The following is a 72,089-nucleotide window of genomic DNA, read 5'->3' as shown; positions in this document are numbered from 1 at the left end:
TTTTAAAAATCAGAAGTTAATGAGCTAATGTGGAGATCACAACTAATAAATAGAAAAAGAAAAACAATAGTTAAAAATGGAGATAACAACTAATAAATATCAAAACAAGAGTTAACAATGGAGGGAGATAAAAACTAGCCGGTAAATAATTAATGGGAAGGATTTTCAATTTTCCAGCCAAACCCTTGCAAATTTTCTATTAAAAATTTAATTTTCAGGAACAAAGTTCCCACAAATAGTCTATCGGCTAAATAAATAAATATTTTAATTTAATAATAAATCATATTAATGCCTAATCCTTGTATACTATTTAATAGGTTTTATTTTACAAGTAAAATGAATTTATTAAAAATATTTTTTAAGCAATATTCAAATTTCCTAAATATTCTAAATTTTATATCTATGTTTTAATCTTATACTTTTTTATTTATTTGTATTTTCATTTTAAAAACACTTATATTTATATTATTTAATGTTTATTCTACAATTTTCTTTTAAATCTTCTCTTATTGGTGCACTCTTTACATGTACAAAAGCATGCAACTCTAGTTTAAATTTGGTGTTGAATGTTGTTGTTTCTTGATTTATACCCTTAGATAGATGAATGCATCTTGCTAACTTAATTGAATATATAGATTGGTTTTTTATTTTGTCTATTTCTTCTTCACAAATTAATTATGTCTAATCTTTATTATTACTACCATTTTTATTAGTCGTTCTTATAGTTTTCAAGAGCTTATCAATGTGTTTGAATTCTAAATCATAGTAAAGTATCATTGTTTTTCAATTCTTTCTTTGTCCTTTGATGGTTTTTAAGTCTTATTAAATTTCTTTTGTATATTGTGATTTATTTCAATTTTAAATGTTAGTATTATAGTTCCAAATTGACTATCTAAAATTTGTTTTTCTATAGAAGAGTCATAATCTACTATACTCAAGACTTTGCTAGACGGATTTTAAGGGCGTACTTATCCCTAGACAGAGTATGGATATTAGTAGCCCTAGGCTAGAACAACTAGGCCATAAGTGTTAAGCAAAGTCTATCGAGGTTGTTGGATTTATCTATAATAGTGATGGTTTTGATAACTATATTATTGTTGAGAGAGTTGGTTTCTTTTTTAATGACTTGGCTTATATACCTAGTGTGTTCTTACCTTCATTATTGTAGAAATCTTCTCTACATGCTCCAATATTTGCTAGCCTATCCACCTCTTTATTTCCTTCAAGGAAAATGTGTTGGAATCTAACTTCTTCAAAAATTTCTAGTAATATTAGTGCATATTCAAGTTTGGAGTTGATTCTCCAATTAGGAGTACTTTTGTGAATCTCCTTCAATTATTAATTTTTTAATCCCTAGATCAATGCATATGTTAAGACCCTCTATCAATCATTCTAGTTCTACTATATTGTTCGAGACTATTCCTAAAGGCTTGGCTTGCTTAGCTAGCCACTTTCCTTCATCCAAGTGGATAATGCATCCCAGTCTTGTATTGCCTGGATGGCCTCTAGATGCTCCATTAAAGTTCATTTTTACCCATCCTCTTGGGGATGGTTCCCAACTACAATTTGATCTTGCTTGTTTGTTTCTTTTTATATAAATCATTAGGGGATTGATTATGTTGATCCAATTCTTCTTCATTTATGTGTCCCAGTCCGTGAACGATCCATCTTCCTTATATGAGTTCCTTAAGGTCCCATTTGGTTGCTGGCATAGAAATTGAAAATTAGAATAGAAAAATAGAATGAGAATGGAATGAGAATGGGAATGGGTGAATGAGAATAGAAAATGGCAATTCCAATCCTGTTTGGTTCACTTGAAATCCGATTAGAAATATGTTAATCCATTATTTGGTTGTACGAAAAAGGAATAGGAATTAGGTTAAATTTTGTGTTTTTAAAAATATTTTCCTTCAATTTTTTTGTTTTAATTTATTGTTTTTTGGTTAATTCTTTCAATGATGATAAAAAGGTTAATTTATTTTCATTTTTATTTTATTCATTGAAGTTAATGATAAATATAATTTATTTTAATTTTTTAAACAAATAGATATAATAATAATAAATGTTTTCAAAAAAATAAAAAAATCAAATTGGGAATAGAAATGGCCTATTCCAGTAACATATATTTTTTGGTGTAGACATGCTCATTTAAGGGGAAAAATTGGAATGTCTTCCTATTCTCAATTCTAATTGAGCGTACCAAACAACGAATATAAAATATATTCTAATTTTCTCTTCCTATTCCAGACCTATTCTAGCAACCAAACGGGCCCTAAGTGGTTATTGATTACTTATCTTATGTTGGCTTCCACTTTGTTGAAGAAGGGTATTGTTGTTCCCTCATTTTTAGATATTCTTCTATTTATTTCCTTCCATATCTCCCATGATAAAATAGATGGAGCTATTTTTCATAAATTATTGTATACTTAGTAGTCCGTTGTTTTGGCCAGCTTTTCAAATCATTCCAAAGATTTTCTAATTGCATTGTGGTCCACTCAAGTTTCTTACATAGCCACTACCAACTTTTGTTGGAAAATGAACATTGATATAATAGATGTTCTACTATTTCTAATTCTTTTGTACACAAAGCGCAGCTTGGCACTTTGTCTTCTTAGCTTTTTCTTTTCTTTTATTGGAGTTTTTGGATGTGTGTGTGTGTGTGTTTTCAGCTTTATTCTTTTTCTTTTTAGTGTACACATTCTTCCTTGTAGTTCGCTTTTAGCTATTTTATTTTATTTTTTGTTATCTCCCTTCTTTTCCATTATTATTATTATTGCCATCATTGTCTTCTTATCATTATCTTTATTATTATTATCTTTATGGTTATCTTCAATTTTTTTCTTTTTTTCTTTATTTGTTGTGGTCCTTCCAACTTTTGGCGTTCTTTTTCTTTATCTTTGTGTTGACCTATTTACTTTCTTTTGGTTACCTTGTGTTGCCTTGATCTTTGTGACATTTTTTCTTCACATAACTTGGCATTTGTACATATATTCTCTAATAGGCATGCAACTAATCATTTCTCTCCTCTACCTCTTCTCATCATGATCATGTGATTGTGATTCAAGACATTGATACAATTTATTCATACTTTTTTTTCATGTTATTTTCTTATTAATTGTTAATAATATATTTTTTATACAAAGATTTGTTTAGATGAGCATTTTATTCATATATGATAATTTTTATATTAGAAATAAGGAGATCAAAAATACAAGAGATCGCAGAATACCAGAGTTCAGAGGCCAAGCCTCACACCTTCAAAAATGAAGTTTATACAACGAAACAACAAAACAAAAACATAGACCATGACACCAAGAAAAGCACAACAACCTAGGTGTCCACCCAAGCCATCCAGCCCAAGGGGCCATCCATCCAAACCACACTATTCGGATCTTGAATTTGATTCCGCATGTAAATCATCTCACTAGAAACATTGTGAGGTCTTCTTTTAATCTCTTTGCTAAACCTACTGAAAGTTTGAATGAAAGCATGTATATTATCCAGGTGCAGCCTCCAAAAAAATCCATTATTAACCTCATTAGCAAAAAAGGTAGTATGATCGTCCTTGAGCAATCTTTTGAATTTAGCCTTGTTGATTTTCATGGTCATCTGAATCTGCGAAAAAATTTTAAAATGTGTGAGACTTCGAAAAACCTCAGTAAGCATTCTAGGGATATTTTGAAACCTTTCTTCATTTCTGCACTTCCAAATTTGCCATAAAATGTTAGATGAGGTAATATCCCAAAACATATTAACATCTTTTTATAAAATAATAATTTTTTAAATTTATCTAAACTACTTTATAAATTACAATAAATAAAAGAACAATTTTATTATTTGTTCAGACAAATTTTGTATAACAATTTATAACTATTAGTCATTTCTTTTATATATTTGATTTGTTATTCTTGAAGAGACAATTTACATGAAATAAAAAATACTTTCCAATTTCCCAATACTTCCATTTTATTTTCATCTTGGGCCAACAGTATAAACATCGCTTAGTAAAGAAATATTTAAACTTCCATGAATTGATTCGCAAGCATCCAGGAACAGTTAACAAGCCCTGATACAAATGTTTTCTTATGCCGCCTATACTCACAATACGTGATGTAATAGGCAAGTCGCTTAATAAACATCAATCGCAACACCAAGTTTGTAAAAGTGGTGCCACTACAATAACACAAATATAAAAAGCCTGTTGCTTATGGGGCAGCACACAATCTTCTATGTAACAGACCACTGTAGACTTCAAAATCACTCTTCGGGATCTGCATAACTTCAAAAAGGTGTTGAACAATCCACACCTCTACCAAAGAATTTAACCTGCCGCCCCATGTGATCACTTTCAGAAATATAGACGGGATCGAAAGAAGAGTACTTCATTTCAAGTTTATACAAGTAGTTGGGGCCTTCACAAGTAGTAGATGTCAAACATGGTTTCAGGCTTAAGAGGCAAACTTGTGCCCCAATATGAATCCCAATAACATCAAGTCAATTGTTCAACCATGTGACCCTAAAATTCTCTTGGATATGTCACATTACATATATATATATATATATATTCCATCAGGAATGCCCCGCATGTTACATAAGATAAAAAAAATTGTTGCAAAAAAAAACACAATCCAATTGAAATGTTATAGATATTAATATACACACATCTTGAGAACACTGCTAATTTTTAAAAAGATCTCTTGGAATTTTGTAACCCCTTGATATTAGCTGGTTACTCATGGTGTAGTGGGCACCTTAGAAATGCCCAAGAACTGAACCAATTGTTGAAAGAGATTTTAATGTCTTTACATAGATTTAAAACCACATAACATGAACAAGAAGGAATTTATGCAAACTGAAAATTGAGCTACTGTTGAAATAATATTAGTTTTCAAACTAATAAAATTAAATACAAAGGAAACTCACTAATTACTCCAGCATCATAAAATCAAATACATAACAAACTCTTCAACCCACTAATTACACCGAATCTCCCTGTAGCTGAAAATGCGCTCAAGCTGTCGGTTAATGAAGTTGATAGCAATGAATTCCAAAAGCCAAACCCCAAAGGAATGACATCCAGAATGTCACAAGAGAGTATAGACATTCTCTAATGCGAAAAAACAGATCTATAACTCACACATCTATGTTCTCATATTCCACTATGCCTAACAATAGCCACAAGCTCTCCTTTTATTCTTACTTCATAGGGTCGACCACTTTACACAAGCAATGTGAGATAAATAAAATTAAAGAAAATAAAAGAAAATGCTAATGGTCACATAACTGGAAAACTGCTAAAGTGGGAATATTGTAGTCCACCCTCCTTGAAATTGCTTGTCCTCAAACAATCTCAGTCTTGTTTGTTGTAGCACCTACTCACTCTCCCAAGTAGCATCTTCCTCTAACAGGTGTCTCCATTTGACTAAATATTCTTTAATCACCATGTTTTGCAGTGTCCTTTCCCTAGTATCCAGAATAGCCTCAAGAATCAATACGAGCTTCCCCTCCTCATCTAATGGTGGCAAATCTACAAAAGACACAACTCTCTGACCGATGGCTTTCTTAAGCCTCGACACATAAAATACATTATGCACTCGACTGCACTCTGAAAGCTCAATCTCATAGGCAACCCCGCCCACCTTGTGAATCACTCTATAGGGACCATAAAACTTAGGCTTCAACTTCTCTACTCCGTTCTTCTTGAGTGATGACTGTCTGTATGGTTGTAGCCTCAAGTAAACCATATCCCCAACCTCAAAGTTGCGCTCTATCCTGTGCTAGTCAGCATACAATTTCTGTTGATTTTGAGCTTGTTGTATACTCTCCTTGAGCACCCTCAAAATATCATGACTATCATGTAAGAATTTTTTTGCTTTGGGCACTCTACTATCCCCCAAAACCAAATCCATGAAACTAGGTACTTCATAACCATACGGTGCCATGAATGGAGTCATCTTGATGGACATATGATAAATGATGTTATAACAGTATTCTCCCATATGTAGTCATTTGACCGAAGCCCTCTGTTGTGCAGTCACATAGTTCCTCAGATATCCTTCCACCTATTTATTCACAATCTTTGTATGCCCATCTGTCTGCGGATAATAACTAGTGCTAGGTGTAAGATCCATACCACACAACCCAAACAACTCCTACCAAAAAGTACTCATAAATTTATTATCCCGATCACTGACAATGAAACTAGGTAGCCCATGTAACTTGAATATCTCCCTAAAGAAAAGATCGACCACCTGTACCACTATGTAGGTGGATGGAATAGCAAAGAAGTGAGCAAACTTCGTCAGCCGATCAACTATCACATAGATGCAATCTCTCCCTTGTACTCATGGTAGCCTAGTGATGAAGTCCATAAAAATACTTTCCCATTTCTTATATGAAATGGGTAAAGGTTGTAACAACCCTGCAGGATATATGTGCTCTCCCTTATTCTATCGACAAACTGTACACTCCTTGACATGCTTCTAAACATCATCCTTGAGCCCTTTCCATGTGAACCGTTCACGGATCTGCTTGTAGGTCTTAAAGACCCCTAGATGTCCAGCTGTAGGTGCATCGTGAAATGCCTTCAGTAGTACCTCCCTAAACTGTGATGAATGAATCAAATATATCCTACCCTAGAACTTGATCGATCTGTCCATCACCAAATAACGATCATCATGTATGGTGTCTGCAATCACTCCAGAAGCCCAAGTGTCCCTTGCATACTCTATTGTAATCTTATTTCTCCAATCTCCTATAATCTCAGCTAGAGCACAAATATGAGGCCTCCTGGATAAAGCATCTGCCACCACATTCTTCTTCCCTTTGACAAACTAAATGTCAAAGTCATAAGCTTGCAACTTCGTAATCCACTTATGTTGTCTATCATTCAAATCACATTGGCTCATGAAGTATTTGATGTTGTTGTGATCAGTCTCGATAACAAACTTTCCCCCAACTAGGTAGAGTCGAAACTTGCCCAGTGCATGCATAATAGCCAACATCTCCCGATCATAGATGGAATAGCTCCTCTCCACCCCACAAAGCTTCCTACCCTCAAAAAAAATGGGATGCTTCTCATGCATCAAGACTGCCCCAATCCCATCTCTTGACGCATCACAATGAAGCTCAAATGGCTTTGTGAACTTCGGTAGAGCTAGTTTTTGGACATGATAACATCACCTTCTTGAAATGATCAAAGCTTTTCTAAGTTGCCCCTATCCATGCGAAGGCCCCTTTCCTGGTAAGGTTTGTCAAGGGTGCAGCAATCTGTGAAATTTCCTTAACAAATCTCCTATAAAACCCGCAGAGACCAAAGAACCTCTTAAGTTGTGTAAGGTTCATAGGAGTAGGCCAATCAACAATAGCTCTAATCTTTTTGGGATCTACCTGAACTCCATCTATTTTGATGAGTGCCCAAGATATAGTAGCTCAGTCAACCCAAAATCGCACTTAGATTCCTTGGCATATAGTGACTCTTTCTCCAAAATAGACAACACCATCTCAGGATGTTGTAAATGCTCCTCCCAAGTGTTACTGAAGACTAAAATGTCATCAAAGAAAATCAGGATAGATCTCCTAAGCTGTCCCCTGAATACCTGATTCATGCAACTCTGGAATGTAGTAGGGGCATTGGTTAGCCCAAATCGCATAACCAAAAACTCAAAGTGGCCATAGTGACAACAAAAAGTGGTCTTCTCAATGTCCTCCTCCCTCATCCTAATCTAATGATACCCTGGCTGTAAATCAATCTTCGTAAAAAAGCATGCACCATGCAATTCATCAATCAACTCATATATCTGTGGGATGGGATATCTGTTCTTAATGGTCTTCTTATTTAATGCCCTGTAATTGATGCACATGCACACCGTCTCATCCTCCTTTTTTACCAACACTACTGCTGAAGAAAAAGGGCCCTTACTAGACCTAATATGCCCCATCTCCAACAACTCCTTAATTGTCTTCTCTATCTCATCCTTGTTTTTCTTAAGATGACAAGAGGGAGTAATCATAATTGATTTGGCTCCCTCCTCAAGCTCAATAACATGCTCTATCCCTTGTCAGGAGGAACCCCATGCGAAATCTCGCCAAATACCTTAGTGTGCTTGTCAAGTATCTCCTGAATATCTAGTATCAGATGACTCTTCACCTATGACCCCTGTTTTCTATGCCCACTCTGTCATTATGTCGAAAAAGTCTCTGCATTCTCCTCAGGGAGACTACAATTCCCATCTGAAAGTCCTCTAAGTACAACAGTTCTCCCCTCGTGCTGAAACCTCATCTCCAATTTTGTTGAGTGTGAACTTGACTAGCGAGGCCATCCATGTCATGCCAAGGATGACATCATAGTCTCTCATGTTTACTACATAGAACCCATCCTCAACTCATAGCCATGTCCAAACCTAATGTGAAGATTAGATGTCTTCTAAGTGCATAATAATTTGTCACCATTGGCTACCATGACTCTAAACATGGCATGCTCCTCAGTTTGTAAACTCTCTTGGCTACCAATTGTGCATCTATGAAATTATGTGTAGCCCTAGTGTCAATGAGTGAGATCACATTCTACCCCTGGATAGTACCTTTAATCTTGAATGTGATTGCCTTCTAGGCCCCCGTTAATTGTGCCAATGGCTTCTCATCCTCAGGAATGTTGCTCTCCTCTGTATTGTTATCCTCGTCTGAATCAGAGTGTTGATCCTCTGTCTCTAATTGTGACTCCTCTGCTAAGAAATACTCCATTTGATTTGCCTTAGCCTTGAGAGGATACTTATGAGATAAATTTCAAGGCTCTCTATAATGAAGAAACATAGCTTCTTCTTTCTCAACTCATTCAAGGTGTCATTATCCAACTTATTCCCTTTTGGCTAAGCATCCTTGTGAAAAGATTTTTTGTCCTTCTCCTTGTCCTTTTTCATATATGAATCCCTGTGCTGAAATTTGCTCCTAAAAGAAAAAGGTGCTAAGTCAAGAGCCTTTTTAGTGGCCTCATGTAACGTAGTTGGGTCATGCCCATTGACCCAACCTTGCAAAGGATCTAAGAGTCCATTCATAAACAACACTACTAACCTCCTCTCTAAAATAGCTGTGACCAACATAGCTAACCTCTGAAATTCACTGATATACGTCTCAATTGATCCCCACTGCTTGAATTGTGCCAACTCCTTAAACTGTAACTCAGGATCCTGGTATCAAATCTCTCTGTGAGCTTCTTAGTGAACTCCTCGTAAGATGTGATCTGATTATGCTCCAAGGTTACCTTGCCATGGTGCCACCACTCATGTGCCAATCCATCCAAGTGAATAGTTGCATACTTTATAACCTCCTTCTCAAGCATAGGATTCAGCTGCAAGTATGTATTTACCTTCTGCACTCAAGCTAGTGCGGTCATCTTCCCTAAAGCATCATAATAAGGTAAAGAAAGTTTCCCAACTTTCTTTCTCAGCTCAAAGTTTTGATTTCTCCCTCCTGATCTGGGCATGTGTCTCATTCTCAAGTACATATAATCTCTAAGGGAAATGTCTGCCTAAAACTCTGGTCCACTAGCCTCCTAGTCCCTCCTAAACAGATCTTGTAACTCAGTAATCTGTGGTTCATTAACTGGTTGAACTGGATCTTTGATGAAGGGCCACACCACCCTACCATCTCAAATGCAACAAAATGGAGACAAAGAGAGACAAAATGCTTCTCAAACAATTTTATTATACTTGAAAATCCAATAGTAATTACAATAACATTTCTGCAATATCTCTCAAGATCCAATCCAAACTCAAGCTAGTCTAGATCCACACTCTGGTAGAAACTTCCAAGATCTCAACTTGTGCTCGCAAGCCACCAAACAACCTCCTTGTTTCTAAACCGCAACCACTATGTAATGATCCCATCTTTTTGCCTTCACGTTCTCCAAAGTCTAAGTGGAGGATAAGAAAAAATTAAATTAATTTCTTATAAAGTCATTAAATAAATTAAAATTAAAAGGTGGCTTTATATTTAATTAATTTAATTAATTATTGTATTACAAAGGAGATGCGTCTAGAGTGTGTATTAATTATTGGAAAGGTGGAAGCCTCTAGAAGCACAATTAATTATTGCAAGAGAGGAGTTTCTAGAGAGTGCATTAATTATTGGAAGGGGGAAGCTTCTAGCACTTGCAATTAATTAATGTTTTAGTTCTTTCTAGAAGGGTGAAAGAATAGGATAAATAGGGGTGAGAGTCTCATTGTTTAGCATGGGATTATTGTATCAGATGATTATGACTTGCATTTGATAAGAGCTTGGATGTGTGAATCACACTCCTTTTTTGGCAATAGAGGACGTTCATCCTCTCTTGTAACATTCTAGACGTCATTCCCCTAGGGTTTGGTCTTTGGAATACATCTCTTTGTACTTGATTGCAGCATTTTTAGAATTAATATAATTTTAGCTTTGGTTCAGCTTTTGGGCATTCCTGGGTGTCCATTACAGTGGTATCAGAGCTATAAGTCCTGCCATCCTGTGAAGATCATATTGATAGCCGGATAAAGATGTATATTAGTCCAGATCAAGATGTGATGTTCAGACAATTATTGGGTACATTAGAGAAGAGGCAACGTATGCAACAAGAGCAGAATAGGCGAATGGATATGATGTTGCAACTTATGGCTAGACAGATGGGCATAAACATTGATGATTTGTATGTTGCTCCAGAGCAGAAGGTAGTTGATTTCTCAGGTGGGATCGAGACACGTATAGAGCCAGCCAGCTATGATGTTGGTGATGTGGGCATTTCGGCAGAGTCAGTAGAGACATGCGTGCAAAGTCAGGAGACCACATATGAAGCCTTGTTAGGGGATGATGACGTGGCAATAGTGGAATTAGGAGAATGTGAGGATACTATCATATCAGCAACCACTTCTATGTCAATTAAAGCATCCAATGAGGAATTTAATGGTATAAATGCAGTGGTTGATGTATTTTCTAATGAAGCCACACATGTTAATGATTATGAGTTTTCATCAACTACAAATTCAGTTCAGTTTTCTGTTGCAGCAGTTAATGTTGTTCCTATGTCCATATATTTCGATGCGGCAACACCTATTGTTGATACAGTTAGCATGAGTACATATGGTTCACCTACAACTACATCTTTTTCAATGCATGATGGTGATAATATGCATTCCAGTCCAATATATATTATGTGGATGGATAAAGGGAAGAAGACGTTTCATAGATCTTCTGTGGAGTTGCCTTATGATGACATTCTGACTTCATTAGCACAAGTTTTGAATGCTAGGCTACAGGGGTTGGTCCTGATGATGCGGGTTTGCAGTTGGTTTAACTTCCATATGGATATCACATATTGGGATCCAAGTGGAGGTTGGAGTCCATTATGTTAATTGCTTGAGGACAAGCAATTTCAAGGAGGACGGATTTGTAATGATCCCATCTTTTGGCCTTCACGTTCTCCAAAGTCTAAGTGGAGGGTAAGAAAAAATTAAATTAATTTCTTATAAAGTCATTAAATAAATTAAAATTAAAAGGTGGCTTTATATTTAATTAATTTAATTAATTATTGTATTACAAAGGAGATGCGTCTAGAGTGTGTATTAATTATTGGAAAGGTGGAAGCCTCTAGAAGCACAATTAATTATTGCAAGAGAGGAGTTTCTAGAGAGTGCATTAATTATTGGAAGGGGGAAGCTTCTAGCACTTGCAATTAATTAATGTTTTAGTTCTTTCTAAAAGGGTGAAGGAATAGGATAAATAGGGGTGAGAGTCTCATTGTTTAGCATGGGATTATTGTATCGGATGATTATGACTTGCATTTGATAAGAGCTTGGATGTGTGAATCACACTCCTTCTTTGGCAATAGAGGATGTTCATCCTCTCTTGTAACATTCTAGACGTCATTCCCTTAGGGTTTGGCCTTTGGAATACATCTATTTGTACTTGATTGCAACATTTTTAGAATTAATATAATTTCAGCTTTGGTTCAACTTTTGGGCATTCCTAGGTGTCCATTACACACTAGCTCTTCTCCAACTTTATCCAAGATCCAAGTGTCAACTACCTCACATTCGACGCTCTGTCCACACACTCATAACTCTACCACAATCCTGTTGTAAACTGCCTCACATTCGGCGCTCTGTCCACAGACTCAAGAAAACTCACTCCTCACTTCCTCCTCTTTCACACCTTGAAGCCTCCACACCTTCCAGCTTTCACCTTGAAGCTTGATCTTCCAAAGCTTCTACTTCCCGAATTTTCTGTAATGTCCCATTTTTTTTGGGAGGAATTTAATTATAAAGTTATCAATTAAAAATATATATATATTACAAGGTAACTTTATAAATTAAATTAAAAAAATCTTCTAGAGGTTGCTAGAAGAAGCGGAGAAAAATTTAAAAAAAGGCCGACCTATCAAGGAAAAAAGAATAAATAGGCATTGAGGGCTCATTGCCTATCATTGAGATTTATTATTTATTTTTGTTGATGTGCGTTGTGGAGCCTAAAGTTTCTGCAAGTAGTCACAATTGGCCATTGAAAACAAAAACTCTCAATTGGTACGCAATTTTGAGGGTGTGAAAGATCACCTAAATTATTGCAACTGTGGGAAGGATATTTCAGTCCTTTCACTTGTGCTTAATTGTTGGTTTGGAGTTTCCAGTGGAGTTGCACTTTCACCATATCATCTTCAGCATTCAGTCTCCACCATTTGATCAATCCAAGTTCTTCATTTCAATCTGTAGTTGCAACAAGTTCTCAATTGTATACAGCCAGTTAGGATTTCTCTGTAATGTGCTATGTCATAATGTTTTGGTGCTGAAATTGGCCATATCATTTGTAAAAAAATTCGGTTTTCATTGAATGAATACATTGGCACTATTATTTCTTTTATTTCAGCAATATATTTTAGCAGTGTATTAAATTTAGGGTTTCATTTAGTGGCCTATTGGTACGAGTCATTACACTTTCACACCTTGAAGCTTTTCCTTCCAAAGCTTGATTAGAAATGTTCATATGCCTTGCTTAAATAGGCACTTACCACCCAATGCACGACTTATCCACAACCTTCTAGAATTCCACCTACACAATATCCACACCCTTCTACAATATCCACAACTTTCTAGAATTCCACCTAAATACAACTAAGCACCACCATGTGGCCCAATTAAAAAATTACATTTCCTTTATGGATCACAACAAATATTAAATGTAAGATTTAAGAAACTTTCCACAAGCTTCTAAGATGCCACCTACACACCTCAATTAATGGAATGACAACTATTTTTCTTATTTTTCTATTTATGCCACCTTTGCACCTTGAAAGTAGAAATTCCTCTTTTCTCCTTTTTTTCCATTTTCTATTTTTTTTCTTTCTATTTTCGTCACTCTCTCTCCTCTACAATTTTTTTATTTTTTTTATATTAAATTTTCCCATGCAAGATGCTCTTGCATCAGACTCCCCCAGTAAATAGAAAAGTTTTTCCCACACTTTGATGCCAAAAAGAAAAAATCTACAACCATCTTCATCTTCACCAAAGGTTTCCACCTCAACAGGGACAAGAAAACCACCATGCAAATCTTCCACATCTGCATCCATATGTCAAACACCAGAATCTCAACCATCCAATCAGCATGCTCACTCCCAGGAACACATTGAACATAACACTTTATTAGCAAACCCTCATCCACACCAGCAACTAGTGAATTGATATCAGCAATAACAAACTATGCATCAACAGCAACATGTAGATCTCCATCAACACATTCCAAACTCACAACACCAGCAGTCTCATTGCTCACAACAAGATGCTCTACAACAGACAAGCCATCACCAACAACTGGATCATCCACAACCGAGTTCTCCTCAATATCCATGTCAAACTCAACCAACTGATCATGAAAACCAATCTCCATCTCAACATCAACAAAATTAGGAATATCCTCAGCAACAACCTCTATTTGCTCTATAAGTTCTGTATCAGGCTCCACAAACTGATCAACAAAACCAACTTCTTCCACCTCAACCTTGCAATGCCATCTTCTCTCTCGAACATCCTTAACTCGATCAGCCAAGCTAGCTTCACACCGAGTAGACATCTTAGAAAAATTCCTCTCCACTATATCATAGGGTTTTGCAATCATCTCAGGGTCCAATTCTCTCCAAGCCATCTTCCAAGAGCTTTGTAAACCCTTTGCAACAAATCCTTCCCACGCTCCTTGTGACAACCTTGAATTGTTTGCAAGTTAGATCGCAACCTACCACCTCGCATGAACAATCAGGAACCACATCACAAGTCTAGGACAACGGATCTGCAATCCACAAACTCTCTATGATCATGCCTCAACAAGTTCAGTGTTCCATCTTCGCATCCATCAACTCATCTGCAAGCTCTCAAATCAAGACCAACTCAAATCTACTTCTCTGACCCGAGTCCTGGTGCAAACTACCACAACTTCAACGACCTGTCTACACGCTCAGGAACTCCCACTCTGATACCACTTGATGAAAGGCCACACCACCCTACCAACTCAAATGCAACAAAATGGAGACAAAGAGAGGCAAAATCCTTCACAAACAATTTTATTATACTTGAAAATTCAATAGTAATTACAATAACATTTCTACAAGATCTCTCAAGATCCAATCCAAACCCAAACTAGTTGAGATCCACACTCTGGTAGAAACTTCCAAGATCTCAACTTGTGCTTGCAAGCCAACAAGCAACCTCCTTGTTTTTAAACCGCAACCACTAACTCTTCTCCAACTTTATCCAAGATACAAGTGTAAATTGCCTCACATTCAGCGCTCTGTCCTCAGTCATAACTCCACCACAATCCTGTTATAAACTACCTCACATTCGGCGCTCTGTCCACAGACTCGGAAGAACTCACTCCTCACTTACTCCTTCTCTTTCACACCTTGAAGCCTCCACACCTTCTAGCTTTCACCTTGACACTTGACCTTCCAAAGCTTCTACTTCTTGAACTTTCACACCTTGAAATTTTTCCTTCCAAAGCTTGATTAGAAATGCTCATATGCTTTGCTTAAATAGGCACTTACCACCCAATGCATGACTTATCCACAACCCTCTAGAATTCCACCTACACAATATCCACACCCTTTTACAATATCCACAACTTTCTAGAATTTCACCTAAATACAACTAAGCACCACCATGTGGCCCAATTAGAAAATTACATTTCCTTTATGGATCACAACAAATATTAAATGTAAGATTTAAGGAACTTTCCACAAACTTCTAAGATGCCACCTACACACCTCAATTAATGGAATGACAACTATTTCTCTTATTTTTCTATTTATGCCACCTTTGCACCTTGAAAATAGAAATTCCTCTTTTCTTCTTTTTTTCCATTTTCTTTTTTTTTTTTCTTTCTTTATATTTTCGTCACTTTCTCTCTCCTCCAAATTTTTTTTTTTTTTTTTTAAATTAAATTATCCCATGCAAGATGCTCCTGCATCAATCTTTGGGTGGAAAGGTGGGTAGAAGAGGCCTCGAGATCCTCGTTCGAGCTGGGCATGCAACATGTCTACAGTTATCAATCTCATTCTCATTGTTGTTATGTCCATTATTACCATTAATGTTATTCTCAAAACCGTCGTTGCCTCGGCCTCATAATTATTGCCCTTATTGTTGTTGTTTCCTCCATTGTTATTGTTTCCATTGTTGACATCACATGGATTAATATTGATGCCCATCTATCTAGCCATAAGTTGCAACATCATATCCATTCGCCTATTCTGCTCATGTTGCATACACTGCCCCTCCTCTAATGTACCCAATAACCGTCTAAACACTACATATTCCTGATTTGGACCGATATTCCTACCTCCGCTTAGTTCTGTACCCCTATCATCTCGGTCACCCATACTGTTATCTTGTTCAAAAAATATCTCTTATGTGTCTGTATGACTGGATTGTATGTCCCTCTACACGGATGAACTAGACTGTTCACTTTGCAAGTCTGAATTCCTACTTTTTCTTACTCTGGTATTGCGAAAATTATAAAGCCCTTGTCGCAAGCTCAAACATAAATGCTTAGCCCTTTTAATTTCTGATTTTAGTGTTTTGACATTTTGTCAAACACTTTTCCCTTTATCCCGCTGTCCAAAATTTCCTATAAGACCTCTACAGAATGGCAAGACTTATAGCTCTAATACCACTGTAATGTGCACCCTAGAAATGCCCAAGAACTGAACCAACTACTCAAAGAGATTTTAATGTCTTTGCATAGACACGAAGGAATTTATGCAAACTGAAGATTGAGCTACTACTGAAATAATATTAATTTTCAAGCTAATAAAATTAAATACAAAGCAAACTCACAGATTACTCCATTATCATAAAATCAAATACATAACAAACTCTTCAACTCACTAATTACACCCAATCTAAATATAGCTAGAAATGTGCCCAAGTTGCCTATTAATGAAGTTAATAACAATGAATTCCAAATGCTGACGTCTAGAATGTCACAAGAGAGGACAGACGTCCTCAAATGCCAAGAACATATCTGTAACTCACACATCCATGTTCTCATATTCCACCGTGCCTAACAATAGCCACAAGCTCTCCTTTTATTCCTACTTCATAGGGTCGACCACTTTACACAAGCAATGTGGGATAAATTAAATTAAATTAAATTAAATTAAAAGCTAACAATCACACCACTGGACAATTGCTAAAGTGGGAACATTACACATGGTAATGATTGTTATTGACAGAATGTTTACATCATCTCGTTCATTTCCTTAGTTTTCAGTTAAAATGCATCAAATCTGCAAGAATATGCTAACGTGTACGCCCAATAGGAAATCAAGTAATTGGCCGTTTCACACTAAAGCACAACAAAACAGCTTAGGCACAACTGCATGCTATTAATATAATGAATATAGAACCACGGCAGCTTAATATAGTTGGACAGAGATCTATTTCCATTCATGAAAACAGCCTTACTTTTCCAGAGAAGCTACAAAATTGTACATATCACATCAAAATTTAATTTGTTAGAAGAATTTAATACTAAATGTTTTGGAAGACCTATCATTTACAATTTCATTTCCAAAAGGCTTGCCTTCGTCAATTTTCAATTTGTTCTGTTCATATTTTTTAACTATCAATATTAGTGAGATCAGATTAACCTCAAATCAAGTCGTGCTCATTGCTATTGGTCATATATTAAAAAATGCGACAACAATTAAACAGCTAAAATTTCACTTTAAACAACAATTCCTTTCTTTCAATGTTAATGAAATGAAAGGAACTGTGAAAAGGCATTTACTTAAATAAATACATTCAACTTAGTTGATGCATATTAATTTTAATAGAAACTATTATAGTGATTTCACAAAGGTCCAGGAAATTGAAGTCACCAGATTCAAGATATGCTAGGGAGAGAACAGCTAAATTAAACATAAAAGCCTTGGATGCGAATAAAATGCCCTGAAAAGGGTAAATAAAACCCCATATCATATATCTTGAATAAAGGAGCTAGCATACAAGCGGGCACCCTGATTAAGAAAATAATGAAATCCTTTGTCAAAGATCATCAGTATATCTCTTTTTCAGGTCACTTTTATGCAAAACAACGTGACTGCCAAAATTAAAATAAGCATCTCAAAACCATTGAAAGGAATCTTTGAACAAATTACGCTTAGAAGTTTATTTTTTTTCAATTGACTACAAAAGAATCATCTGGGCACGTAGCAATCATATAAGGAATCTTACTTCTTCCAAGAGGCAGGATGACGAGGATTCGGTGAAATGTCATAATTACCAGTAAAATGAAATGAATAAATATGTACTGTTCCTTTGAAAAACATCATCCCTGGCATGAGAATGAAGAGAACCTGGAACTACATAATCTTAGTGTTTGATCAAATATGGACTTGTGCAATTCATCTAGCTTGATGTGTGAAGAAACAATATTAAGCACTAAAAAATGAGCATAGGAAATGAAAAACAAAAGCAAAGACGGTTAAAAGAACAAGCCAAGAACACGCCTGGAAAAATTCCATCGCAACTATATGGAATTAAATTGGATTGCATACAAGGACCAATATATTACAAAACTAGAATTCTAAGAAAATACAAAAAAATACTAAAGACCCAAGTTGCAACCTTCCATTCTTACAAAGCAATTATCATCTTATTTTGAGCAGGCAACCTAATAATGGATGGCAGATACCCAGGATCTCTAGTTCCACAGACATTTAATGGGTTTTCAGCAGCTTTGTCCCAACTTCAATTGCCCTTTGCAGTATATTATCGATCACCTTAATGGGCATCTTCAATTCACACTACAAAGTAACCTGTAAGAAACAAACAACTGTTATTTTATCTTGAAAATTTAAACATAAGCCATAAGACATCAAATTATATTTCCAATGAAATAGATTCTGTAAATGAGAACTGAGAAGTAAGCAAATAATCTCAAAATACATAAGCACGTCTCCTACTCTTTATCTTTATATAGAATGGTAAACTTCAGCTCAAGAAAAATATTTCTAGAGGAAGCAAAACTGGTGATCTACATTGCCCTTGAACAAAAGATTGTAAATCAAATTCTACTGATGCATATTAGATGTATCTGCACTCCTACATTTAGTTTGTGCAACTGGATTTACAAAAAGACTACCAATTGCATTGAAAACTGAAATTTGGCCTTGTGTGTTGAATTTTAGAAGCTAATCGCTTAATCATCACAACTTGTCAAATGTGCATGTCAAGAAAGGTGAAGAGCAATTGACTGCGTGTACTGTTATAAGAAAGGGGTTGAAAAGCACTTCTAGAAAAGTAGGCAAGCAAAAAATCATAATGCAGGCAGCATGTATTGTAATATCCCTGATTAGAAACATTGAATACTTCAATTTGATTTTACTCCACAGGATACTAATGATAAGGTCTTATTTGGAACCAGATTAACCCTTAATAAGCCTAATAGAATATGCAGGAGTGAATTGTCAATCCTTACAAATGAACAGCTATTCAAATAGCTGTTTATTTCTCTTATTACAGTCTAAGCTCACACTTAAATTATTAATTCTGTTCCTAGAACAATAACAGTGATATGAATATCAGAAGTATAACAGCAAATTCACAGCAAAGAGGTGCTGCAAAAGGAATTACCGAATTTTAATCCCTAGTACATTCCCTAGGCACTAAGAGAGTGCCACATAGCCCAGACAAACAGGTGCTGATAAGAACTCTCCGAACAGCTATCCCTAAGTGTAATTGCTTAGCACTGAAATGTACCTTATCCACTAACCAGCCATGGCCCCTATCCAGCCATGGTAATAATAGGGTTGTCCTCCAATCTCCAATGACAAAAAAATAGGATGTTTGATCCGTTAAAGGAATAATATCATAAAAACTGGATGATATCACTAATCTTGAGTTTTGTTTGAATAGACCATTGAGCATAAACATTACCTCCAAAACAAAAATTCAAATCTTCTATTATCTCTTCAAGGAGTACCACACACATCCCCTAGATGTTAACACATAGAAGGAATAAAGCTTGATTACATAATACCAAAAGGACCCTATAATCTGTGTGCACATATAAAAAGACACAAAATTATTACAAATTCATTTCCGTAATCTATTTTCCAAGAAACATCCAGTATTCTTATTGAAAACGTGCGCATGACACATATAAGCTGTTTTAAAATGGCATATAGACTGTGTACCACGTATATCCTAACTTGGCAACCATTCAAGCGAGTAATTTGGCGTGAACAAAGTAACTGTACCATGTATTCTATGTCTTGATCGTGGCAGCTACTGTACGTACATAGGTTTGTAGCTTGAATGTGCCTCCATAGCATCATTTGTGGAATGATGAATTCATGGCAACATTAAAGCATGGTGAGGACATCACACTAGAATGATGCACAAATTGCACAAAAAGTCTATGTAACTTGTTGAACAGCATTATTGGTACACAGCATGATAAATAATTTTGGTACCAGCATGTTGCATAAAGCATAACCATGCATTTATGTCATAAAGTTGTAATAGCACTTGTAATGAAGAGATAGTCCAAGATACTTTCCACAGTAAGGAAAATGCAAATCTGTAACATCAACACAAAAACTTGAAGAGAACTATTGTGGTGTAAAAGTGACAAAGATGTACCCCTTGTGCAACATACATGAAAAATGAAGTAAAGTGAGCTGGAGATAAATTTTAGTATTGTGAACATCAACAAACTATTCCTTTAGCAGTTACAAAAGCCATATATTTATCTTTGAGTAACAAGGAAGGAGACTCTCCAAGAAATGATGAGCAAAGGCATCTTTTTCATAAACCTTGCATCTTCTATCTCCTTTACGCCCTTAAGAAGTTCCCATGGAACCAAAGACATTTGCACAAAGAAGATATAATCTGAAATAGTTATGATTTATTGGATCTCAATGATGTGATAATGTCATTGCTTCCAGGGAAAAGCAAAATCATGTATGCAATTCAATAAGTTGCACTAGCTACAAAGTACCTTATTTCATAGGCAAAACAAGATACATAACTGTTGGTATTGTCTGATCACTACAAATGTAATGGCACTAACATATGTGGTATGTGCTTTTCCAATGCAGCAGCCTCTTAAATTTATATTGAGCATAAGCCATGAATAGACATGTCCATTAACCAGATAATTAATATAATAACAAATTTAATCATATATATATATATATATATATATATATATATATATATATATATATATATATTACACTCATATAACAATAACTTTATATCTCAAATATAAGGAGCACATATATTGATGCAAGAGCATCCTAGGCTTGCTGCAATCATGCACGTTTGGAGGGATTTTGGCTTTAAGTTGTGGAGCTCGATAGATACCAATGCTCGACATGGTTTGGGAACTTGGCATGGTCTCTAGAACTCGGCAACGTCTCTGGAGCTCGGCGATGCTTGGGAATTTACTAATGCTCAGCTTGGTTTTGCCGACACTCGGTTTGATCTTGATTCTGTTGGTGTCAAGTTGTCTGTTAGCCGACTTTTAGCATTTAATTTATGTATGGGTATTTAATTTAGTGTTGTAGCCGAATTGTGGCTTGACCTATATTTAATGTAAGGGATTTAATTTTGTTTGTAATAAGTTGGGCCAACTTGTGGCTTATTGGGTATAAGTAAGGGGTTTTGTGGAGTCTTTAGCATAGCTGGGTATTCAATTTTCATTCAAAGAAGTGAAGGGGATTGTGTAGATGCGAATTTTGAAGAGCTAGGGCTGTGGCTTGAGAACCAGAGGAATTACTTGGTGGACCTAAGGGTACAAGTGTGGATTTTCTTGGTGTTCTTATCCAGTTGTGGATCTGGACTAGTTGGAATCGAGTTGTAAGTGGATCTTGTTGGATCTTGCAGAACTGATTTTGTAATTGTTGTTTGTATTTGGCCCTAACCCGGAAGGCCTTACAGTCGGGCATATTGCATGTAATCAATTATATCTATGAATAAAGAGTTGTGATTTGCTATCAAATCTTGCATTATTGTTGGTTTGCTATCGTGTTTCGCTGTGTGGTTGTTTGTTGGGGATTTGGACATCTCCTTTGGGGATTCTCCTGCCTTGCACTGCATCAAGTGGTATAAAAGCGAAGGTTGTTCTTGAGTGTGTGGACAAATCACCGAAGTTGTGGCACTTTACACCAAGACTTGCAGAGAAAGTTGATCTTGTGGTTGATTGATCTTCTAGATTGGTGGATCTGTTGCTTAGGGTTTGCTAAAATTTTGGAAAATGCCTCCAAGAAGATTGGACCTAGGGCAATTGATGATCTTAGTGATGCTATGGAAGAAAGGATCTCAGAGAAGATTAGAGCAGAATTCAAATTTGAGATTGCATTGATGAAGAGTGACATGAATGCTGAAATTTTAAGTGCTTTAGGTGGTGTACCTAGGCATGTGGTCACTAAAGGTAGTTATGAGGAAGTTGTCGAAGACTTCGAAGTTGCTGGATCGAGTGGTGAGGACAAAACTAATCATGTGGAGAGACCTATTGGAATTAGAGCTGGTCAATTTGCTAGACCTAGATCTCAGTTGAAGCTAAAGCATAAGATGGAGGTTTCTAATTTCTCAAGTACTCTGACTTTTGAAGACCTAATTGATTGGATTGGTGAATTGGAAAACTACTTTGAGCTTGATGATATTGAAGATCCACTCAGAGTGAGGTTGGCACAAACTAAGTTGAAGGGACATGTTGCTTTTTGGTGAAAGGAACTGCAAAGAGACAAAGAGGAAGAAGGTGAAATGAAGATCTCTAGATGGAGATTGATGGTGACTAAACTGAATGCTAAGTTCATTCTTGCTAATTATGAACCTGAGTTGTTTAAAAGGTTGCAGAATCCGAAATAGAAGGATATGTCTGTGAAAGATTATGCCGAGGAGATCTACAAGTTGACTATTCGGTCTGATCATAGAGAATTGTCAAAGGAAAAGGTAGCTCGGTATATTAAATTCTTGCTAATTATGAACCTGAGTTGTTTAAAAGGTTGCAGAATCCGAAATAGAAGGATATGTCTATGAAAGATTATGCCGAGGAGATCTACAAGTTGACTATTTGGTCTGATCATAGAGAATTGTCAAAGGAAAAGGTAGCTCGGTATATTAATGGTTTGAGATTCAATATTCAGGATGAGGTTGGTATGTTGAATATCTCTTCAGTTGAGGATGCTTATCAGTATGCCCTGAAGGCAGAACATAAATTAAAGAGGAAAAGTCAAGGTAATGCTAGAGGGAAGGAGAAGCAAGATCTCTTAGCACAAGCTAAACCGAGTGTTGAAGGTGAACCAAAACCTATTGATCAGAAAAGGAGGACAAGTGGAGGTGTGTTCAGAGGTAATCGTTTCAAATGTGGCAAAGAAGGGCATAGATCTTTTGAATGTCCAATTGGTAGGACAGTGGCTGTTGTGAATGAGGTTGAAGTCCAGGACAGTCAGCCTGAGCAAGGAGAGAATTTGTTGGCTCGGCAAGTACTGGTGGGTAAGAGAACATTGGATTCTTGTCAAAGGAGTAGTTTGTTCAAGACTCGTTGCAAGTCTGGTGGCAAAGTCTGTAAGGTGATTGTGGATGGTGGTAGTACTGATAACCTTGTTGTTGAGAAGATGATTCAAAAACTTGGTTTGAAGAGAGTAAGACACCCTTATCCTTATAGAATTGGTTGGTTGCAAGGTCAACATGCTTTGGAAGTGAGGGACAATGCCTTATTGATTTCCAGATTAGGCAGTATAAGGATCAAATGTTGTGTGATATTGCGGATATGAACAGTTGTCATGTGTTGCTTGGTAGACCTTGGTAGTATGATTGCAGGGTTGTGCATGATTCTGTCAAGAATGTGTTTACTATTGAGAAAGGTGACAGGAAGTTTTCCCTAATTCCTTTACAGAATGAAGAACTCGGTGGGAGGAACCTGAGTATGGCAGGCGAGTTGAGTTGGCAAATTCTGAGAAGGTTGGAGATCAGCATGGAAAGCAGACCTATAGCACACCTAAGATGGATGTGAAAAAGTAAAAGAAGAATAAGAGAAAGAGTGTACAAGTTTAAGACTTAGAGGATATGTATGTGAAAAACCAATCTGGAATTTATGTATGTTCTTCTAGCTACTGAGAACATCTTTTCGAACTTGGGGTGTCTGATGCAGGAGCATCCTAGGCTTACTTGCAATCCTGCATGTTTGGAGGGATTTTGGCTTTAAGTTGTGGAGCTTGGCAAATACTACTGCTCAACATGGTTTGGGAACTTGGCATGGTCTCTAGAACTCGACGTGGTCTCTAGAGCTCGGCAATGCTTGGGAATTTACTGGTGCTCAACTTGGTTTTGTTGATACTCGGTTTGGTCTTGGTTTTGTTGGTGCCCAGTTGTCTGTGAGCCGACTTTTGACATTTAATTTATGTATGGGTATTTAATTTAGCGTTGTAGCCAACTTGTGGCTTGACCTATATTTAATGTAAGGGATTTAATTTAGTTTGTAATGAGCTGGGTGAACTTGTGCCTTAGTTGGGTATAGAAAGGTGTTTTGTGGAGTCTTTAGCATAGCTAGGAATTTAATTTTCATTCGTAGGAGTGAAGGGGATTGTGTAGATGCAAATTTTGAAGAGCTAGGGCTGCCGCTTGAGAACCAAAGGAATTACTTAGTGGACCTAAGGGAACAAGTGTGGATTTTCTTGGTGTTCTTAGCCAGTTGTGGATCTGGACCAAAGTAACAAGAATCGGAATTGGATCGGAATAGGCAAGGCCGAATCATGAATCGGTCATGAATCGAAATCGAATTGCCCACGAATCAAAAAATTAAAAAAACCCTTGAAATTTAGTGAGCAACTTATTTCATAAACCCTTTATCGCTGATTCGGTTCACCGATTCACAAAAAATCGTTTGGGTTGAATCGAATTGGTGAATCGCGTGAATTGTCGTAATTCTTGGAACTATAATCTAGACTAGTTGGAATCAAGTTGTAAGTGGATCTTGTTGGATCTTGCAGGAACTGATTTTGTAATTGTTGTTTGTATTTGACCCTAACCCGAAAGGCCTTACAGCCAGGCATATTGCATGCAATCAATTATATCTATGAATAAAGAGTTGTGATTTGATATCAGATCTTGCATTATTGTTGGTTTTCTATCGTGTTTACGTTGTGTGGTTGTTTCTTAGGGGTTTGGACATCTCCTTTGGGGATTTTCCTGCCTTGCACTACGTCATATATATAAATTATATCTCATATAATTATATATAGGTTTATCCGACAGAAGCTATCAAACATCAACACTCCCTCTTAGCTGGGGAGGATAAACATGAGATAGATATTACACCATTGGTAATATTTGGAAATGGCAAATTTTAAGGACATCATTGATCAGTATATCTCCACTATTTTTATATCACATTTGATATCGAGAGTATTGGTCTTCTAGTAACATTTTGATATCACGAGTATTGGTCTCCCAAAATATCGACATTCAATATTCACCAAGTACTCAAAGTTTTGATATCACACCTAATATCATGAGTATTGGTCTCCCAGAATATGGACATTCAATATTCACCAATTACTCAAAAAAGTTTGATATCACATCTGATACCATGAGTATTGGACTCCCAAAATAAACACATGATATTCACCAAATACTCTAAAGTTTTGATATCACATCTCATATCATAAGTATTGGCCTCCTTCACCAAATACTCTTTTGAGTAATGGCCTTCCAGAATGTTGAGATGTTCACCAAGTACTTTGAGTCATGGTCTTTTAGAACATTAAATCACATGATGTTGACCAAGTACTCTATGTAGTGGCCCTCCAAAACATCAATAACATTCACAACATACTCAAAAAATGTTTATAAGGTATGTGCACACACATTCTCATAATGCTTACCACATAAACATCCACAAGCAAAGTATAATCTATCATGATCTGCATAAACATTGTAAGATATCCATCATAATAAAAAAATTAAGTTATTGTAAGATCATCACCTTTGAATAGCTTCTGCAAATACAAGTGATGATCATTTGGAAGCCGGCACTTCCTCATGATGTACAAAGGGGGTACACACCATCAAAATGTAGTTACTCACATGGATTTTCAGACTCCTTAATATCAATCTTCTAAGCTCCTCATCCAAAATTGCCTTTGAAGAAGTGCCAAACTCCCTCAGACTCTAATATCAATCTCCCTTTTCCTACAAGAACATTCTCCGAGGAAAATATCAAGGCAAAAAGCTCTTATAGTATGTAGGGAAAAGAAATAAGAGATTAATGACAAAACTAAATAGAGGTAGTTCTCAATATATAATAATCAGAAGATACTTATCTCACTTAATATCCCTTACGCAAACTTTTATACTTCTTGGTTCATCCTCTTGATGCTAATATCAATACTCCCTCTCTTTCCAAGGTAGCCTCTAACGAATGCTGAAACTATCCATTTCTAATCATGCTAGAACCATCTTAGTCTTCATGCAGCTGCATATATACTCTGTCCAGTATCACCGCACAAGTCTCTGTCTTATCGCTGCCTCATTTGTGTGATCATTCAGAACCACTGTTACATTATTAATACTAACATATCAACCGCTATCATTACATCTTTCTCTGTCTGATAAGTGTGGTCGCAGCTTTTATATTGCCTTGCATATAGAGTTAATTATTTTCTTTATTCCATGACTGAATGATGATAAGGTCAATATATGTGAGTGTCATGTCTCTCCAAAGTAATGTTAGTCACATTTAAATAGAATAGACACTTGATTGTATAGTATGGATATAAAAAGTTGGACGTATGCACAGATAAAGCGAATTGATGGATGTGACCGCAGAAATCCTTGCATGTAGGGTGTCATCTCTCTACGTCCTTAATTTATTATATTCACCTGTGATTAGGAAATGAATTTTATTGACTCTGATCGATCAATGAGCTATGTGTCTCCTCACACGATTTTATATATATATCTATTATATTTTATTCGTGTCACATACATTATCTTCCAACCTCTGTATGCATCCAATTAAGTTGATATGGGGGATGGGAATGTATGCTCCATTTTTACTTTATCTCCCATTGTTGATTATGGACACCATCCTCTGATTGAAATCCATATATTCTGTATACTTCTTCCCCTCCAACCATGGATGAGTTTTAATAATTATTACCACCATTCGATCTCCCCTTATTTTAAATATATATTTGCAGCCATTGATACAAGGATAATTATCAGGAGTGTGATATATGCAACATCCTCTGCGATTATTCTGCTATTGTAATTCATCTCTAGAACGATGAAGTGAAATGATATTTATTTTAAGTTGATATTAAAGTCTTCTTCTCTGATCTGAATATTTTATGAGATGAAACTTCTCATTATGGAGATCCAACAGATAATCTCCAAACAATTTTCTACCCTGATTTCTTCCCTAGGCAATAGACGGTGTAACATTGTTAGTTGGTTCCATTTCTGTTCGGGTTGCTTACATGGTGATTTCCCATTTACAAGAGAGGATGTTGAAGTGTATTCTCCACATGCTTGATAAGACTTCATAGCTGAGAAGAAGTCGTTGTCTATTAATTTTGGACTGTGTGTTCTCCGATCTCCTTCCAGATTTGGTTCCAAAGTTCTTGTGATTCTCAACTGAGATGAATTGTGTTCCTCTTTTACTCTGGTAGATATAAGGATCACAAACTTCAATTTAACAATTCTGTCAACCTTTGTATTCTCATTATTCCCAGTTAACGGCCTGCTCCGATACCATGTTGGTTTTTTCGGATCGCTACAAATGTAATGGCACTGCCATATGTGGTATGTGTTTTTCAAATGCAGCAACCTCTTAAATTTATATTGAGCATAAGCCATGAATAGACATGTCCCAACATTTCTATTCATTAATCAGATTATTAATATAATAACAAATTTAATCACATACATTTTTTTTATTTTATTTTTTTTTTTGTTGATGTTTTGGTAGCTTTAGTAGGATAAACCTGTGAGATCAAAGAGAAATTAATGGAACTACAGTGATCTATATGTATATATATATATATATATATACAACTATGATTAAGTTTGTCATTATATTAAATTTTAACAAATAGACATGTCCCATGAAGGGACATGTCTCTTCTCGTTTTATCCCTGATACAAATTAAAAGAGATCGATGCATTTGGAAAACACATACCAAACATAATGGCAGTGCTATTACATCTACAAGCGATCCTCATAAAAATAACATGGTATCGAAGCCTAATTGCAGATGTAAATTGAATAGAAAAAAGGAAGAAATTATTCTGAATATAGAACTCTTTTATTATCTTACCAGGTTGAGCAGTGACTGTAATGTGGTGGATACTCAGCCATTATGGAGCATCTGGGCAGATTTGGACAATGTTCAACGAGCTCCTCTGACATCTCCAAATGAACCATTAGATTCGTAAAGACTCGTTAAGGAAAATTCAACGGGAATTGGAATTGAAAGATATGTATACACATCCGTAAATATTTCTAAGATCTTATAAATATCGATTCCTTAAGGCGACACCACTACAAGAGATATTTTGGAAACTACAGCTTTACAAAGACATAATTATTTTATAGCGAGTGCACAGTTTGACTGTCATATGAATTTTATCAATATGCCATGAGTCCTCGTCTAGCAATAGAAGATATCAGAGGAGATACTTAAAACCTTTAAAAAATAGTTAAAAAAAAGAGAGAACAATTACAGCATATTATATAATGAGTGAAAGAGCTTCAGGAAGGATATTCACAAGATACACTGAATGCACTGGTTGATCCCAACTAATTTCAGTTAATCTCCCATGTGACCCCTCTTCTCCAATTGTGGGAATCTTGCACCATTGGTGCTTGGGCTATGGTCTGTCCATGGCCCTCGAAGGAGTATCATGGATGCAAGCGGAGTACAATCTGACACCAATATGGAGTATTCAGAGTACAGGGCGAATACTTCAGAAAAATATATTGAAGCTAGGACATTTGTGAAGTTTGCTTCTTGATTGGGTGGACTTTGCCTTAGCCACAAAAGTTAGTGCATACCAACATTATTCTCTCAATGGAATAGAGTTGAACGCAACAGGTACTTGTCAGAGAATCTGTTAACATCACAGACCTGATATGATAGGAGGATATTAAAATAAACGAAATATTGCATGATTGTAAACATTCTCCAGTTTGGGAGGCGTCAAACTATGGTCATCCATATTAGAAACAGATTTTAATCTGAACATAGGAGTGCCGAGTCAGCAGCCCACTAAAATCTCAGATGCGTAGATTATCTTGCTCATGTGATTCCACCCAAACGCAATCAAAGCATTACACAGAAGACCACTGAAATTGAAAGGTGAACCTTGAAGACCGCATGAAAATTATAGATAACTGGTCTTCTACAGACGGTGTTATATTATTTCACATGCCCTCATTTCCTTTGCACTCAGACTTTCCTGAGACTACACTTAAAAAACAAAGATCACGATGATAAAGATGAGAGAGACGTCTGCTGATGGGAGTGATTGCCACACAAATGTTAGTCGCATGGCTCCAAGACATAAATGTGTTCCATAGTCAAGGTACACAGCAATATATAACGAAGAAATAAGGAAAAACATTAAAGGAGAATACTTAGAAGGGGAACAGGAGGTTATAAAACATTAAATACCAAGAAGAGAGAAATAAAGAAGCGTCAAAGACCATGAACATCAAATGAAATGGAACAATGGATAGTGCCGCAAGGAAAAAGGCAATAGCATTAGAGTGAGGGGATTAAACATTGATGTGGATAGGAGGTTATGCTAAGCCACATCACCTATGCGCAAACAAGGGGAGGATTTTAAAATAAAAGGATATAGAATCTAAGGAAATAGGATAGTGAATAAAATAATCTGAGTGCCACCACCTTACAGTAAGGAACTCTTTAAAACAACAAGGGAGACAAGCATAGAGGTGGCGGATAAAGGCCAATAAGAAACAATCAAACCAATAAAATTCTTGTGTGGCCACATCAGCAACAAGGAAGTGAATATGTTAGTCACACCACTTATAGGAATGTTTATCCTATAAAGTTAAGAGGTAAGTATTAATTGTTTATTTCTTATGAGAAATTAGTGAATATAGATTCTGGAAATTGGTCACCTTAGATTATCATATGTGACATTAGTAAGAAGTTTTCAATTTATTAATGAAACTAACAAGTATATCCGATATATATTGGGATTAATAATTATGAAATAAGTTTCTCTACTCTAATGAGATAATAAACAAAGGTACAAGCGCTATGATATATAATGTGATATTAATATCATAAAATTGATTAGTAAAAGTGATTTTCTATAAAAGCTCTGTGTCTTGATATTTTCCTCTGAGAATGATATTGCAGGAAAATGGAGACTGATATCATATTCAAAGGGAGTTTGACACTTCTTCAAAGGTAAAGGAGCTCCGAAGATTGATGTTCAGAGGGAGCCTGACACATTTGTCTGAAGGAGCAGATAGAAGATATGTTTCTATTGATTTTTAAAGATTCTGATCATATCAGAATTAGAGGGAGTTTTGACTTCATGTAAGTTTTTGGTATCATGTGTGTGACCGCATGATTTAATGGGCCTACTTCCAAATGATGTCACTTGTATTTGCAAAAGTTATTGAATGGTGATGATCTTACAATAACTTAATTTTCTATTATGATGGATATCTTACAATATCTATGCAGATCATGATAGATTATACTTTGCATGTTGGATGTTTACATGAAAAGCATTATGAGAATGCGTGTGCACATACCTTTATAAATATTTTTTGAGTACATGGTGAATGTTATGCAAATTGATATTCTGGAAGGCCATTACACAGAGTACTTGGTGAATATCACGTGGCTTGATGTTTTGGAAGGCCATTACTCACTATATTTGGGTGAATATCCCGCATCTCTATTAAGTTTGTAGCTTCAGTCAGATTGATTCGATCATGAGATACATTGTTGATGGTAAATCATCATTTAGACAAATATTCTTATATATAGAATATATAATATGTTATATTATATTATATTATATATATTATATAGTATATATGTTATATATAAGGTTATTTATATTATTGTTAATATATTATTATTATCTAATAACCATAGAGACATGTCTCTTCATGTCTCCTCCTCTCATATTTATAAGTCTTCAAATCTGCATTTGGAACAAACCAATTACAATGGCAATGTTATTACATTTGTAAAAAACAAACTATATGATCTCAACAATATCAGCATTCTGGAAGGCCATTACTCAAAGAGCATTTGGTGAATATCATTCATTGATATTCTGGGAGACCAAAACTTATGATATCAGATGCGATATCAATCATTTTATAAGTAATTGGTGAATATCATGTATTCTAGGAGACTCATGATATAAGATGTGATATCAAAATGGTGGCTAACTGTAGCTTTCAAGTTTAGCAGCAACCAAGAAGGACGCACAAGGGATGCAGACGAAGCTAATGTTTAGGTGAAACTTGTTACAATGGCACCCAACTGTAGTTTCTATTTCCAGACAAAAGATAAGTCATTTCATTGATAAAACACAAAGGCAATTTCCAATTTCTGCAAAAGAAAAAAGATACATATACATGAGATACTTCAACTTTCAAGCTTTCTTTAAAAGAGAGCTGCCAAACACTCCAGTTATCAGCAGGACTAATGCAGCAATTCAGACATATACATGAGATACTTCGAGCTTTCTTTGAAAGAAAGCTGCCAAACACTCCAGTTATCAGCAGGACTAATACAGCAATTCAGAAATATTAACTCCTCCATATAAAAAAATTGCTTAACACCCCAAATACTAGCAAAATCTGAACACCTGGAAGTTTGAAACAGAGATAAAAATAAAAAGAGGTCTCACCTTTTATGAAAAAAAACAAAGCTGGCAGTTCAGTCAACCATCAAATGATCCTATGAATAAGGATTTGGATATGATACTCTCTTGGAAGACTGTTGTGATGAAATTTCAGGTGCCATTCCTTGAAGATGATTTTGTTTATTGTTGTCTGAGTCCTGCGATGGGCTATCTAATCTTTTTGATGTTATATCATCGCTTCTGCAATTCCTCCTCATTGGACTGACTTCTGTTCTATGGAAAATAGGCCCGGGAGAATAAAGGTTGAAATTGCTGCAAGCTTCTGAATGATCAACCATTTGAGAAATTGCCACACCCCCATTCCTTGTATTAGGTAATACTGATAAGTTCAAATGAACTTCATTCATACCGCATGTAACATGTCGACTTGATGCATTTCCTGTTAATGGGACTGTTGGCAATGTAGTACTTGATCGTGAAGGAAACAAGTTATGTGACTCGAGTGTAGAACAGGGTGACAGTGGAGCATTTGAAGATGGAACAAATGTTCCAATTTGTGACTGAGCACTACCACTGCAATATAAAAAAGTTGATGGGATGGGAGTCAGCAAGGAAGAGTAGGTGAATCAAGGAACTGAAACATTAAGATTTCAAGAAATCTAAATATAACCTAAGCAATTGTTGTTGCTTTCCATTCCCTGAATGTATCCCTGGTGAGGTCACCACAGCACTAGTATATACATTTTTCTCTTTCGTACCCTGTGTTACACAATGCAAAAATGACCCAAGGTATTATTTGAAAGCACATGCGGAAATGACTCTGGAAAAGTAGCTGTAATATAATGTCATACTTTACCAGAGACTTAATAGAAGCTGTCGCAGATGTTAGAGGATCGGAACTCTCATGATGTGAAGCATCTCTCACAAACAAATGATCAAGTAGTTGAAATGCTGTAGCTCTTTCTGCAGGATTTCGCCTCAAGCAGCATCTGATAAAATCCCTTCCCTCAGGTGACAAAAATTCTGGTATTGGGGGGACTTCATTCTTGAAAACCTTGAACATTGCTGCTGCCTGCTCACCACCAATATGATTAATCAATAGGACATACAATATAAGAGTCATCATCACTAAGAGTATTGCAAGTAGTTCAAATAACCTATCGTATATTCATCCAGGAATTGAGTTATTACAAAAATTACATATGTTTCAACTTTCCACCCTTTCTCACAAGCAAGCTTAATATCACCATATCCGTATTGCCATTATGTTGTTGTATAAAAGCTTTTGATATTTTGAAAAGTTAATATAGATCATTAACTTAGACATGAAATCTCAGCTGGTAAGACGCAAAAGTATACACTCAAGAGACTTGTTCTAATTCACAAAATAAAAACGAAAATTTAACAGTACATATTCAACACCATGATAGTGAATGACTTCAAATTATTCAATTACAAAAACTATAATAACATATAGAATATTAAAATAATGTGTTCTAATTTTTGCAATAGACTTTGAAACTAATATAGTAAAGGAACATAAAGCTAAAGGCAGAGCAGTCTATCTTTTAGTATCCATTCAAAAGGATGTCTGCTAGAGCTCACAATGTATCCAAAGCATTTCAGTTATACCAAAACAATGGAAATACAAATCCCCCTACAAAGATTATCTAAATTCATCTGAATGCTAAAACATTTTACCACACTCACCCCCTCATATTCACTCCATGGAGGTCTACCCGTAGCCATTTCTATAATGGTACATCCTAAGCTCCATATGTCAACAGCAAGATCATGGCCTGGGCTACCCTGCGTCATAATCTGCATATTGCAAATATGCATTCTAAGGTTTTAGAGCTTCAACATAGATAACAACCAGACAAAAATAATAAAGTGAGAATACAATTTGAGACAGCACCACACCTCAGGTGCCATCCAATATGGACTTCCTTTAAATGAGCGGGGGCATGAAGGGCCACTTACCTGCAAGTGACATTTGCATTAAAGAAGACAATTCAAAACAAAGGCTGTAAATCAATGAGCTTGATTCATTAATTCTCCTTTGCCTTTCTTTATGGGTTGCACACATTTCATTTTGCAATGTTATTGTTAGTTCTAATTACGTTTCAGAATAGCACACTCATTTTTTTAAATTTCATTTCAACAGTCTCTCTTTGGGAATGCCAATATATTAAAACTAAAAAGTTAAGTCATTGTGTATGCTATATATATTGTTAAAAAGTCACTATCTAGTATCTGAACATGGTGAATCTACTATTCTACCCTAACCTAAAAACCATCAAAACATATTCGTACTCTACAAGCAAAGGCAAGATAAAGTTCCCTTGCCTTTCTGAGTCAGTGCACCCATAACTTGGAAATGTGCATTCATGTTCAACTGTAAAAATATTATTCTACAAGAAACAAAAGTAGTAAGCACTTTGATATACACAAAAGCACCATTAAAGTTATCATGGTGCACATCTATGATCAACAAAAAGCATCTAAAATTGCATATTAAACTGGGGAAAGGTTAGAAAAAAAGCTATACAAATTAGTTCTCATTGATCATAAGACATCAGAGGCAACAACCTAGCCGTGGATAAAATGGCTGGAGAATAACAAATATGACAATGTGAACAATTGGCTGCATTGGATAGCATGGCATCCCCAATATCAATTAAATGTTTTGCTTACAAAAAGGATTTAAGTGCTTACCAAGATCGTAAAATTAGTTGTTGCTAATTATGGACTATGAAGATGAGAAACCAAGTTAAAAATTCTTACACGTCCTAGTTGTTGTACTCCAATACTGGCAGTCCAAAACAAGCTGTAAGCAAAAATGCCTAATGAATATTAAAATAACCTTCATGTTTCTTTTTAATGCTCACTATTATATCTTATTATATCTCTGTAAATATTAGAATGTTTCTAATATTTAGGTGTAGTCTAGAATAGAATGTTTCTATTCTATTCGACTCCCCTCTTTGTATATATAGATCAGTTTGATCTCTGATTAATTCATTCAAGTATTCCGCCATTTACATTTGTAACATGGTATCAGAGCTAGGGTTTAAACCCTCTGTGCAATCGATTGAAAAATTGTGTCTTCAGCTACTAGCGTTCTTGGAAACCCGTAGCTTAGTCTGTAAGTCACAAATCTGAAGGTCGTTTTTTCAAATCTGGAGGTCGTTTTTTCAAATCTGTTCACATCCAGATCTCAAAAAGTGGGATTTTTTGGGTTTTTTTTCAAAAACGGGTCTGTCTATCCCTGTTGGATATTCTGCTCGCGTTTCAGCTGCTGGGTTTTGTTGTTTTTTTCACCTGCAAACATCTTTTTTCTGCCTTTTTGACCTTTTTGGCTGCCGACTGTTATTCTGCTCGAAACCCTAGTTTTTGACTTCGGAAAAAAATTTTGAGCACATATTCTTGGTGGGTTTTTTGAAATCTCAAATGGGTCTTCATCAGATTTTTGTGGGTGCCTCGTTTTTTGTGCCTCAATTTTCGAGCCAGCGGATCCGGATTTCGACAACATTTTATTTCTGGGTTTTTCGAGCTCTTTTCTGGTTACTTCTCCAATTTTTCTGGGTCTTTCATTTTCTCACCTCGAAGTTTGTGCCATTTGAAATATTCACATATTATAAGCATCTATATCAGCAGCATCAAAAGTTGGACTCAATCAAACAGCACGCCAATGCTGCCCAACACTCAGAGCAGAAAGAATCTATCTACCATGCCTTTATGGCCAGCATACCTGCAAATCATGTGAAATCTTCTGCTTGGTACATCGATTCTGGTGCCTCCCGACATTTCACTCATAGGCGTGATTGGTTTGTTGAATTCACTCCCTATTCTGACTCAGTAATCTTTGGAGGCAGTGAAAAATACAATATTGTCGGCAAGGGCAATGTTCAAATTCAGTCTGGAGGAAGAAAACTCATGTTTCTCAATGTATGTTATGTTCCTGGCATGAAACATAATCTTCTGTCTGTTAGTCAGATTATGAAGCACTCTCCTCAGTTGGATGTCGTTTTCAGTGGAAATAAGTGTTCGATTATTGAAAGTGTTTCCCGCACTACCCTTGCTTTCGGTCTTGAGGATCATGGTATTTATAGGCTTGTAGATTCAGGCGATTCCCTTGAGCATGCCTTCATCGCCGAATCATCCGCTCTCAGCAGTCTCTGGCATCAGCGATACGGTCATCTGAACATTCAATATCTAGCACAACTTGCTCAAGATAATTTAGTCCATGGCCTACCTAATATTCAGACCCAGAACCATCGCGTTTGCGGAGCTTGCCAAGCAAGGAAGCAACATAGGACAACATTTAAGAATGGTGAATCATGGCGGGCATACAAAGTACTCCAGCTAGTCCATGCTGATGTATGTGGTCCTATGAATACTCCTTCTATTACTGGGAACAGGTATTTTTTACTCTTTGTGGATGATTTCAGTCGCAAAATGTGGGTATATTTTCTTAAGCAAAAATCAGATGCCTTTCTTGTATTTCAGCAGTTTAAAGCTCTAGTAGAAAAAGAGTCTGGTTCCTCCATCCGTACTCTTAGGACCGATAATGGGGGGGAATTCTGTTCTTCTGCTTTCTCTGCCTTCTGTACTACTCATGGCATTAGACGTCAGTTCACCACACCTCACACCCCTCAGCAAAATGGTGTTGTAGAGCGTCGAAACCGTACCATCACAGAAATGGCTAGGACTATGCTAGAACATAGAAATGTTCCCAGAAAATATTGGGCAGAAGCAGTATCCACAGCTGTCTACCTTCTTAACCGGTCACCCACCCTTGCAGTTAATCATAAGACTCCTGAGGAAGCCTGGTCTGGTCGCAAACCTAGGATCAACCATTTGAAAGTTTTTGGCTCTCTGGCATATGTATGGATTCCTGATGCCAAACGCACTAAGTTGGATTCCAAAAGCCAGAAACTTATGTTTACAGGATACAGTCACACACATAAGGTCTACAGACTGATTGATGTAAATACTGATCGTTTAATCTTCAGTGGTGATGTTGTGTTTGATGAGGAATTTGGACCATTTCCGCTCTCTGACTCCCCACCACATTCCGAGATTCAGTCTTCAGCAATCTCTGACTTGGGTTCTTCTATTTTATATGAGTCATCTGATGCTACTGATACACCACCTCAGTCACTTCCAGATAATACAACTCATGCTCCTGCTTCTCATCCAGCTATTCCGTCAGCATCTGATATTGGCTCCTCGACTCTTCGGCCAAAATGGTGGGCTCAAACGATTAGTGATCTTCGTCCTGATGAACTCATTGAGGGTAGAACCTCCAGAAATAAGAGCCTTCAGCACAACACAGTTAATATAGCTCTTATGGCCAACATCCACAGTATCCCTGAGCCCCAGATATATGCAGAGGCCAAAGGAATTCCAGAATGGGAACAAGCAATGGATTCTGAGCTTCAGAGTCTTCAAAAGAACCACACTTGGGTTCTTTCAGATCTCCCTCCTGGGAAGAAACCCATTAGCTGTAAATGGGTCTATAAGGTCAAGTACCATGCAGATGGTACCTTGGACAAATACAAAGCTAGACTTGTTGCTCGAGGATTCACCCAGCGCGAAGGCATTGATTATGAGGAGACATTTGCACCGACAGCCAAGATGAGCACTATTCGCATTCTTCTTGCAATTGCAGCTCAGTACGGTTGGAAAGTTCATCAGATGGATGTGAAGAGCGCCTTTTTCAATAGTGAATTACAGGAAGAAGTCTACATGACGCAGCCCCTAGGTTTTAAGGTTGCCGGTTCAGAACACAAAGTATGCAGACTCCAGAAGGCCCTCTATGGTCTTAAACAGGCCCCTAGGGCTTGGTACATAAAGATTGATCATTACTTGGTTGCTCAAGGATTTCAGCGTAGTCCGTCAGACAGTAATCTATATATTAAACACTCTAGTAATGATATTCTTTTTCTTGTTGTCTATGTGGATGATTTGATCATTACTGGAAATTCAGAACATTTGATTTTAGAAATCAAACAGGATCTATGCAGAACTTTTGATATGACAAATCTCGGATTGCTTCATTATTGTTTAGGTATTGAGGTTTGGCAGACTGACAATAGTATTTTTTTGTCTCAGTCCAAGTATGCCAGAAGTTTGCTTGATAGGTTTCGAATGCAGGATTGCAAATCTGCCTCCACTCCAATGGAGACTGGTCTGAAATTGTCCGCACAATCTGTTTCTCCTCCTGTAGATGAAACACTCTTCAAGCAGCTAGTAGGTAGTCTCATCTACCTTACTACTACTAGACCTGATCTCAGTTTTGCAATCAGCTACATCTCACAGTTCATGACAAACCCCAAGACTGATCATTGGATTGCAGCGAAACGTGTGTTACGCTATGTACATGGTACTTTAGATTATGGTCTTCTTTACACAAGGAGTACTACTCCTCAGCTCAGTGGACTCACTGATTCCGATTGGGCCAGCTCAATTGATGATAGGAAATCTACTTCTGGCTATGTGTTTAGTATCGGATCTGCAGCAGTTACTTGGACCAGTAAGAAGCAACAAGCACATGCACTCTCCTCTACAGAAGCAGAATATAGAGGAGCTGTCAAGGCAGCTTGTGAAGCAATTTGGCTCCGGCAGATGCTTGCAGATATGCATATTCCTCAAGCAGGTTCGACTTCTTTGTTTTCAGACAATCAGGGCGTACTCAAACTTGCCAAGAACCCAGTGTTTCATGAACGAACCAAGCACATAGAGCTTCATTGCCATTACATCCGACAATTAGTAGAAGATGGATCTATTCAGTTACGCTATGTTCCTACCTCAGAGCAATCAGCAGATATTTTCACTAAACCCCTTGGTCTTGACAAGTTTGTTAAATTCAGGGGATCTATTGGTGTAGTAAATAGATTGAGCATTAAGGGGGGGTATTAAAATAACCTTCATGTTTCTTTTTAATGCTCACTATTATATCTTATTATATCTCTGTAAATATTAGAATGTTTCTAATATTTAGGTGTAGTCTAGAATAGAATGTTTCTATTCTATTCGACTCCCCTCTTTGTATATATAAATCAGTTTGATCTCTGATTAATTCATTCAAGTATTCTGCCATTTACATTTGTAACAATGAAGTGAGTTGAAAAAGCAGTATCTGGACTCTTTCATACTTACCAGGATAAGTATGAGTTTCAATCAATGCACCAACAGTTCGCAGCATGCCGGATACGAATAACAAACACCTACTGCTCTAGATTTTCCAGAAATGCCGACTTGTACTTGTATAACTTAAATGATAAGTCCTTACAGAGGACTTCGAGAATTCTTGCTCATGTTGAATTTTCAAAACAAGCAAAGTCATTTTTTATCTCAAAATTAGGGTTGTAATATATTAAATTGTGCTCTGTTCCAAAAGGTTTACATGCAAGCAACAAAATTTTCTTGCCAGGTCACTTATACAGACTTCTGATTGATAAAACTCCCATGTAGCTGCTCGGTGACCTGCTAGGACGCTTTAAGCAACAGGCTTGACAAAAGCTTTTACTCATAACTAGTACTGAAATGACATACCAATAGACAGTTTAGTCCTGACAAAAATGACTGCTAATAGATATTTCACTCAGTTTATATGTACCTTAGACTCCATCTTGAAGAAACTACAATGTTCAGATTACATGCTAACACAGAATATTACAAGTTTTCATACCCGACTTAATAACTAAGCCTACATAAAGACTGGTCAGAAGATCTAATGCTGTAAGTGCATGCAATATCAAGAACTCTTATAACAAAGAGTTAAAGGTAATCATAGATAAGACACAATAAAAAAAGATCAGTACATATGTGGAATTCAAGAAACATGTCCTACTATATTTAGAATTGTGAAATCAACTTACATGCTTTGCCATACCAAAGTCTGCAAGTTTGACTCTCCCAGAAGTATCCACAAGTAGATTTGCACCCTTTATATCCCTGAAAAATATATCATCATATAATTTTTAAAAATAAATATAAAAACACAACCACAGAACAGAAAACATTAAATTCTGAAAAGAAACATCATAATTATTAATCATGAAAAAAAAACAGATCTGAAAATATAAGTGGACTCAACCAAGATAGAAGAAATCAAACAGAAGTTCTCAATGCATACATCTTTTGAACCCCAAACAACACATATTTGATATTTCGACTACCACTTAAATATACCCAGACACAACACATACCAAAAAAACTTTGTCTCAACATTCAACTCTCTTACACATGATTACACTCAACTTCTGCTGCTAATTTACAACCTTACATTCCATGACAGCATGATGGAATGTATATTTGCACAGTATACACTAATCATTCAACTCAAAAACACATTCAATCTGGAACATTAGTCCATGCACCAGCATCATAAATACCTATTAACTTATTAAGTCAGTATATATACTGGCAGTATTGCTGCCATGGACTACTTGATAGCAATGCTGGATGGCTCCATTCTCACATGCTTGTCATGCTAAATGATGAGAATTATGGACAATAATCTTGTCAATATTTCTGTGATAGTTGAAGCTCTTTTGATTCGTGTGAAAATCAATGTCTTGAGTAAACTTAAAATCTACTAATATATTTTTTCACCATAACTAGCACATTGTAGCAGATCCATGTAGCCCAAAATTATATGGCCTCAGCAAGTCATGTTCTTGATTTTCCCAAGAAATAAGAATAAAACAACCAAAAAAATGTTTCGTAAAATATTTGTGGCCATTTTCACAGCATCTCCTTCAGATTTCTGTTTTGGATACATTCACACAAAGGTAAAGAAGTGTAGAAAAGATATCCTGCTTCTGAGATCTTGTCATGGTTTACATCTGTATGGACTAAACCATAACTAACAATATGGGGTGATTCAAACAAATAGCCTGTCTTATTCACTAAAAATGAATTAACTTCACTTGAAAATATTTAAATAAGTCATTGATTGATAAAAATAAAAACTGCTCAGAGATGATCAGAAACAGTTGCGTTCACTGCAATGCAATATTGGAGTTGATATCAATTTTCTAAGAATGGCTGAGGGCACAATCAGACACAAGAATTGTAATATAGCATATGAAGTAAGGCTAAAACCACAATTTGCAGAATCAGCAAGTCTAGAATTGGAACTCACAATTCTGCATAGACAAGAAATTCTTGCCAGAATCACATCCCAATCCTGGAATCAGCAGTTCTATAATAAACAGTGCAACAACAAAAAGCAATTTTAACATTCAAAAAATATAACTACTAAGCTATAATATCACTAAAACATTGACACCATCCAACAATACCAATTGACACATAGTAATATTGGCTAGTTAAGGATAATTTTGATGTTGTAACAATGGTTCAAACCATATTGGACCATTGAGATAGCAGGATTTGTGCCCCAGCTGTGCTGTTGAACACATGGGTTTGAGCAGTGACGGCACTGTGGAAAGAGCTCTCTGCTTTTAGCCTCTCTAACTCAGCCCAGCTTAAAATTCTCAGGTTATCATCACAAAAAACAAATTTAAAAATCCAATGACCATTGGAACCCTTTTTGTTGGGACTTTGAGGATACTCACCTACAGAGAGTCATTGTAACAAGAGTTTGTCTACAGAATATATGGAAGCAATATGAAGTGAGATTTCATGTATTGCAGTGTAACATTTTTGTGGGCGATCATATGGTTATGTCATGGCAGCAAATGTAGCATACATGGCTTGTTGACACGTGGTGCTGTGCCAGTAACTTTAAGTCGTCTAGAACCATGTTTGTTGGAAGCATGAACAGTGATGCAAGTGCAATTGCAATAGAACTGGAGTTCATGGAGAACAAACTAAGAACAAGATAATATTCTAGAAGATCGTACAAGGTATCAAGAGCATTCGAAGTAGTTTTATATTTGTGTGATCCATCACGAGAGAAGCTACAACTGGAGGCTGTATTGAAAACCTGTATTTTACTGATAGTGTAAAGATTGTAACTGAGTTGTAGTGTACAGCAGTGACAGGATGTACAAGGTGCCTATCAACATGCCAATATCGTACTTGGTGTTTGTGGTATGCTAACATTTTCTATGGTCAGATTATAGCTACATAACTATTAGTGTTCCGTGAGACCATCAGACAATCAAATGATTTGTAATCTCATGACCAAGCCTAATATACAATATGTATTATTATTTCATGTGATTGTACTAAGTTTAGATTGGTTGAAAATTAGACTGTGCACAAATATGATTGAGCATTCTGAATATTAAAATGAATGCACAAGATTGACACTTTATAAAGGTCAAAATCATGTTGTATTACCCTGTTCCACAGAGACATGTTCCCTAGGGCCTATACAGAAGCATTTCCAAGAGTGGAAACTTATGGTAAACATCCCCCCACAGAACCAACACCTCTGCCAGGGGCGCCACCATTTTGCTTGCTATATGGCACATGCAGTTATAAACTGATTACAAACTTTAACATTAGGTCCATTTGGTTCGTGGAATTTTAAAAAAAAGTATTTCTACAAACCTTGGTATAGTAAAATCAAGGTTTTAAAAATCTCCATTCCAATTTTTGGGATTTTACTTAAACCGTTTGTTTCACTCGGAAGATGCATGTGAAGACACATTTTTATGTGTAAGGTTGGAGTTGAAGAAAATTTCAAAAAGTAGTCCAATCTATTGTTTTTACACTCCTTAAAAAACATAACCAGGTTTTGATTTTCAATTCCCACTTGTTAGTAGGAAGTTGGAAAACCTGGTTTTGAGGCAAAATTGGAAGTCAGGTATGCTAATTCCATTTTGCCAATTTTGAAACAAATGCATAAAATTTCAAATCCAGATTTTGAAAAAGCCAATTCCTATCATCTTCCAAGAACCAAACGGACCCTTTATGAAAACTAGTTTTCCTTTCATGGGGCACTTGGAGAATTTATATTGCAGATTTTTCCATGAGGATTTCAGTCCACCTCAATTTCTATTTGTATTTGGCGATTCCTTGAGGATTTCAATCCCCCTCAATTTGTAACTGTATTGGGTAAATCCTTGAGGATTTCAATTCACAACACTCTTTACTCGGCAAATTGGCATTAGACTTTGTGACTGATTTTTTTAACATGACATTAAAAGTGCAATTCCAGAGAAAGTGACTAAAAATCAGTGACATGCATTTACATAGGAGGTTGAGATTATTTGGATCTACTTTTTTTTATTTAGAAATCTTCAATCTGGTTGTTTATAAAAAAGACAGCCACCAAACACATTCCTTTGTGGTGAAACCAAATTAACTAATGAATAGTTTTTGCATGCACATTTTGTGTGTGTGTGTGTGTGTGTGCGCACGCCTTGCAGATATGCCAGTCCAGAAAGAATTTGATGGATGTAGATACAGGCTCTTGCAGTGGTCCCTATTCATTAAGTATTTTGAAAATGGAACCTCCACTCACTAGCTCCTTAAAGATTTCAATTCACAACACTCTTTATTTGGCAATATACTAACTGATTTTAACATGACACGAAAAGTCTAATTCCAAAGAAAGTGATTCAGACTTGAAGAAAGATATTTACATAAGAGGTTGAGATTAATTGTATCTATTTTTTTATTTAGGAATCTTCAATCTGGCTCTTTATATGGAGAGATTCTCCTTGTAGTCCTGTTCAACCGATATTATATTCTCATACATTCAGATAACATACATGATGCATTATTAAATTATTATAAAAAAGACAGCCGCCAAATACATTCCTTTGTGGTGAAACCAAATTAACCAATGAATATTTTATCCATGACCATTTTTATTATTATATATACAAGGAGATTATAAACATATTAACCTATGAACTGTATTTGTGCTGTGCAGATATGCCAGTCCAGAAAGAATTTGACGGGTGTAGATTCTTATGACAGGCTCTTGCAGTGGTCCATATTCACGAAGTATTTTGTAAATTGAACCTCCAGGCACTAGCTCCAGGTAGATGTACAATCTATCTTCTAACTGCAACTTGAAAACAACATGATATGTAATGTTCCAAAAGCCCTGGATATAGATAACAGAAAAATAGATGTTTCAAATTAATTTTTATCAGAAATGAGATTGTCTGACTACTCACAGTTTCACTTCCATAGTATTGAACAATATTATGGTGCTTCAATTGGCTGAGAAGAATTATTTCCTGCAGTCAACTAACTTGAAGTCAAGGCAAGTCGTGAATTGTCTAATTGAACAAATGACAAGGCACATTAGTATCCTGCACAATAGACAAGACTTCATGGCATTCTAAATTCCCTTTACCTTGTGAAAAGTTCAAGGTAGGCAAACACGCCCAGTCACATAACAGCCATGGAATATCGTTATTAACTTATCAAAGACGAATCAGAGAGACAACAAAGTTGTTGGAAAGAACAAATTGTGAGTATTATCCATATGCCATCATTTTATCACATATATAAGTGAAATTGGGATTTCTCACTGAAAGAACCCCATCAAAAGTTCTTTGGGTATTATCCACTCTACGACTAGAGTGATTCATTATTATAACTTCAGTGAAAAATTGGCTGAATGTTTTCAAGATTCTTCAGATTGTAGTCCTCCCTAAAACTGACTAGGAAATTCAAAGATTGCTGAAAGATAGTACTAACAAAATCAAATAAAACAGTTTTCCTAAGTGATAGCATCCCCAACTCTACCATGACAATCTTGATCAGGGATCCATCAAGTAAGATGGTTGTACCATTCTATCCATTAGATTATTAGTCTACTTGCTAGACATGTCTCTTTCACATTTATATTTGTGAAAACAAATAGCTATGCATGCCAGGTGAAGAATTTCCAATGATTGCATAACCATTCAAGAAATTAAAATTTTGGCTCTTACAAATGCTGGCAATTCATCAGACCCTGTATTAGCAAGAAACTATCTAGCAGAGATATTCAAAGATTGGTCAATTTAATTCTCATGTCTCCTTCTAACTCCATATTTTTTTAGAACAATTAATGCTACCAGTCAAGACAAGAAAAACTAATGAACAGTTAATATGACCATTGAAGCAAATTACAACTGGTGCCTCCAAATCTTGTGCAATTGTACAAAAAAAAGAAGCAATGACCTGTTAGCAATCTCCAATAAACAATGTCTACCGATTAGAAATTCAATCACTATATTAAATTGGCACGTCTTTGACCCAAACACACAAAGAGAAGAAGCATAAAGAAGCAATCACCCATAAGCAATCTCAAGTATACAGTCTCTAGCAGTTGGATATCACTAGATCAAACTGGCATATCTTTAACCCAATCAAACCTACAATTTTGGAGAAATGTGGAAAAAAACACATATTATGAGCCTTGTTTGGCAAGGATGCTTTCGAGATTCCAACATGTACCACCACCAACAATGTGCTCAAGGACATTTTCAAGATGTCTCCCTCAAAGAGTGGATGTTCTTACGACATCCCTCTAATTTGGAGATGTTGTCAAGAATCCAAAAATCCTTGAGATGCTCAAGGGACTCTCAAGCATCTCTTGACCACACCCAACACTTCCATGCGTCCCCCACAACAAATCAATGAAAACAATCATTTCAAACCAAAAAAAAAAATCGGCCTTCATTTCAAAAACTCTAACCCTAATGGTCTATGGACCCCACATCACACCTTAAGGAATCACAAAAACACTTATAAATAGCCATCTAAGTATCATTCCAAATCATTCCCAAGTTTCAAAGATAATGACTCAATGTTGTAACAAGTACAATATAACATTGTGAAAATGCTATGCATCAAGAAGGTTTGTATTTTTTATGGATGCTTAAATACAATTGATGTCACCCCCCAACCCCACTTGGGGCTTGCCCACAAACCCATGCAAGGAGTTTTCCCCCTCGACCCCCACTTTTAATAATCCACCGCCAAACCCATGTGAGGAGAATTACTCCTTGACCACAATAGGAACTCCACCCCCAGACATCCACCAACCATTGTCCCCTAGACAGCTACGCCCTTGGTCCCTTGCACCCTCTTGTCCCGAGACTCCATGGATCATATGCTATGAATAACCTAAATGATTGTCAATTTTTTTCAAAAAAAATCCTTTAAAAGCTCGTATTAGGGTTAGGACTCAAAATTGTTGTATCAATGCTATGTAACCTATAAGATAGTCCTACTATGACATGACAAGCTATCCATTTTATTCTAAAACTAAGTATGACCATATATTTTAAACCCCACTAATGGCTTACCGTTCGAATCTTGTTTTAGAAGGATTTCTCTTGGAGTTCCATGGACAAAAGTAGTTTGGAGATGGGAGTGAAGAAATCTGAAAATTTTCATAAAATCGGCAATGCTCCCAATCTAATGTACAAACAAGATATAAAAAGTTTGACTTATTAGATATTTATAAAATCCAATTTCCCTTCCACATTTCACAATGAACTAATCATTGTGATAAGCTAATCGAACTGTGGCGATTGTAGAGAAAAGCTAACTCAATTTAGGCAGATCCTATTAGAAATGGTAATTTGCACAAATCTTTAATTGATCAAAATGAGAATTTGTTTCAGTTTTGTAAGCTCTTAGTCAATCTGTCCCAGCAGCATCATAGAAATGTGCCAAAAATGAGAAAGCTTTTAAGAGGACAAAGATCAATCAGGTGGAAATAGAAAGGATGATTAGCTGCATAGAACTATTAGGGAGATCTTTGTTGGCAGTTGAGACAAGTGCAGACTTCAACAGCGCGCATCAAGCCCTAGGTACTTCAATGAGGCCTACTTGCACCAATTCAAATGTAAGATGAAACCTGCGAGGATAGATAAGAAAGCTGCCACAACATATATAGCAATAATTGCTGAATCTTCCCCAGGTCAAAACAAGGAATGGAGCTTAATTATCAATTGGTCTTGCTTGCCACAATCAGTGATACATTCAGGATGTTCTAGCCATTGGGGTTAAATAAATTCAATATTGTGGACATTGCATGGCTCCAACTCACCATAGCAGATAGCAGTGATTCCCTTCCATTTCTCAACAACCAGCCCTTCACTGCCAAAAGAAATGGAGTACTTGTGAATTTATCCTTTCAAGCAATAATTTGGATCCAACGAAGGAAGTAAGTTTTGTAAATGTGCATGTCAATCTTCAACTAGCACTAAATTAGAGGCTAATTTTAAGAGTAAAATGGAAATCTTAAAGACTGAAGCTTAGATGTTTATGACCCACAGACCACCACAGTGTATTATTTCAGAATCTTTGTTAAACCGGAGGTGACAAGACTGATTCTACTTTTGGTTCTGCTTTTTGTGATGTTTCTTATCATTGGGTTTAGCACAGCTTATTAAATGATATTGAAGGAACTATTGTATATGTTCACGTAAATCTTCAACTGCTATCACATTCAAAATCAGGGTAAAATATGGGATTTTGAAGCTACAGAATGTAAATCTCAAAGATTGAATTCTATTCTCTTATGCCTCTGTTTTTGGCCATAGATCTTATCGTATTGTCAGGATGGATACAACTTGAATGATACTGACCTATATGATCTCAAAAACTATGACGAACGGTTAACACCTTGATATTTTTGCAATTTGATGGTTTATAATTATCATTGTAGCTTATGGGCAAGTAATGGTCCAATTATGCAATCATCTATACTATCACAAAATTAGGAATAATGTAAAAGAGTCCACAATATATTATCTCACCATTCATTCTCCCCATATTTGCATCATTTGCATTTCCTTGTGACTACACATGTTTATTGTTAAAAACTTTTCAATCCTGAATTTTAGAAAAATTACCACACTTGTCAAAAATTTTGGGTAATACTAATTTTCCTAAACTCCATATGAGGGCCAATGAAAAATTTAAAATATACTTCATACAAATTCTCACAAGCTGCCAATCTAGGAAGTTCCTTACATAAATATAGCATAAATTTACTTAAAACAGACAAATAAGTTCAAAGCATACTAGAAAATTTAATAAACAACCTAGAAGAAAGGATATAAGCTATCTTATATTTTCCTCCAAATGAATGATGCATCCTGACACTCCTTATGAATATGGTCAAATAAGGTTATAAGCTATAAGCACAATTTAGAAACACAAAAGACAACAGTCTGCTTATTTTTATTTTCCCCAAAAAAAGGTGTTAATCCTTCTTCGCCTCCAAACCAGGAAAAAACTACTCTATTTTTTTCTTTAGCAATTTACCTTTTACAACTTATAATGTGCTAGGAAGAGCTTCTAGTTCTACAATGCATTATTGCAGAGTGACAATTTTACTCAACATTACAGGGAAGAAACCACAAAGCAATTAGATTACAAACATGTAATTGAATGTGCATAGAAATGTGTATGCACACACGTGACTAGAAAAATTTTCCCATTCATGGGCACCCCATTCTAAGGGAGACATACCTGTCCAAGCTGTTTGATACTCTCGCAAGATTGGGAATCATCAGGGATAAGTGGAACTTCTTTAATGGCACACATATCTCCAGTTTCCCTGCATCATATTTTAAAGCAAGCATTTGTTAAACATATTTGCATGTGTAATATACCCTGTGAAGTTTTTATTAATGATTGACTTGTAGATAGGGAAGACAGCAAAGAGACTTTTAAAATCCAAATATATATTCTACCAACCTGTTGAATCCTTCATAAACAGTACCAAAGGTGCCACTGCCAAGACGCTTTCCTTTTTGCCATTGCCCTGGAGTGACAGATGTCTCTGATCTTCCTGGACTCCGCAAGGGCCCTGTTGAGGGAGAATTTGGAGACAAAGGACTTGCTCCAAATGAAATGGGCTTTCCAGGTGGAAGGGGCAGAGGATGGACAGGAACAACAGAATTCTCATTTCGCCACCCTGCTGAAAAATCTGAAGCAATCTTTGGATATAATGGAGATGCAGTTCCACCATGTAGTCTTGACCTTGGACCTGGGCTTCTAGCTTTAGGGCTTAGCTGAGGAAACCTCTCTGGACTGACCTTGCCTTTGTTTGACGGAAATTGTGATTGAACTTCAGCCGTTGAATTCCACCCCAGCAATGGATTAGATGAAGATATAGCAAGTTCATGTCCCAAAGTAATATCAACATTGTCCACAAAGGGGAATTCAGCATTGCTCAACCTCCGTGGACTGAGGATAGGACTCGAAAAGCCTGTGGTAGGAGCACTTTTAGCTTGTGAAATAAATGTGTTATTCCCACCTCTCTGCTCGTTCTTGGATATTTTGATAGGTTGGCTTCCAGAACCACTTTTTATAGGCGTTGAATGTTGTTTTAAATCATGCTTTGGCATATTGCGACCAATATTCTCGAAATTGGATGCACTGAAAAAGAATCCACCATAATGTCAATGGTTTAGCTTTTAGCAAACAGTACACAATATTATTAGGCTTGTCTAAAATACAAAACACTTGAGACAGGTTGAAGTCTTTCTGTCTGGTTATTATCTTCCAATCTACCTTTCTGCCTGACACACAAACATATGGAGGCCCACACAAGGGCTTGTGAAATAGCAGCAGATGAATTTAAAAATGAATGAACATCAAGAAAGCACCTGGAAAAGAAACTCAATATAACACGAATGAGATTAAGTAGCTAATGAGATTAAGTAGCTTTACACTTACAGCAGTAAATTGATAAACAAAATTTTTAATATGGAGACATTTATTACTCCGATAATTGCAGACTGTGACAAGAAGAAACTAGCAATTCAAATGACTTTATAGAAGGGAAAAGAATTTCCAAGAAAAATAAATGAAACATATTTTACATATAGAAACTTGAGGTCTGAGGATAAGACTTACATGTTTAATGGAAAGAATGTATGCTTCCAATTGACTAGCTCTCCAAATAATAGATTTATGTCAAAATCGACAATTTCTAGTGAATAGAAAATCAACGCTATCTGTGATAGGAATTGGACACATTCTAAAATAGGACATATACAATTGGCAAACTAGGAGTTTATAATGTAAGGCTCAACCTATTTAGGCCCCATACAGAAGCAACATATAGAGGTTACTCTCACATGCTGTCCAATAAAATTGAACTGAATGGAAAGAAACAAATTTTCTCCACCTCTTATTGAAGATCAAGAAAATCAAAACTGACTCCACCTCTTTTGACCACAGTTCATGATGAAAACAGAAGAAAATCACCCATTGATTTATTCTCCTGACAACTACAAAGAAATTGTCTACAGCTGTCATTAAAAATTCAATTTCTATAGAGTTAGAAGCAGAATACATAATCGCATTCAATAATTCCCCTCCATAAATGGTTTGAAGCCAAGGATATTTTAATGAATTATGCCTCACTTCTCCTATCCAAATGAAGATAATATTGGTCGTAATAAGTAAATACAGTGAACACGCATAGAACACAACAGAATGTCCATCTTTTGGAGGCACAATATTACTAGAACTTTAACTTCTGCCAATACCATTGACTGGTTTGAGGAAATGAGAGAAAGATAATTATTCAAATTTGTATATTTGTGTCCATCCTCCTTAAAGTTTTTATTCCTTGCTTAATTGGTGCTAGGCACTACCACTGGATTTCATGGGCATCCTTTCACCGCCTTTTAGAGGTGCAACGTTAAAAGGACTTTAACTTGTGACAGAAGCATTCAATGACCTCAACATTGAGGGAACATTGAGGGAAGGATGTCCATTCAAATTTGAATATTTGCAGGCATTCTCCTTAAGTTTTAATTCCTTGTTGTCGGTCCTCTACTGATAGGCTTTATTAATAGATTGCATTAGCATCATTATGCTACCTTTAAATTAGGTTCTCAGACTTGTACTGCACCTCAGTAAGAAACATATTGCAGCTATGCTCATGTATGCCTAGCATGTGAAAAAGTTGGTCAATGCAAAAAGTACACATTGAAGAATAGGGTGTTTCTCTCCAATGAATACCCCTAGATAATGACTTGGCAACCAATGCCATTGCTTGTGAGATTGCACTACAGAAAATTTTAAATCTAGGTTAGATGTGCATGCATCGATAGCCTAGTCTGCTGAATCTACCTGAGATGCGACAATGATTTTACTGTTCAAGAAGAAAATACATTCACCAAGCATTACAAAACTTAAAATAAAAGAGAAGTATAAACTTCTTACGCACGTGACTGTTAAATTACAAAACAAGTGTAGAGTTCTAAAGTATTTGGCAAGTAACAAGCATACAGTAATAAATACAAAATAAGGCAAAACACTGCCAAAACCAATTCTTTAACTAATCAGAAAGCAAAACTTCTCTCCAGCCTCCGGCTATTGCAAGTTAACTGTATTGAATTATCTGTCAAATATGCTTCTTAGGAGATGTTTTGGCCTGACATATACTGGTGTCAAAAGCAGTTGACGACAACTGATAAATAGCTTACACATCCCAAAAAGCTTAAACCTAAAATGACACATTCAAGATTGAGATAATATGCAAAATTGAAATAAATATGCATTGCTGCAAAAATCCAAAAATGAATTGATATACAAGAAAAAGATGCAGTTCACTGCAAGCAAGTTTTACGGGTTTACAGTTGCTGGACCATGTCTCAAGCTTTGAGAAAAAATGTAAGGTATAGCTCTTCAAATAAACACTTTCGTTGATTGTCATAAATTTCCCAGCCCATTGCTGACAAGAAATTTAAATATAAATTAACTTTAAAAACTGTTAGTTTGTCACTTGGGAATAGAACCTCTTTGCTGATAAAGTCCATTCTCACGCTAGACAGTAAAAATGACTAAGCAATTATCAAAATCGGTTGCTACTCGTATAGATTTCAAAAATTGTTATATAATTGGATAGAAAAAAATTCCTGCCTACAATTATTGCCACGATATGACCTGTGCTTAAACCCAACGACGCTGCTCCATTAAAGTAGCTATGTTGATGCAGGCCACATCCAGAATAGATCATGATGGATGCAGTCCTGATTAAACTTGGGTGGACTAGAAACCCAAATGAGGCGGCCAACCGAGATATTCCAAGAGAGTGCATTCATCATGTTGAGTTGAATGTAGCTAGAGTTTTATGAAATATGACATAACTAATAAAGAAAACAAATACAACGAAAACTAAATAAAACATGGGAAAATAATCATTAAAAAAAACGACACATTTAAAGAAAGAAGAAGGAATTTTTTGTAAAAAAAAATGGGACTTACCAATTGCCGGCAGAATGGCAATGTTTATCCCCATTAGAAGGGTGTCCCTTGCATAAATCTCCATTATTGTATTGCCTCGAAACCCTAGAATTAACGGCCTCGACACTTTCGACAGAACTCTCACTGGATAAAGAATCACCTACATACGGTAAAAATTCATCACCCTCATCTTTGCTCAAAATTTCATTCGGCGAAGGCAGGGGCAACCAAGGCAACAGATCGTAGAATGGATTACTACTCCCTTTACAGATGCCGTTAACGTGACTTGACGGAGAATTACACGCTGTCGATTCAGTCGGAGTGTGCGGCAAAGGGAGCCGCTGCGCACCACATTGATCCACAGACCTCCTCGGCGCTTGAGCCGACGGGGACGGAGACGGCGAATCCCCAAGCACGAAATCAACACTTCGTCGCGTTAAATCGTCGTTGGAATTTCGCCTCAATTTCGGCGACTGAGATGGAGATCCGAACCCTCCCTTACTCCGAAAAAGATCCGGCAGACTACTCCGTCCCTTGTTCTTTGAAGATTTGTTCCACCAAGGCATTCTTCCTGATCATTCCACTTCCAATTCGAATCACTTGATACAGCCTGCAGCTCAGAACCTAGACGAGGAATACCTAGGACAACAAGATGAGTTTTGTACATCGTCAACTGACAGAACATGCGGACAGAAAAAAACAGACGTCAATGTCCACACTTCATTTGTCTGCAGTGGGCCGATCGATAATAAAAATTATCCACAGACCGCCTGTTGACGGGTGAAATGATTAATTTATTCATCAATTAGAAACCCAATTGACGTTCCTTGACGGGGAGTTTTGGGCGGCCGAATATTAGGCCGTGCGGGGAATGACAGTGACATCGCGAAAAACCCAACGAAGTTTTCTGCTCCGCGTTTCTGTCAACGGCAAATGACGCCAAATCTCATCAGATGCCGCGGGTACGAACCCCGCGAGCGGACAAACAACACGGTTTGATTTGCTTTCACTTTCCATTTTTAAGCTTCGGTTTGCGCGCTCCAACAGATAAAAAAACAGTACCTTCTATTTTCTATTCTCAGAAAAAAGAATTCGTCTTCTCGAGCCAAAATCATCAGAACATGAAAGCACAGTTAAAAATCACTCTGTAAGCTGATCTGTCTATCAAATTTTGCCCTAACAGCAAACATTCCACCGTTAAAACCCTCAACCTATCTCTCCACCAAACTTTTTACCGCTAAATCACGCTGTGACATGATCCATCTACCAACCAATCACAGAGTGAAACAACAATAAGATTGAAAAAGATTGGGACACGGTCATATGGCTGCTAAGAAAGTTGGTAAGCGGCCCCGCCAGGATTTCGTGGGGAAAATGCTTTTGATTGACAACGTAACGTGAAAATTGTTTCACACAAGTAACGTGTTTTAAAACAAAACACTCCGGGCCCGTTTGTTTCGCGGAATTAGCCTAGAATTGGCATACGCGAAACCTAGTTTTGACAAACTTGGTGTTTGGGGCGAAATTTTGAAAACGGAATTAGAATTCCAGTATTCTAATTTTTGGTCAAAATGAGGTTTGTAGTCTTCCATCTCAATAGGTGGAATTGAGAATTCAATTCGAGGTTTTGTTTTTTAGGATTAGATGAAAAGTGAAATGAAATTTGTTTTTACGTCCATGAAAACCGGCTGCAGCTATCTTATTAGGTTTTTTTTCTTACCATTTTTTTTACCATGTCAACAGGATTGTGACTGCGACTGCATTTTGTTTGTGACAGCGACTGCATTTTGTTTGTGACAGCGACTGCATTTTGTTTGTGACACGAGGTAATTCTCGACTCCATTGTTCAGCTCTGGTTAGGGTTGTAACAGGTATTTTTTGCTTGGCATTGTTGATTTTAACCAGTATTTGAAGGGTGTTATTGTTTTTTTTGCAGGTATTTGCTCGGTATTTACAGTCTCTTTCCTGAAATTCAGCCGCCATTCTTCGTCGTTCTCTAGAGCATTACAGGTACTCGGTCTTCCTTTACAATCTGGGTAGTTTTCCACAAATTTGGGCAATTTTTATTAGGCTATTTTATTTATTTGCGTAAGGTTTTACTACACAGTGGAAACATAGTTCGTTGGCAGCTTTTATTAGGCTATTCTCATTTTCAAAAAGTCCTGATATGCTAGGGTTTAGTGTCATGATGGGATAAGGTTTTCAATGCAGACTCAACCTAGTCCTCAATATCCGGCCTGATTTCTTCCAAGGCCCAAAATGGTAGCTGGTTTTCCATCTTGAGCATATCCTTCACAATATCTGTCATCAGAGGATGATATCATTTCCAGTTAAGAGGACGCTCTATGGAAGCTATCTCTTGCCACTTTTGACTTCAGGGATTCTGTCTAGATAGATGATCCCTCCTTAACTTTGAAATGGTAAAGACCCAAGAATAGGACTTGAGGATGGTATAACTGCTGAGACGTGTCTTCCCTCAACAAAGATTCTGGAACCCTATAAATCAGACTAGAGGGGGATTCGTCTTGAGGCCCTAATGCAGCTCCATTAGATCTTTTCCCATAGGTAGATCTGATGTTTGTTTTTCTTTCTAAGATTGTTCATTGTTTACGAATACGAGTGAGATGATTTCCTTTTGTTTGGATTTGGGATTTCTTTCGGGTGTGTGGGGGATTATGAGAAGAAACACTGAGACAAAATTAAATAAATATAAATGTAAAAAAATTCTATCCTATGTGATTTTCGGAGATGAAATTGAATATGTCAATTTCAGCAGTCTTTAAAGGGGATTGGGGCTGATGTAGAGAAATGTGTTACAGTGATTATGGTACCAAAAAAGTTGGACATTATATCGATACGATAATGAGATGGTAAATCAAATATTTTGACTTTCTTGTCTTTGTTTTTGGGTTTACATATTCTAACTTTCTTGTCTTTGTTTTTGGGTTTACAATAATGAGACAGTAAATCAAATATTTTGACATTCTTGTCTTTCTGATTTATAATGGAAATACAAAATTGATAATTATTGCTTATAGAACTCTGCGATATCTACTTCTTGAAATACATTATGCAATGGAAAGTAATTGATTAGAACATAGAAGCAGTTAGTGAACAAGAGAAGGGCTTTTGTAAATGCTTTCGTAATGTATTGTAGATGAGATTATTCTTGTCATTGACAGGAGGGAGGAGGGGAGGGAGGAGAGGGGGCCTTTTTTTTCTTCTTGAGCAGGATTGCTGTTGAAGAATCTTGATAGTATTGATAATCTGAGTTGGAGGTAAATGCAGGTTGAGGGGTGCATCCTCTCTCCATTGTGTGGTGATGGGGTAGAGGAAGATTTAGAGTTGTATGTGCTTCCAAAGAATACAAAAGTTGTTGTCATAGGAAACAATAGAACAAACCGTGATCTTCTTGGCCTTCATGGCGTGGTCAAGAAAGCAGTTGGATTTGGGATGCTTTCTCTATATACAATTTGACTGTGTCATCCCTTAGATGCCATCTCAGCTAATATATTCTATTTGCAATTGCACTAGTAAGCCGATCAGGCTGTTGGCTCTAAAAGGAGCATATCTAAGAGGATAAGAGAAAAAAGAGTAATATATATGTATTCAGTTATGATGGAATGAAAGATGAGATTGGCATCCTATATCTTATGCTGCAGATGATAACACAAAGACAATTGAATGTATCAATTTACAACAGAGATGGGTTTTTCTTTAGGACAGTAAATATAAAATGAGTTAGACCCAACACCTGCATAGCTTTCCCCTGCAATGTAGAACTCATGTGTCCTATATTGGGGGTAAATTCCAAACCAGTTTTGGAGGAACATGTATGTATCATGAGCTGTGGAGTTGAAACCATCATTCAACCTTTAAATTAGTCTCAAACATGAACTTTCAATATAAATAATTTTAAAGAACATGAAATATAAGAAAAAGCTGGAGCTTCACCAGTAATATTATCTCCTAGCATCTTGTAATCAGATGTTTCATTGGAGTAGGAAAATCCCACTCCAACTGGAGACTCAAGAAATAACATATTGGCTTCTGATCATCAAACCATAGAAAATTGCCAATGTTTCAGTTATACTGGTGTTAAAAAGAGTAATGAATTCAATCAACAAAATTGTTCTTGAATAAAATACCTCTATTCCATGAGTACTCATTGAAAGAAAGAGTCTTTCCATCTGAATTTATGATGAAAGGTCCAATCTCTTGTGTTGCTCCATATCCCACAGATGAACACCCTGGACCTGTTGAATGAATATAGTTGTTACATGAATGCAATAAATCACAATCATTGATACATTTTAGTATAAAAAAACTGCCATGGGCTAGCACCTCCATTAAGCCATAGGACCAAAGGCCTTTTCTCTTTTAGAGTAGCGGCCTCAAAGAACCAATAGATGTTGTTCTCAACAATGTATTAACAGTATTTATGGGATAACTTGATTAGATGTTGTTCTCAACAATGTATAAATGATGCATACCGTAGCAGCCATTTAGCCCCAAAAACTAAATACAGCCCAAAACAGACAGCGAAGAGAAGCCCTAAAACTATCCCAAATAGAAGGGCTCCTAGAGGTATCAAAATGGGGCTTAAAAGGACGAATACGGGGGCCAAAAGCAGGAGGGTAACAACAGTGAAGCCTGCCAGAAACAACACAGTTAGCCCACTTGTGACTAGAGCTGTAGCACCCAAAACCTGAGTAGAATTTGATGAGTACTCATGGCTTCTACTCCCCATTCTGTGATATCCATTGGCCATTTTTTAAAGATGAAAAATGCTTTAGAAGTATCTATCTGGAACTGTTGAATCTGTGGGGGATTTGAGAATATATACTATTTTATTTTTTTATGGGTGGATGCATTAATTCAAGTTCTACCTGTTTACCATTGTCAATCATTGTAGGAATTTTGATTAATCAATGACATAGTTTTTGCCATGTTAGGTTTCAAAGTTGTCATCTCAGTTTCTGACATGGAAATATACATTGGTACCAGGTAGAGATTAATTCATTGGCTTGATAAGCATTAACTTCTCCATAAATAATTATTGTTGTTGTGGGAAGCTTAATATTACTCCGTAGTTCATATAGTCACTTGACATTTATATGTGGTTGATGCTTTTTTAATGGATTTTGATTGTTATATTAGTTAAATATTGCTCTGTGATAATTAATCTTTCATTGGTGATACATTAAGGAATATATTTGATAACTCCTTTCTTTGTTGAGTCATCAAATGAGATTCCTTTGATAGGAACACTTGTAATTGTATATGGAGCCTAAGAAGTTTCAATCTTCAATTACAACTTATCAAATTGGTTACCGATTTAGGTTCCAAGTTTAGAGACTTTTCCTTGTCTCTAATGAAAAAGTACAATGCTGCATTTTAAACCCCCAAAAATAGATGTTTTCTTAACCATGCGCGTGGCTCATAAGTCCAACTAACATAAATTTATAAAATAACTCTTTAATCCTTAGTTTCTGTATGGGTGTTGTTGATCCCTTTGGGCAGCTGTAAGCTAAGTCATCCTAATTTTCCTAAACTGTGAGGAGTTTAAGTGTCTCTGATATCATTTGTTGCTTATTTTCAGGTTATTGATGGCTCCTATTAAAGATATACGAATCCAAGCAGTCATTGTTAGGAAGACTAGGCTTATTCGTGTTCTTGCTGCTATTCTTGCCTACCTTGCAGTAGTCATAGCAAAATCTGCACAAGAAAGTAGAAGAGAGAGGCATAAGCGCCAAAGAGATGAAATTCCTTTTTATAAGAGAATTGTCCACTCCAATGAGACAGATTGTCATGATCAAATTCGTATGAGCAGAGGAGCTTTCTTTAAACTAGCCAATATTCTAAGGCAAAAAGGAAGCATTGAAGATACACTAAACATAACGGTAGAGGAACAACTAGTAATGTTGCTCCATACCCTTGGCCACAATTTGAGGAATCGTAAGATAGCTCACAACTTTGGTCACTCAGGAGAGACAGTTAGTCGATATTTCCATAGAGTGTTAAAGGGTATCTTAAGTCTCCACGCTGATTATCTGGTTCCCCCCAGTCCTAACACTCCTACAGAGATTGTTGGGAAGGATCGTTTTGATCCATACTTCAAGGTAAATTTCGTAGTGCCACATATTTTTTTGTTTTACATTTAATCATATTGTTGCACATTTGAACATCCTAGTGGTTATTATAGGATTGCATTGGAGCAATTGATGGATCCCATATACCAGTTACTGTTGATGTGGATATACAAGCTAAATATCGTGATAGAAAAGGTCACTTGTCACAAAATGTTTTGGGTGTGTGTTCATTTGATTATAAGTTTCAATACGTTCTTGCTGGTTGGGAAGGGTCTGCTGCAGATAGTCGTGTTCTTGCTTCAGCTCTCTCAAGAGCAGATCCGCTAGTAGTTCCCCCCGGTATGTCAAATCATCTTGTAAATGGTTATAAAGTCACATTTATGATAAATGAGGTAATGATTATAAAAGTAACCCAACTTGTGCATTTTTGTAGGAAAATTTTATTTAGCGGATGCTGGATATCCAAATGTACCAGGATTTCTTGCCCCTTTTCGGTCTACACGTTATCATCTGAAGGAGTTTTCTAGAGCAAACCCAATAAACACTCCACAGGAGTTATATAACCACCGGCACTCCTCACTTAGGAATATAATTGAGCGTACATTTGGAATTTTGAAGCAGCGTTTTCCTATCTTGAGGCATGCAACATCTTATCAAATCATGACACAAACTAGGATTGTTTTAGCATGTTGCATTCTACACAACTACATTACAATAGAGGATGGTGTTCCACTTGAAATCGAAATTGATGAGGATGATGATCGCAATGCAATAAATGTACCAATACTTGAGACATATGGAATGACTCAGCGAGATAGAGATGATTGGGGAAAATTCCGAGATGAGATAGCACGAAGAATGTGGGAAGACTATAGACCTCATGCATAGTTTTGTCAAAGAAAACATGAACATTGCACTTTGTTAGTGAACGTTTTAGATCAAACATTGCTACATGAACTGGGTGGCCATTTATTTTCTTGTCAATTGTAATATGACTTTGTGGTCTTCTTGGCTTGATATGTTTTAAATATAACTTGTATAATGCAGTGATGTTTTAAAGGTAACTTCTGTAATACTATTTTAAATCTTGTGTCCTACTGTTTTTGTCTTGATGATGGATCAGTAATGGTATTTTTTTTTCAACAGCTATTCACATGTAAGTGATTTGTGTCTTGTTCTATTTGTCCTGTTGTTCACATGTACTTAGTAATCTCAATTTTTTCACATGTATTCATCTTGCTGTTCACATATATTTGTCCTGCTGTTCACATGTAGTGTCCTGCTATTCTATTAATAGATGTTAACATACAAAACAGGAAGGCTTTCTCTGATATCTTGAAATTGTGTTGTTCACAGGTATTTGTCCTTGTTGTTTACATGTATTTGTCTTGTTGTTCTACTATAGATGTTAACATACAAAATAGGAAGGCTTTCAGTGATATCTTGAAATTGTGTTGTTCACATGTAGAGATGATGAGAGATTTAAATGATGTGTGTGTGTTGTTCCATATTTGAAATTGTGATATTTAGAAGTGACATGTTTTAATGATGTCAAGTAACAAGATTTCTGTGATATCTTGAAATTGTGATGTTCACATGTAGTGTCCATAATAAGTTCTTTGCATTGTTCACATGTTTCTGTGATATCTCAAAATCACATTGTAAGTTGATTGCATAAATCTTCATCTGATCAGCAACAACCAATGCTTTTTAGACTGATGACAAAACAATAGATCTTATATTCTTCCATCTTCTAATTTGTGCAATCTAATGAACAAGTTTATTAAGAGCAGGTTTATTATATGTTATTTGACTTGATAGAGGAAACCAATTCAGTCTTCTCATAATTCAACGTCTATATTAGTTTTCTTTTTTGGACATTGTGCATTCCCTTTTTAATCTATGGTGTAAGAAAGATTTCGTATTAAAATGATTTTATTCATATTTACTCTCTTATTTTTCATTGGCTATGAGCCTTATTCCCAGTAGTCTTTTTATATGTTCTGCTGCAAACATACTGTGACAAGAAACCTTGTAAGTTTGGTGTACTGTCTTTTTATATGGTTTATGGACGGCTTTGTTGTTTTAGGACTCGTGCATTTGGAAGTAAAACATGACTGAGATTACAATTTTTTTAATGCAATTTTGACTCATTATTCGAAGTTGTAATTTTGGTCAATAGCATGGATGGAGAAATTCGTTCAACCCATGTACCTTCTTGTTCAAGGAAGGTATTGTGGACACGGGAAATGGAACACAAATATTTGGAATTATTGCAAGAGCAAGTCAACCTTGGTAGAAAAGGAGAGGGTGGATTTAGAAAAGATGCGTGGACTGCTATCGAAAGGAAGTTCAATGCAGAATTGAACCTTCATCTATCAAAAGATAACTTCAAAAATAAGCTGAAAACATGGAAGCTTGCCTATAGAGTTATGAAAGAATTAAAAAATACAAGTGGCTTCGCATGGAATGAGGCCACTCAATGTATGGATGCTGATGAAAGTGTCTGGGATGAGCTTCTCAAGGTAATATGTTATTTCAAATTCTTATGATTTAAAGTATAAGTTATCTTATATAGTATTTACTCAAAAACTAATTCATTGATTATGCCAACATGCAGCGAAAAGATTTCAAAAATGCAAAAGTTTATAAGAGGCAGCCATTTCAGTATTTCAATGAGTTAGCTTGCATTGTGGGCAATGACATAGCTGAAGGGACAGCAGCTGCAACAGCGCATGACAATGAAGAAGGGAACCTTTTTATGGATGAGGCGGCTGATTTAGATGATGATGGGGACTTTAATGCAGCAATGAATAATACAACAATGGATAATGCTACTGATTTGGATAATGACATGAATACTTCTAATCAATCTAGTGCAACTGGCAAACAATTTGTGTCACCAACAACATCAAGGAAGGCAAAGAGAAAGAAGGCCAGCATGGCTGGTTCCATGGATGTTATATCTGATGCTATCAATTGTTTAAATGCTGGTCTGAAGGAAACTCAAAATATTAGAATGGATGAAGGACACTTAGATTCACTTTATGATAAAGTGTATGATGCCCTCAAAGTTATACCCGATCTCAATGAAGATATCATGCTACAAGCTTTTGATAGCTTTTTGCTTGAAAGTGCAAGAGCCAAAGGATTCCTAAGAATGACTGAAGGGGAGAGAGCGAGATATGTACAGCTGAAGTTTGGGGGACTATAGATTGAGCATGGATTAAAACTCTTGAGACTATTCTTACATTTCATGTGATTATTTTTGACATGACAGCGCTACATTTACTATCACAAAAAATGTTTTTTTGATGGTTTAACAATCGTATTTTTGACATGACAGCACTACATTCACTGTCACAAAATAGCAGTATTCGTGATTATTTTTGACATGACAGCACTACATCGACAACAACGTTTTCCTATTTTATGTGTTGTTGTCTTTAACAATATCAGTTTCTTACATGGTTATTTATTTCGTCTATGAATGTGCTTTTCATTTTATAGTTGGTTGGATTGTACTTGAGTTTCATTTCGTATGATAGTATATCCATTTTAGTTGGTATTTCATGTGCTTTTATTTTGTCTATGAATGTGCACAATCTGTCCTTTTTAATCATCTCTTTCATTTGGCTTTATTTTTTGATTATTTTGTTAACATGATGAACATATATTCAATGTTTTATGTTGCATGTTATTTTTCATTGTTAGTGCAGTCCATTTTTTTTGGATGTATCTCTATCTAGTTGCATATGTTTTCAATGGTTTCTTGTATGAGATTTATATACATGAATATAATGCACTACTAAAGTTTCACATCTCCATATCTTATGCTATTTGAAATAGCTTGGTTGGGTTATAAGTTAGTCTGTAATATGTCAAATGTTAAATCTTTATTATGTGTATGTGTATTATATTGATTCTTCCCTCATAATATTCATATATCTAATGTAATATTTGAAATTGCAATAATTATAATAGGTTTGTGGCTATGTTGACTGTGCCAAAGTGTCGATGTGGTGTCCCATGCTTATTAAAGACATCAAACACCCCAACTAATCCCGGACGTCAATTTTGGTGTTGTTCAAATAGAAAAAAGGTGGTTAATGTATTTTTGTTTAAAAATATTGTGTCAAGTTTAATATTATTGTAAGCACTAACGCAGATTTGATATTGTAGGGGAATAATGGATGCGGATACTTTGACTGGGTCAAGGGTGCACCAGTCAAGGATGAACCAGCTACAACTGTACCACATACGGAGGAATTTGAGTGCAAGTTATGTAAGGCTCGAGAGGTGGATAGGGCCATGGTTGCTTCTATGACGAAGGCAGAAATTATCTTTCTACGATGCTTTCTTTGTATTATGTTTGGATTTCTTTGCTGGGATCATATGCGAAAATGCGCATAAATTTATTATTTTGTGTAGAGATTGACTTCTTCGTTTGAACCATAATTGGATCATATGTAGATAAATGCTAAAATATGACTCCTATTGAAACTTGTTTATGGGTTCTGTCACATTGGACAAATGTTTTGTAATGTGTCGTACGTGGATAACTATTAAAATATGACTTCTATTGAAACTTGTTTATGGGTTCCATCACATTGCGCAAATGTTTTGTAATTTGTTTTTGTAAGGTAACTATTAAAGATAAAATTAATATGCTATTTCACTTATAACTTGTTTATGTATGATCAATATAACATTTTTTAGTTTTTTGGAGTTTTTGTATGATAAAATGTCAAAGAATAAATTAATATAACATTTTTTAGCTTTTATTTATAACTTGGAAAAATTAACCTTATTCATAAATAAAATAAAAAATTAATATTTAATAAATAAATAAAATTAATAAATAGAAAAAAATTTAAATTTTTTTTAAAAGTTCAAACTTTATAAATAAAAAATAAAAAATTTATGAAAAAAAGGAAAAAAATTTAAATTCCAATTCCAATTTTACGAACCAAACGCGGAAGATGCATCTTCCCACTCGTCTTCCAGGTTAACCAAACAGGACAATTTTTTTTTTCAAAACCCGATTTTGAAATTCAAATCTTGGTTTTGACAAAACCAGATTTTGAATCAAAACCCAGTTTTGCTAATTCTGCGAAACAAACGGGCCCTCCGTGTAAACGGAAAAGCACATGTTTTTTCCGCTTGTGAGCTGGCACTCACTACGTAGTTTAGCTGCCATGCATGCACCTTATAAAAAGCTTGTTTGGTATTATTATTATTATTATTATTATTATTATTATTACCTTTCCTTGTTATGAAGTTACCTATATAGGGAAATCTACCATAATCTTTCCATACTTTGAATTATTTTATAAATGAAACTTAAGAGGTTAGAGATATTAAATTTTAAAAATGCTATGTTTGTTCTATTGTATATAGGAATATAAATGGTTGGAACTATTTTATGGATACTTGAGATTTTATGGATACTTGAGATCTACAAAAGATAAGGATATAAATCTATTAATGATAAGAATGTGAATGGTTGGGGTCCTTCCCTTGGACACTTCATTAGTCTAATGATAAGAATATGAATTGTTGAGGACCCTTTCGTGGACAATTGAAACTAGCTAATGATAAGAATGTGAATGATTAGGACCCTTTCATGGACACTTTAGATTGGCTAATGATAAGAATATGAATGGTTGGGACCCTTTTGTGGGCACTTCATATTGATTAATGATAAGAATATAAATGGTTGGGACTCTTTCATAGACACTTTTGTTGATATATTAAATAGTCTCCTTTGATATAACTCTTGTCACTTAAGGGCTTTATTTTATGTTTTTTATATTTTGGGTTGTTGCATGGTTTGGAGTTTAGGGATGTGACTATTTTCACATTTGTTTTCTTTGTGAATTATGTAACATTGCTTTAAAAGGTGAGTACATATTTTATATCTTTCCTTTTTTAGATGTGTTATCAAATATTTGATAGGAAAAAATGTATCAAAGTTAAAATAGTAGTATCAATTATAGGATGATCTTTTTAAAATTGAGAGTTTTCAACATATATGGTTGGAGGATGATAATCACAAGAATTATTCAATAACTATATAGTTAGGTGATGACAACAACTCCAAGATTAATTCCAAAAAGTTTAGTATAGTAAAATGAAATAAAATACTACGTCAAATAATAAAATTTGATAGCATTCTAACGAATAATTTCAAGAATAGTAAATTATTGTTAGAATTGAATTGGCATTGATGTCAACATTACCAATAGTATGTTGATTGATAAAGAAGATGTGCAATAATGATGATGTTAATGTCCACGAGCAAGGTTTGTATGCATTAGAACAAATTGCACTAAGCTAACCGTAATGTATATGCAGTCTTGCCATCTCTTATACAAGAAGGGAAGATATTATGGCAGGCCAAGTGTGTTGATGTAACATATTTTGATGAAGTTGACATAGTGTGTATGTCTAAGATTACAAGTTGTATTGATAAACTTGAATTAATGATTGCCAATGTATTAATGATGTACTATTTTGAAAGCTTTGTTTCAAAAGGGGAATCAATTAGGGTTTCGAAGAGTTTGCAATGAGTTTTCAAACCTTCCATAGGGAGAAATGCAGCTAGCTATGAAAACTTATTTACTAGCTAATTATCTTAATAACATAATGACATCATGTATATTTCTATTGTATTTACTAATGTTGTGAAGTGAATATTTATTTTTACTTGAATATCAAATGGCTTTTGAAGATTGACTAGTAAAATAAATATATTGCAATTTATTTATTAATATAAGAAGACCACTTTAATCAACTAAAATGTGTTAAGTTGGGCCAGTTACATGGTGGACATTTGAATGCAATGTATTGTCTCTAATAAGTTTTAAAATAATATGCGAAATGCCCAATTTGGCAGTTGAACATCTTATCAAGATCTAAACATGGAGTCTAGATATAAAAACAAATGTGCATTTAATCAAGGTGATCACTAGTAAAATTTTATAGATGGAAAGATAAACTATGTGCTTGACTCAAGGAGAATAGTCCATAGTAGCAAGAAATATTTCACAATCAAAGCTGGAGAAATTGGTATTTAGTTGTTATTGTGTAATGACACTGAGAATTAAAATGGGAGAAGTCATTTTTGGTAATGTCGCATGGGTATTAAGAAAAACATGGAAAATAAAAGGATGTGGAAAATGAAAATGTTCTTGTTTAGAAAATACAAGTTTTTTCTTTGATGTGTTTTTAGGATAGTGAAAGGAAGTTGTGAATGTTTGTGTGTGTGTGTGTGTGTGTGAGAGAGAGAGAGAGAGGATGGGGGGTTTCTAAGATATTTTTTGCAAATAAGTAGAAAGAATATATAAGAGAAAACAAAGACAAAAGATGTATTATTTTGTGTTTAAAAATGTGTGGATAAGATATCAAACTATGAAGATTCAAATGGTTTCTAACAAATAGCATTAAGAGAACAATATGAAGGGAGGACTCTAAAATGTCCAAAAAGAGAATAAGAAGAGTGTGAGAACACAATGATTGGATGTAAAAATAGAAGAAGACAAAGATTGTATGAAAAGTGTTGAAGTGATTACTAAAGACAAGGATATGGATTGTGAATACTTCACACCCATTGAGGACAAGTAAAAACTATTACACCTACTAATGATAAACTTAATATAATATATTTTATTTTATTAATTTTTTATTTATAACTATAAACTACTACGTGTTAATTTAGTTAAGGATGTCGATTGTGGATACTTCACAGTCATTAAGAACAAGTGAAATCTATCACACAAGTTGTCCAAGGACTTGTAAATGATAGGGACCCCCTAACCCTGCATGCAAGGTGGGTAGCCTTACAATTATATAGGGATAGATGGGGCACCCAATAAGAAATGTAGATTAATTGTGGGGGGCTAAGGTCCACCCTCCCCCCACCCCCCTTGCATACAATAATGGAGATTTATGTCAGAAAGTAAAGTCCACCAAGATAAAACACTTTCAATCCATGGTAGGAGTTGTGCCAACCTTGTTAGTGTAGACACCTAAAAATCCTTTAGAAAATAAAATATTTTTATTTTCTGAAAAAAGTCCCTAATGACATCATCATTTATTAATTAATTAATTATTTAATTTATTTATTTATTTTTATGCCATTAAATCCCTTTATCTTAATTTAAAATATTTAATTAAGGAATCCCTCCCAAAAATGTTTAAATCTTATTTAAACATTATTTCCTTATTTATTAATTATTTAATTAATAAATTGACCAAAAAACTCAAAATAAATAAAAATTTTATTTTTTGCCCAAAACTTGGCCAATTTCCTTAAGACCACTAACCTCTTCCAAAATCTTCTAATCCTTCTTTAATTTTGATTAAAGGCTAATCCCATCATTTCCTACCCCTAATCCCAACTCAAAATATTTAATTAAGATTAAATATTAATTCTCATGTTTATTTAAAAAGTTTTAATAAATATGTCCTCAACCCAAACCCTTGAAATAAATAAAACTTTATTTATTTCCTAAAAATCTAATTTATCCTTGTCCTAAGAAGTTCTAGACTCTTCTAGAAAGTCTTCATCCTCATCCTAGGAAGTTCTAGACTATTCTAGAAAGTCTTTATCCTCATCCAAAGTCTAGACTCTTTTAGAAGATGTCTTTAAACCTAATCCTAATCCCCTCCTAACCTTGTCACATTCCCTAAACATGGGTTAAAACTTACTAACCCAAGCCAAAGTTAACAAATATCTCCTCCTTCACCCACCCTCATTAAATGCCATCCACTTTCCTATCCCTAAGCTAATCCTAAACCATCCTAATCCATCCTCTAATCATTTGCACAAGCCTAAGCAAGCTTAAAACCTTCCTAATCAAGCCCAAGTCAAAATTTCTCTCATCTCCCTCAAAATATCCCAACCATAAAACTTTATGAAGCCCACTAAGCCATAAATGACTCTTCCAAAGCCCTTTCATTGCTCTTACAAGCCATTATGAGGGTCTTTATGAAGATTTTATCCCTTGAGCCTCCTTTGTTGATTCATCCTTCCCCTTTCCTCCATCCTCTCACCCTGTGACATGTGTCACTCTTTGATTGGTTGTAAGGAAGCACAATCCATGTGCTCTCCTCTCATGCAATATGAGCCCTCCATGAGCTTTTCCCCATCCTTGCATCTTAGCCCTCAATTCCTCAAGCCTCTTGCCTATAAATTGGATCCTTCCCCTTTGCAAAACAACACAATCCATGAAGTAAAGTCATAATGCCATTTTAAGAAGCCAATTTACATCAAAACCATACACTCACACCCAAATTCCAACTCCATTTGAAGCCCTTTTTGAAGCATAAAGCTTGAGCATACATCCTATCTATTTAGACAAAGCTACTCAACAAGAGAGCTTCTCATTGAGAGAGCCCATTAATGGCTCATATTCTCAATTAAGAGCTCATCTCAGTCTATCTTGAAGTTTATGAATTTTGTTTAGTTTGTAGAAGCTTTATTTAAATTTGGTTTCTATTAGCATACTAACATTGCTCATATACATTTTGGCACGCCCGGTGGGACCCTGCATGGGTCATCTTCATTAGCTTTTTTAGTCAAGTTTTGTATGTCATTTGCTAATTTTGGCTAATTTTGCTTATTTTTGTGATTGGTAGGATTGTATAAATTGGTTTTGTAGGTCCACATGAGCATGAAGAAGACAAAGGAACTCATAGTCTATCTCATAGTATTTGCAGATTTTTCAAGCTTATAGGTGGACAAAGCACTTGGAATTCTTCTTCCTCTTCTTGTCTATATTCTTCTTATTCCATCTACTTCTTCTTCTTCTTGTTGTGGGAGATCTTGGCCATTTTTTTTTAAGGAAGCAAAATCATACACACTTCTTTTTAGTGCTTAAAATGAACCCCCAAATCATACTTAAATCCATTAAAAAATAAAAAATTTGCAAAAAAGAAAAAATCTTTTAACAAGTGAAACTAAACCAATCCAATCATTTGCATCCTTGCAACATCAAGGTTTTAGATGCATTCATGCAAAGTTAGGAACACTTCATTTTTGAGAATTTAAAAAGAACTTCAAGTTTCCATTTCAAAAGGTTCAAAATCAACACTAAGTGCACACTAAAATCTAAATCAAACTCAAAGCATCAATCAAGGATAAAATGAACCTCATTTGCAAATATTTTAAAGTTCTTTTAAAAATCTCATGAAAACTAAGAGTCCTAAATGGTTGCCAAAAATTGTCCTAAAAGCTTTGTTATTTGTTCCAAACAAATGTCTTGTTGCAAAATCTTGAATGTTTCTTAGGTTTTTCATGCATCAAAACAATCTAGGAATATCATTTTTGGGCTTAAAATATGCAAACTAGAACACAAAATCTTGAATGAAAACCAAAGTCCAAAGAGTCATTTTCACTTTTGAGTCCAAAACAATCTTGAATGATCTAAGTTTAAAACAAAGCACTTCAAAGTTCTTAAGACAACACACAAAATCTCAATCTTGAATGCTCAAAAGAAAAAACTTGAATGTTTAATCACTTGTCTTTGAATGCATGTTGCTAAAATCACTCTTGAGTGTCATGGATTAAAATCAAGTTTTTTTTTATTATGAATGCATGATTAAAACAACAAATCCAATCTTGAATGCCATAGATCAAATAATCATCTTTTGGGGCATAAAAAGCATCTACATTCTAGAAACTTCCTAAATTATAAAAATCAAATAAAGACACTTTAAGTGAGTTTGTAGTTGGACTCACCCTCTTTAATCACCCATCAATTTAACCATTGGTTGCAATATTAGCGTCATCTATGGGGATGGGCCCACCTAAGAGGGTGTTAAGTGCTCCACAAAGATCAAACTTCACTTACTTGTGTTTTTATTAGTTTTTCTAACTTAGAAAATTCCTTGAATGCACATTAGGCTCGCTAACACTTCATTTGGGCATTAAAATTTGAACAAATCTTGACGTGGGGGACCTTCGAGTGCGCGCTTGAAATCGAATTTCACACATCTTTGTTTTGGGCTTAAAACAAAATCACACCAACTCTTGAATGCCTTAAAATAAATTAATCGATACTTGACGTGGAGGGCCTCCGGGCGCGCGGGTTTACTTTCTTGTTGACCCTAACTCTTCTTCTTGTTCGCATTATTCGATCAATTTTTCTTTGTTAGCGCATTTCAAAGTTGGAATTGAACATTTGCATCTTAAACATGAGTGCTTGCAAAATCTAGATTAGCACACATAAGAGTCAGTTGGAAAAGGAACAAGCGTGTTTTTTAGCCCAAGGTCATCCAAGTCTTCTCTCCCCTTGTCGTCTTTTGAGGCCATCTTGGGTGAATAAGATTAGGATCCAAAACCTTGTTTTTCTTTTTAGGAGGCCTGCTTGGGGATTTCATCACCCTTTGGGACAACCTCAACTCCAGCGTTTCGGCAGAGTATAAAGATCGGGAGGTGAATCCAAAGACACCTCTTTTGGAATCAAGATTTTGTCACTCGGGCTAAGCCTCAAGGAACTTTATACCCTTGAGAAGTGAAAGAGGAGAAGTGGGTTACCACTCCTCTCAGCTATGTGACATTGTTTTGGTTTCATCTACGGATTTGGGCCTCACGTACCTTGGGTATATCGAGGACTCCCTAGCTAAACCAACTGTCAGCCTTGTAGACAACCATCTAGGATGTTAATGTGTTTGAAGTGACTAATTGAAACATTTGTAAAACATACACACTCCTTGGCGCAAGTATCACATTCTGAGAATCCAAAACTTCTATCTGGTTGTTCCTATCTATTGCTTGATTTTTTATTTCTTGAATGAATGTTTGCCAAACTTGGTCAATACTAGCTTAGGGCACACTTAGCGTAGTCACTGCCTATTCCAGAAGTTGAACAAGTTGAAGAAAAACAATCGAGATCTCTCAAAGCCAAGCAGATTCAAAAATTCATGTCAGAACAACCCAAACCCAAACAGAAATTTCACAAAGTTAAACTCAAGCCATCTCAGGCATACCAAGAACTTTCAGCCAAGAGAAAGGAACTAACACCAAGCCCTCGAATTGCCAAACTCCACAAAGCAGAGGACAAAGCTGCTGACGAAGCCCTTCAAGACGCCTGGTTAGATCGCACCATCCAACTTAAACAACATCCAGGAGTTAACAATGCTTATGCCTTACCAACTAGGCATGACTTCTATGATTAGACCCCCTTGTTTCTCCACATCTTCTTGCATAAGCTTCACTTTAGAGTCATCCTTGTAGGTAAGCCAACCATCCTTAGTCATCCCCTTAAGCATTTTAGCTCATCCATCTCATTTAGAACCAAACCATCTAGCCAACAATCTAAAAATCTTCACATCCAAGCCTTCAAAATTGTTGTCACCTTGCCAAAAATTTGCCATTCCTAACATCTTCCAAATCCACTAGCCTCACCAAGGTTATCCCTTTGACAGAGCTTTGTCTAGGGTAATCTAGCTTTGTCACTTGTTATCCCTCATCACCTTGAGCTAAAGGTTGGGATCCACAAGTGGTCAATCTCGTGTTCTTCCTAAAGGATCATCAGTCTATCCTTAAGTTGACACAATCACCACCAAGCTTGCACATAGGAAAGCAGACCTTTCGTGCTTTGGCAACATATCTTTGAAGTTACCATCCCCAACTCAATCCTCCTTAGGTTTTATCATATAGCTTTGCCTCAACCTAGGAAATCATTTGCCTAGAAAAGCCTTCCCCCCTTTTGCATCCATCAGCATTGTTGCATCTCATCCCTAAGAACATTCTGCATTTTCATGCCACCTGTCACTCGCTTAGGCAAGAAGAAGAAGGAAACAATGGAGCCCTATCATTTGGATCCAACAGCATCCCTCCCCTTGAGCACTCAACCATCCTTTAGCCTAGAGAACGCTATACCATCACCTACTGATATTGAAGCTTTCATGAACCAACCAGGAAATGCAGTATTGGTGAATGCCATTATAGACAAAAACAAGGAAACAATCATGGCTAACTTTCGAAGGGACAACATTGGAGCCTTCAACTTTGGAAGACCTCCCCCCTTATCAGATCCATCTCACCCCTTGTTTGAGCAACTCCCACCACCCATAGGCTCTTATGATTCAAATTATCCTCAATATGTGCCAAAAGAAGAGCCGCAACCCACCCCATATGATCCAATAGACCCAAACATACCATCCTCCACTGAAGTTGAGATCTCCCTTCCACAAGCCAATCCAACCACCACCACTCCACCATTGGTCCATAACACTCCATCCCAAACCCCCTTCACCCAAAACACCTCATCATTCACTCCCTTCACTATTGTTGCTGCTGTTCCCCAACCCAGCCTTCCAAATCCACCCATCTCCCAAATCAGTGCTAGTATCTTTGGCCAACCTTAGCAATATACAACAGGGATACCACCCATGGGGCCAAGTAATCAACCTTTCATCACCCCCAGCTTGTTTACCTCAGCTCAGAACATGATTCCATCATTTCCACTTAGTCATTGGAGCTCAGTGCCATCAGCCACAAATCCACAAGCTACTACCCTCACTCCACAAAGCTATCAAACCCCACAAGCTACTACCAATGTTCTGCCCAGCTCTCAAGTGACCCAAGCTCCTGCCACCACTCTACCAAGCTTTCAAATCCAGCCACCAAGCTATCAAACCCCATCAATTCCATTTCCAAGCTTTCAATTCCCACCACCTCCACCAACAACTAATCCATTAACTCCTATTACCAACTATTTTTCTATGCCACTTCTAGGAGGAAATCCACCACCACCAACCACCAATTACTTGGCCTCCTTTGCCATGCAGATACCTTCCCAAATGGGGGCAAAACCCACATATATTGGTCAAACTCCTCAAATCCAAAGTCAAGTTCCATAAGCTCCCCGATCCTTTCCCCAAGCTTCACAACCATCTTATACCTTACCTCCACAAAGCAATCCATTTGTCCCACAGCCAGCTTATGTTCCTCAATCCCAACCTCAAATCCAATATCAACAGCAAGCCTCACAACACATATAGCAATATGTGCCACCTCCACCTCAGCAACCCATCATCCACCATTCAGTTGCCCAAGCCATGTACAATCCCTACCATCCCATACCTCAGAGCCATCCATATTCCATTGCCCCATCTAGCACATACCTACCTCAGGGCACTCCTACATTGGGGGCACCCCAGCCATCACCCATTAATTCAAAATGGGAAGCCATGAAGATAGCTTTGAAGAACATCCAGGAGGGAAATGATCCAAAAACCTTCAAGTTTGAGAATGTGTGTCCTTACCCATTTGACAAAGCCATTACCATGACACCATTTCCCAAGCATTTTGAGACACCCAAGTTTGACAAATTCAGAGGAAAAGGAGACCTTGTCACACATATCAAAGAATTTTACATGCACTGCCAAGAAGTGGCATACGATGAAGTCTTCCTCTTGCGTCTCTTTCCCAAAAGCTTGGCCGGACCAG

The 72,089-nt window shown here is 36.1% G+C and overlaps 2 protein-coding genes across 5 annotated transcripts; one reads left to right on the top strand and one right to left on the bottom strand.

Moving 5' to 3' along the window:
- Positions 1 to 18,011: 18,011 nt before the first annotated feature.
- LOC149533375 (mitogen-activated protein kinase kinase kinase YODA-like) lies at positions 18,012 to 52,166 on the bottom strand. 3 transcript variants are annotated; one of them, XM_089807892.1, is made up of 13 exons: positions 51,558 to 52,166; positions 48,030 to 48,713; positions 47,802 to 47,889; positions 43,496 to 43,558; positions 43,220 to 43,386; positions 39,269 to 39,344; positions 33,303 to 33,362; positions 33,090 to 33,200; positions 32,236 to 32,451; positions 32,050 to 32,138; positions 31,425 to 31,952; positions 27,833 to 27,917; positions 18,012 to 18,319 (listed from the first exon to the last, which is right to left on the bottom strand). In XM_089807892.1, exons 1-11 carry the CDS (start codon positions 52,100 to 52,102, stop codon positions 31,475 to 31,477), a joined length of 2,577 nt encoding a protein of 858 aa, XP_089664018.1. In that variant the 5' UTR covers positions 52,103 to 52,166; the 3' UTR covers positions 18,012 to 18,319; positions 27,833 to 27,917; positions 31,425 to 31,474. The 3 variants fall into 3 exon arrangements, with proteins under 3 accessions (XP_089664018.1, XP_089664017.1, XP_089664019.1); XM_089807891.1 differs by lacking the exon at positions 27,833 to 27,917; XM_089807893.1 differs by lacking the exon at positions 27,833 to 27,917 and having other exon boundaries at positions 43,220 to 43,380.
- Positions 52,167 to 53,276: 1,110 nt separating this feature from the next.
- LOC149533374 (uncharacterized) lies at positions 53,277 to 62,222 on the top strand. Of its 2 annotated transcripts, none has more exons than XR_016356968.1 (4): positions 53,277 to 53,362; positions 53,473 to 53,546; positions 61,613 to 61,730; positions 61,811 to 62,222. XR_016356968.1 is itself a non-coding variant. In XM_089804429.1 (4 exons), exons 3-4 carry the CDS (start codon positions 59,812 to 59,814, stop codon positions 60,840 to 60,842), a joined length of 936 nt encoding a protein of 311 aa, XP_089660555.1. In that variant the 5' UTR covers positions 53,277 to 53,362; positions 53,473 to 53,546; position 59,811; the 3' UTR covers positions 60,843 to 61,115. The 2 variants fall into 2 exon arrangements, 1 of the variants encoding a protein (XP_089660555.1); XM_089804429.1 differs by lacking the exons at positions 61,613 to 61,730; positions 61,811 to 62,222 and adding exons at positions 59,811 to 60,153; positions 60,249 to 61,115.
- Positions 62,223 to 72,089: the final 9,867 nt, after the last annotated feature.

Source organism: Cupressus sempervirens, chromosome 10 (genome assembly GCF_028749045.1).
Source record: "Cupressus sempervirens isolate cs-2001-9-10 chromosome 10, ASM2874904v1, whole genome shotgun sequence".
Classification (NCBI taxonomy): domain Eukaryota; kingdom Viridiplantae; phylum Streptophyta; class Pinopsida; order Cupressales; family Cupressaceae; genus Cupressus; species Cupressus sempervirens.
This window is presented reverse-complemented; position numbering and strand designations above follow the sequence as displayed.

Coding starts and splice junctions, on each gene's coding strand:
- LOC149533375 (XM_089807892.1), bottom strand. CDS start 52,102: ATGCCTTGGTGGAACAAATCTTCAAAGAACAAGGGACGGAGTAGTCTG. Junction 39,345..43,219: donor AGCACAAATACAGTTCATAG/GTTAATATGTTT, acceptor TATATTTTTCAG/GGATATAAAGGGTGCAAATC. Junction 32,139..32,235: donor CAGCTTCTATTAAGTCTCTG/GTAAAGTATGAC, acceptor TGTGTAACACAG/GGTACGAAAGAGAAAAATGT.
- LOC149533374 (XM_089804429.1), top strand. CDS start 59,812: ATGGATGGAGAAATTCGTTCAACCCATGTACCTTCTTGTTCAAGGAAG. Junction 60,154..60,248: donor TCTGGGATGAGCTTCTCAAG/GTAATATGTTAT, acceptor GCCAACATGCAG/CGAAAAGATTTCAAAAATGC.